General features: G+C 42.8%; 1 protein-coding gene and 1 long non-coding RNA gene across 2 annotated transcripts in view; one reads left to right on the top strand and one right to left on the bottom strand.

The window, feature by feature from the left end:
• LOC134508526 (uncharacterized) overlaps positions 1 to 1,408 on the top strand; it is a 3,507-nt gene extending 2,099 nt beyond the window's left edge. The window contains exon 2 of the long non-coding RNA XR_010069080.1: positions 664 to 1,408. This is a non-coding gene — a long non-coding RNA (uncharacterized LOC134508526). The remainder of the gene's footprint in view (positions 1 to 663) is intronic.
• Positions 1,409 to 23,449: 22,041 nt separating this feature from the next.
• Positions 23,450 to 38,328, bottom strand: ARRDC3 (arrestin domain containing 3). Its single transcript, XM_063319660.1, has 8 exons — positions 37,781 to 38,328; positions 34,611 to 34,692; positions 31,015 to 31,162; positions 29,658 to 29,760; positions 29,003 to 29,259; positions 28,405 to 28,567; positions 27,439 to 27,593; positions 23,450 to 26,139 (listed from the first exon to the last, which is right to left on the bottom strand). Exons 1-8 carry the CDS (start codon positions 38,058 to 38,060, stop codon positions 26,083 to 26,085), a joined length of 1,245 nt encoding a protein of 414 aa, XP_063175730.1. The 5' UTR covers positions 38,061 to 38,328; the 3' UTR covers positions 23,450 to 26,082.
• Between the last annotated feature and the right edge of the window lie 33,457 nt (positions 38,329 to 71,785).

Raw genomic sequence — 71,785 nt, 5'->3', positions numbered from 1 at the left:
GGGGATTAGAAATATTTCTTCTGCTAGAAATATATTATAATTTACCAAAATTTATACCAAATGGACACTAGCTAGTTTTTTTCAAAGCACGCTGTCTCATGTAGCGACAGGACGAGGGGCAATGGTTTAAACTCGAGCAGGGCAGGTTTAGATCAGACATGAGGAAGAAGTTCTTTACAAAGAGGGTGGTGAGGCACTGGCCCAGGTTGCCCGGAGAGGTGGTGGAGGCCCCATCCCTGGAGACATTCAAGGCCAGGCTGGATGAGGCTCTGAGCAACCTGATCTAGTTGAAGATGTCCCTGCTCACTGCAGGGGGGTTGGACTAAATGGCTTTTAAAGGTCCCTTCCAACCCAACACATTCTATGATTCCATGATTCTTTGATTTTATCAGAATCCTGTGTGATAAAGTCTAACTTCTATGCACTGCGGGGGCTACATGTTATTATTTCTGTGGGATCTCATGTTTCTTTCCAAAAGGTTAATCCACGTTCTTTGTTTGTTCAACGGCAAGGCCCTCTGTATGTATTTCCTTTCCACCGCCCTGTGATTTGTATATATTTCTCTACTTGTTTGTGCCTCTTTGCCTGTTTCCTTATGCCTTTATGCCTCTGCCCTTTACCACTCTCACTCCTTTCTTTCTCTTTCTCCTCCCTTTCTTTCAGGATGTGAGTCCTCTCAGAAGTGCATTAGAAAGTTGGCAGAGCTGAAATGGAACAACTTCCTTGGAAAAAAGTCAGAGATTGCTAGAGTTTGAAGTTTTGATGGTCACATTCCAGTAGACTCATGTCTCCACCCTGCTGCGTTTCTGCTTTTCCCAATGACAGCAGTAGAGTTCTGCCCTTGTATTTTCCCTGAAACTTCGGAACTGACTGAGTCCATGTGACGTTCCTAAGCTGTTGTGTAACATCCAAATGGAGCAATATCTTCAAGTTGAGTACAAGACCTTGCAAGCTCAGTCAACAATACCAAGAAGTTGACCTGGATAAGATAATTTTTTCAGCTTTGGGTAGATCCTGAAGACCTGGCAGTATCTTCATCCTTGGGGTTCAGGGGGCTGAGTGGGACAGGACAGAGAGTCTGTGGAGAGGACAGACTATCTGTGGACAAAAAGCTTTGAACAAGCAAACAATCAGAAATCCCCCAAACTCTGAAATTTTGGAAACCGGATGACGTCTGACCAGTTGTTTGTTTCTCAGTCATGCCTGTGTCAAAGTGAACGCAAGCTGTGGAAGTGAAATTTAACAAAAAATATGGATTGGCTGGCAAACTGCTATGAATATTCATACAGTACGTTGCTATATCGCAATTATTTCAGCTAGAAAATATAACGTCTGCAATTATTTTGGAAATATGTTTGGCAGAGAAACTTGGAATAGAAACACAATAAAGTTAATATTCCTTTTGATATACAGTTTTCTGAAGTTGTAGATGAAACCTTTTTGTAGCTGCCCTGTGTAACCCTGTCTTATCACTTAGGATAACTCTGAGAAAAACTTAGGTTCTTCTGTGGAAGCAGAGAGCTAAAACGATGTGCACCACTGCTGAAAACAGACACACGCCGAGATGAAGGTTTAACCTTACAGCCCAAGAGATTTCCTTGGCATCAGGTAGTAAACGCAAGGACTGGAGCAATAACTGGCAGGGCTGTGTGAGGGAGAAACATCAGAAACTGCTGCTGACAAGCAAGTGGCAAATAAATCTCAGAAACAACAAGAGAAACCCTGAAGACCTGAAGGAAAAACGTAAAAATTATTGTTAGGGAAGCCGTGGTTGAGCTTAACAGAATCAGGCAGAAATGAGTGATGTATTCTAGCTTGTATTAAAGCTAACATATAGTTGATTCCCATAAATTCCTTGAGCAGGAATTCATAATGGTGTTGGGAGTGTAACAGGAAAACTTTGTTGCTAAAGGATACCTCCTACAGTAGATATTGAATTCTATTTCAGGCAACCCAGTCTTCACATTTACGTTAGGCTTTCCACATCTGCTTCATATCCAATTTATGTCAACAGTAATTGAAAGCTGTTACCATCTGGCGTTTGGGTGGGCTACGTGGAATGAGTTATCATCACATAAGTAACTTCTAGTATGAATTAAATATCATCCTAAGTCCTCTGGTGACTTGCAGGAACTGAGGGGAGAAGCCAAAGAGCCCTGACTTGTACAGAGCTCGAAATTTTACTGGAAGTAAGAAAAAAGGTCACCTTCAGTCTGCAGAATGACAAGTGAAGGTACAGGACCTTCTATATGGTGATACTTGGTTATTTCACAGAAACTTTGAGTAAGCATCCACGAGTCCACATATCTTATACTTCAGATATGGAATCTGTAGTCAGTTTTCTTTTTTATTATTATTTTTTTATTTTCTGTGTCTTGTGCAAATTCTACTTCAACCCTGACAATTCTACATTTATAAGCAAGAAGCTGCTAAACGAATAACAGAGCTGGAACAGATGTTAACCTCTTCACTCTGGGGAAGCCAGGTGTAAATGCACTGTAGGGGACCAAATTCAGTAATTGGCCTGCCTAACAAATTAGATACCTGGTGTGTGCTGTAATATGTGCAAGTTCTTTAGTTCTTTCTCTTTACAAAACTGCTTGTTTATCATTGAGATCTCCCTGTTGCAAAACAAAGGTATTTCTTGTGATATTCATGGCTTCTAGTCAGAAAAAAAAAAAAAAAAGCCCCATGATGTGAATCTTGGTGTAAAAATTTAGTGCTACAGCCTTCGGCTTGGATGTTACGTCAGTATGTACATTAGATACAGACAGATCAAGATCTTGTTTGCATAACCCAGTCCTGCTTTTGGAGAAATCAACAGGGCTTTTGCTACTGGCAATACTAAGGACCGGTTATAGACTACAGGAGCCGCTGTCAAAGGAAAGAACTTCCCTCTATGTGGGAAAAAATTAGCCATGTAGCTCTACGATACTGACTTAAGAGAATGAGATTTGATTCAGGACCTCCAGAGGTCCCTTCCAACCTGTGTTATTCAATGTTCCAATGACTGTTTACAGTTCATTACTGGAGAGCTTCTGCTTTGAAGCACCTGTTGTGTTAGCCATTCCCTCTAAACAGTAAATCCAGTTTACCTTTGAGCCTTGGTATTGTTTTAATTCTCTGAAAAGATCGTAGTTTTAGGATTGGGGAATAACTGCCCAACGTATTTCTCTTTGGTTCCTTGGTAGAACTGGAAGTTACACAGATGGTTCAGTTTCCGTAGGTCCAAATCTGCCTGTGAAAAAATTCCATGTTTTTGAGAGTCTGTCCCTTCTATAGGCACCAACAAAATAGCAGGATATTTGATGAAATGGCTGGCAAAAAGGCCAAGCTTTTAGGAAGTAAAACAGAACATTCAACAGCCATGCAAGTGTTGATTAATCACCATCTTTGAAGACTCATGCTCTTCTGGAAGGCAGACCTGTAGTGATGGTTCATGTCACAACTTCATGACATCATTAGAAAATTTTGGCCTAAGAAGTGCCATCTGTGGCGGTAGCTTATTTTTATTTTGTGGGAGCTCAGAGTTTCTTGTTTGGGTGTCCCGAAATGTGGCTGTTCCCCCTAAGTAGCAACCGATGCATCTGTGGGTGTTTGTTTGTGTGTAGGGTAGGGATTGTGACCGTGATGTATGTCACGTGCGTCAAACACAGCCACCCTCTCTCCAGCCTCAGCGCTGAGACAGGAACTTTCCTTCACCTGTGAGGGCTGTACGATCGCTTACTACTTGGTCGCGGGTCCAGTGTGCTCTCCGGCTATTTCGGCTTCCAAATGAATTATGGAAGAATGACAAATAGGAGAAACCTGCTGAGAAAACAGGATGAAAGTATGATTAGTGTCACGCTGTTTGATGGCTAACATCCCATCTTCCTTTCTTTGTGTACATACACAGATTGAGAGCTGGAGAAAAATGGTAGCTGCTTCCCCGGCTGTCGGTGCCCCTTCCTTCATTCTTGCCCCAGTGCTCGTTGGGTTTATCCTCCTCACTAAGACAGGGGAGGAATGAGTTTAGACTCAGTGGATTTTTACTCTCCTGTGGGTTAGAAATGGCGGTATTAGTTGTTTGGATGTTGGAGTTAATATCTCTACCAGGGATAAACACAGGATGAAAGAAAATGGAGAGCAGCTGGCAGAGACTCAACAGACTCCTCCACCCTATCCCTTCAGAGAATATTTTCTTAGGCTTTGTAGCTCGGTTCTCAGTAACGTTAAGTTCCATCTAGGATGGATGTAGAAATACGTAGTATATATTTTTTGAAGTCAAAGCAAACATTGAAGAACAAATTGTGAAATTTCATTTGGCAGAGGGCGGTTGCATCATTGGCTTTCCTCTCAGCCTCAGGAGGTTTCATAACATCTGAAGACATCATCATGAGTGTGAGAAAGTTGACATTTAAGAAAGAGTCTAAGAATGGGAAAAATTATTAACCATTAAATGTCAAGGAAGTGAAGGGATTGCACCAGTCATCGCAGGCTGCTTAAGGAAGCAATGATCATGCACAAGTTGAAATATGTACTCTTACGCCCTGTAAAAAAACGTCCCCTACGTGTTCCCCACATGCTCCCCCATGTTGGGGAGCCCCCATACGCTACCACATTTCAAGACTTCAGGAGCTTATGCTGCCTGGGCCCTTACCTGGTGTCCTTGGAGGGCTACCCCCAAGCAGAAGAGGGAAGACAGAGATGGCTTAGTGTGTGAAACGGGGATCGTTGTCATCCTGAGTACAAAACGTGCATTTAATACATTGAATTTAGTCTGACATTTTGTTGCGTGGTGATGTCATACCAAGAGGTCCTCCTGCAGAACTTTATGGTTGGCTTCATTTTGGCTCTCCCAAATAGTTTTGTGTTGTCAGAGGCTGCTGACATATCATCATCGATCCTTTTATCTAAATTGCTTATAAATACGTTGAATAACACAGACCTCCCTGACATCTTTGTCATGTCGTGAAACATTAGTTCATTCCCTAGATGTAAATCCCATTTGACAATGTTCCTGGTATAAAATTGAATATGACATAGAACACACTTTTCTAGCTTTTTTTAATGTAGATATGTGTATGTATTTGTATATGTGTATATATGTATAGATATGTGTGTATAGGTATACCTATTTTAAAGATAAATATCTTAATTTTCTTGATTGACAGTTTTCTATTATGTCCCTGTTTGAAAGGAAGAGCAGCGATAACTCTATTATAAAGTCTATATGTCCAGAAAATGATCTGCTAATGCTGATAACATATAAAAATAAAGACAGTATAGCTTAATTTGGCCATGAAAATGTATACTTCTGGATTACCAGTACTGTAACGTGAATCTTGTTTACCTTAGTTTGTGTGATGTTTGGCAGGGGGATGGCATCTTTTTGCCAGCATTTTCTCTTTTATTTTCTGTAGAAAATTCATACACTTTGTGAATTAGCTTCAAGACAGACCTGACTGAACCCAGGAACCAGCAGATCTTCCTCTCGTGAGACTGTGATATGTTTTGAGAAGGCTGTCTAGTTGAGGTTACACACTGCGAAAACATTGCTTAATTCTACCTGTAGCAAGAATTCAAGGGGAAAAAAATTAAATAGGATATTAATGTGACTGACTTGAGCACCTACTACGCTTTTATGCAGACATGCAGCCTTTCATGTGGGTTTTTCCTCCCCCCCCCCCCTTTTTTTTTTTTTACCAACAGAAGTTTTATTTGGGATGAGGAAAGTAAAATCAGGAAAACTGGCCCCTTCTCCATGACTTCCAGTCATAAATCTCAAAGAAAAAATAAGGCATCCCTGCACACCTCAGACCCTCAGCAGTTGTGCTGCATTTTGACAGTCTCAGACTCATGTTTCTTCTTTGCCTGGCGTTTAGAAATAATTTTCCTTTAATGAGATGAAAGGATCCGTTCAAGATAGTTCTTGTAAAATGCTGTGCTTACATTGACAGTGCACTTGAAATGACTGTATTTAACTAAAGCTCCAGTATTTTTACATTTCATACAAACGTGTTCAGCTATGTTTTAAGGCTGTGCATTGTTAGTGAAAAGTGAACTGAGTAACTGAAAGAGAAGTCTTCTACGTAAGTCATTTAGCCAAGACATTTCTCTATTTCTAAAGGATACCCTTTACCAAGCATCCTGTTTTCTAAAGATTTAAACAAAAGTTGCTTTATCTACGTGAATAACTTAATTGACTACAGCGTGACTACGCACATGCGTTGCATGAAGGCGTATGTTTATGTGTAGTCAGGGCTGGGGAATGTAAACGGTGTCATGTATGGCCTTGTCCTTTTCATTCATTTACTCATTTGCTTCTGGCAGTGTCGCTCCCAGCTGGATCCCTCCGACTTGCAGAGGTTGGGACTCGTCATTTCTTCTGTGGAAGACCACTGGAGAAAACCGAATTGCTGCAGGATGTAGCGGGATGATTCATTCACTAGAGGCTCTCTCCCTTCTGAGTAACGACTGAATCATAGCAAACGCTGAGGGTGGAAAAGCCGGCTCGTCATAAAAAGCTGTGGCTATTTTTAGTGCCGTCCTTACCTCCTGGTCGTTATTCCCTCTTTACAAGACTTTCCAAGGTATGTCACGCCCTCAAACTGCATTAGTAGGGCTGCAGGTGGAGTTGGCGTGTTTTGCCACTCATGGCAGCTACTACAGAAAGGCAGCCACTGATTCACATTAAAGTTTGTTTTAACTGAAATGAACTGACCTCTCAAGATTCCCAGTTGTGCATATAAATCCCTAAAAACAAGACCGCGTTTTCTTGGAAAGGATAGGTGTCCCCCTGGGCCTGACCTAGAGATGATAAGGGAGTTGTTGTGGAGTTTTTCCTCAGTGTCTTTCCTTGCAGTATCAACCCTGACACACTGTTCGAGAGAGAACTGTATCCCTTCATGGTGTATCCGATGCCATACATAAGATACAGGATATTTGAAAGTTTTTCTGAAAGTTTTTGAAAGTTTTGGCATTTCAGATAATTCCCCTCATTTGTATTTTGTACGTTTCCTAACGCTGTGAGGGGCTGGGATAGTAATGGAAGTGAGGAATAATGAAGCACAAATTATTTCATGCTCATATAGGAATCGTTGTTCAGGCGAGATATTTGATGACTGAGGATTTGTAATGGTGTGAGTTGTTGGGTTTTCCCAGCATGAAGATGAGCTAGCTAAGATTTAATGAGGTGTGCTCTCAGCCTTTTTATTAGCTGTAGCGTATAGATCAGTAAATAATAAAAATCCGTCTTCCTGCTTATTTTAGGATTTCTCCATTTCTCTTCGTATGTGTCTTTTGGGGACGAATAATGCACATTGTTATTGTTTTTTCAGGTCCTCTCAATATTCCTCACCAGCTCAGAATCTTTGGGAACTAACAACAGTGCATTCCTCTGCACACACGAGTCCATGCAATGACGACCTGCTATTAGTGTGTGGATTTTACAAATCACACTTTCTGACGCCTTTTTCTCTTGCAGGAGAATTTGCTCTCAAAAGAGCTGTTTGTTAGCCATTGAATGGCTATTTTTAAACATAAACTGAGGACTTTTTTATTTTTCCTTCCCCCCCTGCCCCCAAGCTCCTCAAATTTGTATTTGTGGATTGTACACCCAAGCTTTTTTAAACGTGGGGTAGCGTATCCTATAAAATTTCTAACCAGTCTTGCTGGTACCACCTGGGGCAAATGGGTAGTCCCAGTAGGGGAGGGAGGGGGAAAAAGTTGTGATTATTTGGGTAAACTTACTATCTGAAGTTTTTTACACAGTAGTGAGCTTCAGATAACTATATTACCTGTTTTTTTCCAAGTTAAAGAAAACTTTCTCCTCCACTTTCCCTGTATTGTTCCTGCTGTTTTCTTCAATGACCGAATTTTTCCCATCTGCTGAGTAGGACAGAAGTGAACTGGCTTGTGGTTAATTTACTTCCTCGTTTGTGTATTGGGGTAATTAATGGTATAGTTTGTAATCCTGAGAAGGGTACTGACTAATTCGTTGGGCGCTAATGACGTGTTCATTTAAATTGCCAGTTTACGAGGTAGGGCCAAATCCTGATGCCGTGGCTGAGATTTTATTCTGCCCTGTAATTACTCAGTATCTTCATGAGGGCTTTTCATGAACAGAGGCGACATGAAAACTGAAAGCGGGTTGTCTGCTCACAAGGTAATACCAAGGAAGAGGGAGGAAAAAAGCCTGAGGCTTCCTTTGTGTCCCTGCCCCACCGGTTCCTTCTGCTCTGCGTCTTCTCACCTTCAGTGTTTCACACTTTCTCCCCGAACCCCTCTCCTTCCCTTACCGTGGGAGCGGATCCAAAATAAATTAATCCTCATGTTTGCTCCACACCTTTTCTTTGTTCAGCGGCTGCACATTGATCTCTTGTCTCAAATATATTCCCCTCCTCTCCCTATGGCTTAGAATAAGATGGAGGAGAGCGGAGGGGACCAGCAAAAGCCAACGCGCACAACATCAGGAGCCACGTTGGAGCTGTTGGCAGTGAACGTCCTGGCTTTTTTTTGGCTGGCTTCACAACAGGGGGGAGTTTATGAAATTGTGACTCCCACAGAAACTTTTACCAAAATTAATGGCTGCTTTTGCATCTAGGTTTCCCTTTAAAAGAAAAAAATCCTACTGTGGAGGTTATAAAATGAGCTAAGCTTTATTTACCTAAGAGATAAGGAATTTTATTGCTTGCAAGGTTATTTATGACATAAGCGAAGACAAACAGAAGGATGAAAGGAAAGATAACATTTGTTGAGAGTACCCAAGGGAATATGTTCATGAACAGGGAGTTTAGTAAGTGCCAAGCTGATTATTTTCCCCATTCCCCCCCACCCCCGGGAGTGGAGTCAGAGGGTCATTAGCATATGAAGCTATGGCCAGCATGTGCTACACTCTATTTTTGTCCATCATCTGAGAAAATTAATGGGGACTGACAGTATCTATTAAATATTTTGGGCAAGTTGCACAGCCTTAATGATGAACTCATGATGAGGTAAAAGTCTGGATGCTTTTCTCCTGGTTGTGTCCCCTGAATTCATACAAGAACATGGTCTTGCTGGGCTGGGATGGAGCAGAGGCTTCTTGGGAACATGGTGAAAAAAAAGACCGGAGTGTACTTGCTGACACTGCGTAGGATGCGAGTTCTTGGACAGCAATGAACCAAAAGCAATTTTAGATTTCTTTGGTAACATTTCAAATGTAATTGAGAGTGTAGCTCTTGATATTTTTGGTTTTGTCCTTTCTTTGTGGTTTGACTTTTTTAAGTTTGCTTAATCTTCCAGGTTTCAAGCTTTTCTCACAAAACAAGGTGCTTAGAAACTTGCTACAGACAAAATCCCAAGTCTCCCATGGGAGTCGTGTTGCCTCACTCCAGGGTCTGGAGCCTTTGTGGGAGCAGGATAAGGCACATGATGAAATCACGCCCGTGGGCACCTCTTGCTTGAGAAAGAGGAGTAACCTCCCAGCGGGAGTCCCTGGGGCTGGGTTAACTCCACAGCTGCCTCCACCGTCGCAGAGGTGAGGACTTGTCTGATGCAGCCTGTTGGTCCTCTTCGTCCCTTTAGTCTCCTTCCCACCTTTCTTCATCAAACCCTGCTTGAACGGGTAGGTGGGTCAGACCCAATCTCGCAACGGGGGATCGAGAACAGGTGCCAGTGGAAATATATTCCTTACCTAAGAGAGGTTTTGGAAATAATCCTGACCTTGAAAACAAAATGTCTGCTGCCCGCAAAACTAAGACGAGCTTAAAAGAGGACAGGTGGAGGACTGAGAAAACTGTGATGTGCCACGTTGGCTTTTTTCACCACGTGGTGGGACAACGTGAGGGTTTGGGCGGCATTTGAAGGAAAGGTGAACTTGCTGCACACCTCCAAATAATGAGTGGTAGGTGGGGCAAAAATCTTCTTACCAAAAGTTGAGCTTTTCATAGGCAGGAAGACTTTCCTCAGGAATAATTTGGGCCCCGTCTGACAGAGATGGTGGATGACGCAGCTCTGGGCAGCTACAGTGTCCTGGTCCCCAGGTGTTTGTAAATCATCTCGCTGAAGGATGCTGATGACCCATCAAGCCAGTTCGGAATGAAGATTGACAGAATTTTGTATACTAATTAAAACTCACGTCAGTACTTCTCAGGGCTCCGGCTGAAGCTGCCAGATGCATCACTTCCCAGCCCAGAGCACCTCTGCTATTTTATGCATTTCTCTTGCCCACAGCGAGCTTTAGGAGCAGTTGAAAGAGAAAGCTGCCTTAGGTAGCCATAGGTTAAGGAAGGCAAAAAAAAGTAAATCTGAATTATTTTCTACTTGCCACTACTTCCAGAGAAAAATCAACAATGGTGAGCAATATAGCTTATTTTGTATTTTATTGGGAAATGAAGTTAACAGCAAAAGGTGACAAAATGTAATCTGAGAAAATAAGACCGGTTCAGTTACTTTTATTTTCTCATTGCCTTCTCCAACTCTTTCTTTCTGTAATTCCACCTAGCTGTCTCCTGAGCAGCACAATCTCATTGCGACTTGTGCAGAAATTCACACTTTTCTTCTGTTAGTACTTAGTGGTTCTTGTGTGTGACGTAAAACAATCAGTATTGACAACTCCAGCCATTCAAAAGAAATAACAAGACGAGGATTTTCTTAAAAGGATTAAGTTTGAAGTTGATGTGTATGCATGTGGTTAGCATTGTGAATGTCTGATTTTTGACATCAGAGTTCACTCTGTGTCTGCAAACTTTCCTCAACAATGCATTAGCCTTTTTTTTTTTTTTTTTTTTTAATGGAGATTCTCCTGTCATCAGCTGACTGGAGGCACAAGGTCTTTAAAGCTCAGATGTGACTGAAACCAAAAAGCAAAACTTGGAGTGGTTTTCTATGCTTTGATAACAAGATAGCAATCGAAATTAAAACTTTTATATTTTGCTTTTTAGGTTTGGGGTTTTTTTTGCTGTTGTTTTGGTTCATTCATTTCCTTATTTATTTATAGTAAAGTATGGATAATATACTGTATATCTGTCTGCCTCACATCATTACACCTAAGACAAAAACCCCTGACTTCCAGCTTTGAAATAATTTCTTCTGCTGTATGTGTTAAGGCAGCCCTCTGCAGCAGAGCCCAGCCCATGCCGTTCCCAACCCATCAGCCCCCTGGCCATGTCTTGAGCATTGGCTTGTTTGCCTGGCAGAGCGCTAAGAGTTATAGCAATGAAATATTTCTGATTTTGCAGTGTGTCACTTGCTCCTCACCTGCAACGTGAGGGTAAGTCCACTGTTGATCTTTGAAGGCTTAGAGGATGGGTTGATGAATTCATAGAATCATGGAATGGTTTGGGTTGGAAGGGACCATAAAGACCATCCAGTTCCACCCCCCTGCCCTGGGCAGGGACACCTCCCACGAGACCAGGTTGCCCAAAGTGCCATCCAGCCTGGCCTTGAACCCCTCCAGGGATGGAAGTTCAATGTGCGCTTGCAGCCCAGAAGGCCGATTGCATCCTGGGCTGCATCAAAAGAAGCGTGGCCAGCAGATCCAGAGAGGTGATTCTGCCCCTCTACTCTACTCTACTCTGGCGAGACCCCACCTGGAGTACTGTGTCCAGCTCTGGAGTCCTCAGCACAGGAAGGCCACGGACCTGTTGGAGTGGGTCCAGTGGAGGGCCACGAAGATGATCAGAGGGCTGGAGCCCCTCTGCTGTGAGGACAGGCTGAAAGAGTTGGGGCTGTTCAGCCTGGAGAAGAGAAGGCTCTGGGGAGACCTTCTAGCGGCCTTCCAGTCCCTGAAGGGGGCCTACGGGAAAGCCGGGGAGGGGCTGTTGGCAAGGGCATGTAGCGACAGGACGAGGGGCAATGGTTTAAACTAGAGCTGGGCAGGTTTAGATCAGACACTAGGAAGAAGTTCTGTACACTGAGGGTGGTGAGACACTGGCCCAGGTTGCCCAGAGAGGGGGTGGAGGCCCCATCCCTGGAGACATTCAAGGCCAGGCTGGATGAGGCCCTGAGCAACCTGATCTAGTTGAAGATGTCCCTGCTGACTGCAGGGGCGTTGGACTAGATGGCATTTAGAGGTCCCTTCCCACCCAACACATTCTATCATTCTATGGGGCACCCACAATTCATCACCTTCTGCTTGGTACAGGTCTAACAGGAGCAGAGTGAATACAGTGCCCTGTTGCAATCACGGTCACTTTGTCCTGCTGCTTCTCCTTAAAAAAACCCTAAATAACACAACCTGCAAAAGAGGAGCTTTTGCTTAATGAAAATGACGCTGTCAAGGTCTTTTAGATGTTGTTGGTCTGTGCCCCCCCTTCCCTTTCCTGCTAGCGTGTTTCTGAGAAGTTGCGAGAAGTTCAGTATTGCGTGCGCCCCAGACGATTGCTATAAACAGCTGCTCTCGATCATCCAGGCAGCGGAGGGATCTGTCAGGGCTGACTGAGATGACTCAGAAACAACAAAAAAAAAAAAAAAAAAAAAAAAAAAAAGAAAAGAGAAAAAGGAGGGGGGGTGGCGGCGGGGTGGGGAGGGGAGAAACCGGGCATTGGTTTGCAAAACCATGACTCAGCTCCTGTTAAGTAAGCCCTCTGTTCAAGCACGTCTCTCCAACTCATTACACAGCGCCTTGAACGGGGTATTTTGCGTTTCTTTCCCGGCTCGTCCGCTCTGATTTCCTGTTCGGAGTGGGCTAGGGACACGACTTGTCGGAATAGCAGGAGAGCTGGCCGCGGGCTGCAGGGGCAGCTCTCCGTCGGAGCCAGTTTCGCAGGATTTGGCTTTCGAGCTGTCGCGGCGTTGCCCCTGTCTTTAACAACAAACACGGCAATTTCATTCAGGCAGCCGTCGTGTGTTCTGGTACGCGTACACCAGCCACCTTCCCGCTCCTACATTCAGGTCATTTTCCGAGCCTGAACTCTCCATAAATCAGAACGTGTCGTTTACAAGGCCTTTCTTTCATTTTTAACGCACTTTCTTCAATGCGTTTCCTTATTTCTAAATTTAACCTAACAAACTTATACATTTAGCAACTGCGGCTTTTAAAAGCTTTTCAAACATATGGATCGAATCTGCACGGAGAAAACAGAAGTGAGAAAATGGATGCATTTCTTGTGCAGGCTTGTTTTGAGATTTATGGCACAAAACTTACCAAATAGATGCCATACCTTTGGAGAGCAGATAATAAAATAAAGGGACATCTGAATCTCCTCTGTTTACCTCCAAAATCACCTTTCGTTTCTTTTATACATACCAAAGAACTTGAAATAGTTAATACCGATAAGGAACTCCGCAACAATAGACTAGTCTGTCGATTCCGTTTTCAGTGTCTATCCAAATGACAGGCACATTTATGAAAACAGGAAACTAGAAAATTTCATAGGCAGTCACATAACCTGAGCTCTAAATCCTATGTTCTACGCGATTAGCTTCAATGGGCGTTTGAAAAATGTAGTGCTATATAAAGTAAAGTGTAAAACAATTTTTTTGTAAGGAAATAAGTTTTGGTTTTAGGCCTCCAGGGGGTTGTTTGTTATATTCATCAATGGGGGAAGAAGCAAAAGCATTTTAAAAATGGAAAGTAAGTTGCTGGTATCTTTTTTGTTTGTTTACTTGAAAAGCATCTTATTTTTTGATCTTAAAATGAAATCTGTCTTAGATTCCGCCCCCCCCCCATCAAGTTATTTGATGTAGTCTTTTAGACTAGAATAGCTGGAATGTGTTGCTGATTATAGCAATTGCCTAGTCTTCCTTTACTTAAAAAGAAGCACATGGACTTGAAAAACCATAATGAAGGAAATCATTTGTGTAGCTCTCCCTGGCAGAGAATCCCTTCTCGTCTCTTTACAGAAAGTGCTGCTCGTGTGTTTTATGATTCACTCGCATGAAACCTCATTCAAATCCAAAATTATCCGAGGCTTCACTTAACACTTTACAGTCATACTGTAAGATGTGGGAGATGGAAAGTATGTGGAATATATTGCTCTTTAAAGTTTCTAAGCCTGCTCAGATTTGAAAGTCTGAAGTCTCTACTGAGATCATAGTGGAAAAAGTATGGGAAGGTGGGAAAGTGGTCTTCAAAATACTTAATATGTTATTATAAAGACTGTAAAATGAGATCACTAAGATGGTTTTCAAATACCGAGTCTCCTGCATACTAAGGCCTTTATGGCATAAGAATTACTCTGGATTCACAAAATAACGTATGCTTAAATGCTGCACTTTGTAAAAATGATCGAAGCTAACTTTTGGTGGGCAGTTGACCTGGCATATAGCTGCAGCAGTGGGACTAGATACTGCCATTTAAACTGTGTATCTGGCTGTAAGGGTTGCTTATAGACCCAGCCTTCAAAGACACAGGTCACAGGGAGCACATTCAGGGGGCAAATTAGAGATTTTGCTCTCTATTACATGCTTATTTGCCATCTTCATTAACTCCCGTGCACACTGGGTACTCTCAGTAATAAATAAAGGCTTTCTTAAGCAAATATTTTTGTTGAAAAGTAGGTTTCCAATGGGTAGCGTAAACGTTGACTAGTTCTTAATGCTTTGACCCTAAGGATGAACAAAAGGAGAAGACGGGCACCAATGTGGTTCTACCAAATGGAAGACCACAACCGTAGTTTATATTAGCTTAAAAAGGTGAGGTTATACTAGGTCATAAGGGTTAACCATAATTAACCTTTCCTTGTGCAGTTATTAGGGCAGTCACCTTGTGCTTCGAAATGTCCCTCGCAGTCATGGCCAGTATGCACCCTGTTTATGGCTCTGAAGAGAACGGCAGCAAAATGTTGTATTACAAACATAACAGTGTCCTTGGAAGCGGTAAGATTTAATTGTTGTCATTTGATGTATGGCCGCTGCTTTAGGTAGCTCATCAGATATTCCCGGCACTCTGAGAGACGAGGTTTTGTGAACACAGGGCACGCAGGACACTTGTGTTCCTTCCGTTGGCACCTTTGGGCAGCGTAGAGAGGGTATTTCTGTGCAGAGCACCGCCGTAAACGTAGTTGCAGATAATGGGCCTTCAAAGTGGCGATCCTCCCCGCAGCCTATGGCTTAGCTGCATTTAACAACATACTTTTCTTTATCCAAGTGCCCTGCTGAGCGTGGTGGACACCACCGCTGTCCTTTCCAGGGTGACAGGACAAATAACTCGTCGGTGAGAGCACCGTTTGCTTTAGAGAGCGATGGAAATTGGAGCAGCGTCTATTAGGAGACGACGTGGGTATCAGAAAACCCAGCACAGGCTGGCTGGCAGGACTTCCAGCTTTCTGAGGCACACAGTGGCTTACAGCAAAAATCCGCAATACAGTATATTTTCCAGTAGTTGTTTAGTTTGTTTTGCTATTAAAAAAAAAAAACAAAACAAAAAAACAAAAAAAACCCAAACCTTCTTAATGTTACCTAATGCGTTACCAGTGAATTATAGGAGTTCCTCTGGGCCCTGCAGAGCATGTGCAAAGTGGGTCCATGTGGCCGGTGAGATAACCAGGGTGCCGTCAGCCTGTTTAGTAAGTTACACGAGCTAGACTGTGTCTCTTAATTTTACACCATACCTACACTGTTCCTTTCAGTTCAGGAGTAATAGTTAAAATTTCATTACCTTCATTCACACGCATCTTTAAACCGTTTCCTCCTGGCGTAGGGCGATGTTTTGAGGGCTGATGCCACATTATGGATTGATGGTTCTTTGTCATTTGAGAGAGCGGTCCCCTCTTAGAACCTTTCCTAAAAAAAAAAAAAAAAAAAAAGAGTTTTTAGAAATACTGCTTTGGTGAACTGAAATAAATAAATGTCGTTTTTCCTTTAAATAAAACAGGCGGACGAAATATCATCTCTGATTAAAAAACACAGTATTTATGCTTCTTATGCTTCTCTGTGTCCTACTCACTAGCTTACGGGCTGAAAGTCACCAGCAGAATGTCATCGTTGCCAGATCCTGCATCTGGATCTTTGATTTATTTGACAGACATGCAACATCCAAAATATCTAGGCGTATCGCCAGTGACTGTTTAGATGTTGGTGCTGGGGAACACACGATGTTCTTCATAGATCAGTGTCCAGTCATTCCCCCAGAACTGCCTTTTTCTGGTTGTCTTGGTTTGTGTTGATCCTGTGTGGGTTGAGCGAAGCACTGCTCTATCGGTTTTCTTCCACAGAAATAAAGATGATTGGGGAAGCTGAAAATGTCTGTTTCTGCAGGTTTAGTAATACAGTTAGTCATGAATCAGAGCTGGGGGAAACCGAGTTAAAGAGCCAAAAGTAAATCAAGTCAGTGAACTACAAGGAAATCAATAGGATGGAAGAAATTTTAGCTTTTAAACGCAGTAAACAAAGTCAGTGAGCCACAAATCCTACTTTTGGTGATCATTTTTGCCTTTTCTGTGTACTGTGTTTACAGACTATAAGGCCCCCCAAAAAACCAAAAAAGACAGAATGGTAGCTATGTGCACCATCATGTAGAAGCAGGATGTGCATTCATAAAAGTAATTGTGCGTAACTGGGGTTGCCATACTCCTTATAAGCACACAAGATGTGAAAAGGCTGAGCCTATTATTTCTGTTTCTTTAATAAGACCAGTTGCTTACACGCTATTTATTTAAATAATTGCAACCATCTTCTTCCCCCACCCTTGCCTTTTCCTTTCGCAGAGAAAGAACTCCTAGAAATAACTGCTGTCAGCTGTGAATTCTGCAGAAGAAGCCAAGAATATGAAGCCCCTGCAAGTGCGGACACATCTGACCCTGCCGGGGAACGCGGTGACCGGGTCCCTGTCCGGGGCGCGCGGGCTGGTGTCAGCAGCACCTTTTACAGAAGTCGCAGGGGGAGCCAAGGGACTGATTTTTTTTTTTTTTTCCTTCTCTCCGCAGCTGCTGCTGAGATGCTGCCAGCCCACGCCGCGGAGGAGGGTGGGCTTTCGCTATCCCTGCCTCCCGGGGACAGTGTCAGGATCCTGCTGGACAAGACAGGGTGTTCCCGTAACACCCCCCCGCCCCGGTTAACGTGGGCGCCCGTGTTTACAGCGCTCGGGTTGGGGTTGTCCTGTGCTAGCCCACCACTTGCCCGCTGCAGTCAGCATCGCCCCCGGCAGCGTTGGATGTGGGACCCAGCGGGAAGCGGATCGGTGGCACCCATTGCCCGGCAGAAAATGAAGCAGACGGCAGCGTGACGAAGTGCCCTGCTACCTACGTCGCACCAGCTGCGTCCACGGCACACACGCTGCTGCCACTGACAAATGCCAGTAGTTTTTATTTTTCAACAAGCTACATTGCTCTTAGGTTTGTTTTTCTGTGTTTTGTTTGTTGGGTTGGGTTTTTTGGGGTGGTTTTTTTTTTTTTTCACTCTTCATCTTTTTGCAACAACACTAGCCCTAAGGCTTCTTGGGGGCCTGGGTTAAAATTTACGAATGTGCAACTTTTTAAAGGTCACCCGAGCGCTTCCTCCTCTTGTCAACAACTTGCCTCGCACAAGGGCTGGAGAAAAGCATTTGGTTCGGTTCCTGGGTACGATTCAGAGCACCCTGGAATAATCCCACAACAGCGTTTTGAAACCCCTTATTAAAACTGTCACCATATTTAGAAAGATCTATGGGCTGCAGAAACAGAACATCTTCTTATAAGGTTGGAAAATACAACAGTGCACCCGAGTCCAAAATGTCCTTGTCTGAACTCACAAGATCTCTGTTTTGTGTAACCAGTTGACAAGACTTCTGAACCACAGGAACCAAAGCTGTGCCTCTCGGGCAGCCTGCTCGGTCCGCGTGTGCCTCGCGTGGGTTGCGTGGACAACATTGTCCCTGTCAGGGAGGTGGAGGTGGTAGAATCATAGAATCATAGGATCGGCTAGGTTGGAAGGGACCTTTCAGATCATCGAGTCCAACCATCAACCTACCGCTGATAAAAACCACCACTAAACCGTATCACTGAGCTCTACGTCTACCTGTCTTTTAAATACCTCCAGGGATGGTGCCTCAACCACTTCCCTGGGCAGCCTGGTCCAATGCTTTATAACCCTTTCAGTGGAAAATTTTTTTCCTAATATCCAATCTAAACCTCCCCTGGAGCAACTTGAGGCCATTCCCTCTTGTCCTATTGCCTGTTCCTTGGGAGAAGAGACCGACCCCCCCGGCTACCCCCTCCTTTCAGGGAGCTGTAGAGAGCGAGAAGGTCTCCCCTCAGCCTCCTCTTCTCCAGGCTGAACACCCCCAGCTCCCTCAGCCGCTCCTCATGAGACTTGTGCTCCAGACCCCTCACCAGCTCCCTTGTCCTTTTCTGAACACGCTCCAGCACCTCAAGGTCTTTCTTGTGGTGAGGGGCCCAAAACTGGACACAGCACTCAAGGTGAGGCCTCACCAGTGCTGAGTACAAGGGGACCATCACTGCCTCCGTCCTGCTGGCCACGCTGTTCCTGACACAGGCCAGGATGCCGTTGGCCTTCTTGGCCACCTGGGCACACTGCTGGCTCATATTCAGCCAGCTGTCGACCAACGTCCCCACGTCCTTTTCTGCCGGGCAGCTCTCCAGCTGCTCCTCCCCCAGCCCGTAGTGTCCGTGGGGTTGGTGTGACCCAAGTACAGGACCCAGCACTTAGCGTTGGTGAACGTCACACCATTGGCCTCAGCCCATCCGTCCAGCCTGTCCAGATCCAGCTCAAGCTGGGGCAACCTGCTCCATCAGAGGTTCCCGGAGGGCTCTCGCTGCATTCAGCAAGGGCCTTCCCTGTTGCAATGCACTTATAAATGGCAGATTGCACTGCTGGGCTAAAGATACCCACGTGTTGTCCGGGGGTGAGATGCCTGACTTCTCTTTCGGCTGCTTGGATGCTCTGGGAAGAGGGACCAGCGCAAAATTTGTGTTCCTTCCCTCTCCCTGTAACATCCACAACTTTTCTCCTTCCCCTCCACATCTTCTCGCAGTGAGCCGAGGAGAAAGAAACGACTTCTGGGAGCATTTTGTATTTATCAGCTAGTTGTGCCAGGAGCGTGAGGTTTAGCACAGCGGAGCCGGCCTCGTGCAGCAGCAAAATAAATGGAAGCAACGTGCCGCGTGTTCGCTGTTTCAACCCAAAACGGGCTCTCGAGTGCGTTCATTCTTGTTTCTGCTGGTAGTGCCAAAAAACTCGTTAGTATTAAAGCACACAAAATCATGGAAGGCTACCAAATACGTGCCAAAGAAAGGAATGCATTTTGAAATTACTTTCTGATTGCTAATGGTAAGCAAAAAGGGTTAGCACGAGCGTAGGGTAAGGTAGCCTTCATTAAAACCGGGTTTCCGTATGTTAGCTGCATCAAAATGATGTTTATAAGCCATTTAAAGCTTTACTTGGATTTTTTTGGGGGTGGAGGGATAATTGTGAGACAGTGGTAGGACGTGTTATCTCACAGGTGAAAACGATACGAGTTCACCGCACTGTACTCTGTTATCAGTCGTTCCTGTGTATGCTTTTAACCTGCGATAAAATCACCTTTGAGTAAATTTGCATCCACTCTGAGATACTTCAGGGTAAACGGTGCTGAAATACGTTAAAACAGTTTCCATGCTGCAACTGCCTATTTACTAAGTCACAGGTAAAGGAAAAGTAAGTTTTACGCTAGGAATTCCCAAGTCTTCTATCTAACCACTGCTCCTGGTGGTTTTCCAATAAAAAGATGGTTCTGGGGAGAAAACGTATAATGGCTTTTCCAGCGCCCTCTGGGAAGGCATTTCAGGTCAGAGAAGGTAGATGAAAGGGATTTTCTGCGAGGAAATCCAGCTTTTTATGATTGGTGCCGTTGCATATAAGAGCAAATACAAGCACAAAAAAGCAGCAGGATGTTCTGAAGCGTTGAAAACTTTGAATAAAATACCGGAAAGGGAAGACAGCAAAGGGATTAAGAGGAGATTGTTACCTCCTTTGAATGACTTTGAATTATATGGGGAAAAAAAAAGTGGGGGGGGATCAGAAAGAAAAGTAATCAGCGCCTTGTGGTTTCAAAGTTAATTTAAACTACATTGTCCTACTTCTGCGCAGGCCAGGTATTGCTTTCTTCATTTGTTTTGTTTGGGATGATAGCTTTACGTGGTACGACTGATGGATCGCTTTATTGCTTCAGAGGTGTGCAACTCTGTCACAATAAATGGTGTCTGATGCACTAAAAAAATAATGGGCAGCAGTAAAAACGTCTTTTCTGTCTTAGCCTGTTAAAAGATAGGTAAGAAGCCCGCTTAGTTTAATTTATGGGAGACAATTAAATAGCTGTAAAACACTGATGCGGGTTTCTCTTTGTTTCCACCACGTATTTCATACTCAAATAATTTTTGAAGTCGGAGCTGGGGGTGTTTCGGTGATCTATTCCCTTAGCAATCGTAACCAGGAAAAACGGGCGGCTTACAGAAGAAACGGACCGGTGCTGACAGACTTCAGCTGACTTTGGGCAAGCCCCCGAACAAGGGTGTAAAATAATAAAAAAGTCATTTGTTAATCAGAAGTCATTGCCTGGTGAATACTCCACACCTTTGACAGAGCTACCGAACCTCAGAGGGATTTATTAGATTCTGTTTCTCAGCCGATGGGCAACCGTGACAGACTCTCCCCAGATGTCGCCGTGATGATCTCAGGTGGGAAGTTTCCCTTTGATTCCACGCAGCCCAGTGACAGCAAGGCCTTGCTTAGATCTGGGCAATTGCATTGATTTTCAGATGAAGAATATTAGGTTTTGCAATGATTTTTTTCCCCTCTTCCTACCTTCCCTCCGTGTATTCAGCTGAAAACAAAATTATCTTTTTTTTTTTTTTTTTTTTAAATTGTATACCCCTACCTCCCTAAAAATACATCTCCTAAACGACTTACTTTTATGTTAAAGCTCTCACCTTTTCTCTTCTCTCCGTCATTATCTTTCATCCCGGCATGACAAGCATGCATGATAGCAAGGTGCCTGAAGCAAACTCAAAAGGCAGCGTCCTCCTGAGCTCCGAACCTTCCCCGTTATGAGCGGGGTGAGGTGACACTCGGATTTCCTGGCAGCACCTGGCTACTCAGAAGCCACCACTCTGTCCTAATGTCCACTAGGTCAGGAGACAGGGAGATCCAGCTCTAAAAATAGCACGCTGTAGCCAGGTGGGGGAGTTCCAGGAGTGAATGATTGCTGGGAGAAGAAATAGGTTACTTTTCTCCTATTTCCAGGATACGGTCTGGAGGGCAGGTGGAACGTGCCTGGCAATGTGCCTTTTGCAAGTGGCTTTCACTAAAAAAACACAAAACCTGGGAGCTGAAGTCCACAGTAACGGTCATGCAGAGCAACTCCTGGTACCTCCTGAGGTCTCTGTGGACCTCTGAAGGGGGCGGCCTGCTCAGAATCCACGACTGGCGGGAAGCCTGGACTCCACGTCCCCAGGAGCAGCTGTCCTCCTGCAGCTACTGAAAATCTACGTCGGGCATTTGACTATCTTATAGAGTTGCCCATGGCCACGTACCTCGAGTCACAGGAGCCGGTTCAAATCGTCAGCATTCACCTGGGAAAAGAGGGTTTTCCTGCAGAAAGCCGCCCGCCGTTGGGTGGAAGCCCAGCTTCACGCGCTGCTTCTGGAGACCCTTCGTCCCTTCTGCAGCTGGGCTCCTGCTTGTGGCCGTGCTGCGGAACGCTACGGTGGATGGGGTTTGCGGTGTGACAGTGGTTCATTTCTGCAAAACACAAAAAGGCTTAAATCTAGAAAGGGGTTAAAAAGTGCTAGACATAAGTTTTAGCTAGGTAAGCGCCAGAAAAGGTGCTGATCGGTTTTGCAACATGGCCTTGTGTCTCTCAGAAGCTCCAGTGCATCGTAACTTGCTGCCCTTCTGTACGTTTTAAGGAAAGCTAATGTGGAGGAGCCGTTAGTTTTACATCCTGGTGCAGCACAGATTTCTATGTGCACACAGGTATCTTAAATATTCAGGAAGAAGAGACATTCGGATTTAAAAAAAACGTATCTCGAAGAATGAAACCCTGATAATTTCCAATTTTATAATAATGCTGACAACAAAGCTAAGCTTAAATCAAATGTTAAGTAGAGGTGCTGGTCTAAAAAGGTGAGATTTTGAGAAAATGTTGCACAAAACTGCTAGAAGCACGTGTCTCTTAAATGACGCTGACACTATTTTAAATTCTAACGCTGCCCCAGAGCATCAGACAATTGGTAACGAAGAAGGGTTGGGCTGGCATTAGATAAAAGATGCGATGATTGTCACCTAGCTATGAAGATGAACAAAATGAAAGATAATCCTTCAGTTTGTGTTTCTTGTGGGGTTGAACCAGAATTCAGGCAAAAACGATTGACTGTGTTATGAATAGGGGAAAAAAAACCTTAAAAAGTCCACCTGGATTCTCCGTCATTGGCAGGTACAAATTCAAAATTAAGCTGAAACACTGTTTCAGAGAGGAAGGTCCTGTGTTATGTACGGAGATGGATCAAATGTTTGGGCTGTCCACGTTTGCAGCCACACCACTGAACTGAGGGTACAGTACGATGGGAACGGGGTGGTCCCCAGTACCCCCACCACCAGGAGAAGAGGAGCAGGTCACGCCGGCCACCCGAGCCCCTGGCCGCTCGCCCACTGACCCTCCTCTGAGGTCAAGCGACACGTTGACACCGAAGGATGACGACAATCCCGTTTTGTCAGAGGTTCAGCTGTGCGTGGTATGCGGAAACGAGATGCCGCAGGCAGGGCCTCGCTGCTGGCACGCCGGGGAGCTGGAGGAACGCCTCGCACAGCTCCACCGAGCGGGGCAGAGGGCGGGTGGGCACGCTCAGCGTCTGCTCACACCGGACCTGCCAAGGGAACGGCAAGGGGCACCTTCTCCACCCCACCTCCCCAAGACCCATTTCCAAGTCCCAGCTGCGAACTTGACCTTTGAAGTCATCCCCCTTCCCCAAATTCCTCCCAGCCCCACCAAAACGCACGTTACCCCCCTCCCCGCCCCACAGCCAGCTTCATGGAAGACACCAGACGCCTGAACTAGGGCCACCACAGGTGCGGCCAGCGTGTCCTGGAAAGGCATGCATGTCCTGACAGCTACTGGCACTTTCTTTTTGTAGGAAAGCGTAGTTCCGCTGCCTGGGACCCGGCCCCAAGAGTTCACCAATGTAAATAAAAGGGGCCTAAGGTGCCGGAACTGGGCTTTTGTGGTACTCAGTGGTTCTGGAAATAGCTTCTCACGGTCTAGTTTGAGACAGGTAGTATAAGTCTTCCTATAGTAAGCTCCTGTATTACGTGATCCTTGTGGTTATTATTTTATACATAGACATGTTTCACATAAAAATACTTAGGTCACGTATAAAGACTTATGACCTACAATGAAAACATTTAAAGGCCTTTTTTTTTAAAAAAAAAAAAGAAGTTTATTTTCCACAAGGAAGAGCAATAGGAAAAATTAAATTGTTTTCCACATATTGTTTTCTTGAAACAAGAGTCTACAAGGACATATTCAGCACCAAAACTAAAAACAAAAAAAAGAAAAGTACAAACAGCCATAGAATATAATCTATAAAGCAAACATTTAATATTGCACTTTGTTTCTCTAATGTTTGGATTTTACTTACTTTTTCCTAATTCAGATCAAAATTCTATATCAAATACTGGGCTAAAACTGTGAACCTCATGTTTTATAACGCTGAGAATTGACCAATACTTGTGGAAGAGTAATGCCTCTGAACAACTTAACAACGTAATTTAAACTGAAAGTCTTTTATTTGACAAGGTTACAGAATTTTTCACTCTAATCACAAAGGCTGTGATGCCATGTCCATTACTACAATATTGGTCAATCCTGCTCCATATGCAATTTTCCATTATATTGTGATAAGCACTTTAATGCTATGTGTATCAGCAATTGTTCCCTAGTCTGTTAAAAGTAATAAAAAAGGAAAAAAAAGTAAAACCACCAAATGCCCTTTTATGCCAACGATCCCATCAGCTTTTAAAATTGTCTGGTTGGAGAGGGTAGAGGGAAGGGACATTCACAAAATTGGCCTAATAATGTAAGACATCACCCAATTTCCTTCTCGTCCACTACTCTAGCTCAAAGCCCAAGCCTTTTAACTGAATCACTTAAAACGCGACTCATTTTATCACCCTGTTGTCATTTTTGAAACATGAAATTATCATTCATGTTCTCATAAAGGCCACTTATGGAAAAGCCTATTTTGTCGCATTTATGAAGCCTTAAAAACAAGGCAGAGTTTTTAAGAACGCGCACCACACAGTAACACCAGCCTCCCCTCTCCTGCTCCCTTCTGAGCTGTTTTATTGCACAAGGATAGATACTTGATGGATTACATCTTGATTTGTTTAACTCGTCAACACCAGAAGCGTGTCCCTTTGTCCATAGTCTCTGTGTTACACGATTTCTGAAAAGGAAAGTTGACTTTTGTTGCAGATCTCCAGCATGTAAGTGTTGGTATTTGTGTTCGCACATCTAATGGCTCCACTGCACTCTTTTTCTTCCTTGGGGCACACGCAAGGGTGAGTGCGCTTTCCATGTAATTTCTCTCATTCTGAACAAATACACAGTGAACAAATACATGTTCTGTTTGTTTTAAAGCTCTTGAGTGCAACAGAAGATGCAATCATCAAAGCAACTCTAGCCGCTATCTGAGTATGGCTGGTAACACGGATCTTGCCCAGTTTAATTATACTTCTAGTCTTACTAATTTTACAGTATCATAAACCCTGAAGATAATAGAAAGTGCATAAACTGAGCTCTTAGCATAGTCCAAGCTTTTCCTGCAGTTTGAAATATACTTTCTACTAGAGACTCATTAGATATAGAATTTTTTGGGATTAGGTAACTCTATATAAAAATAAATTTACTTTCCCTTCCCATCCCTACTACTTGAGATATCGATCTGTCTATGACTCCTAGACAGCGTAGGACTATTTCCTTTTAAAACACTTTTGAGGCTGAGGTGGTGTCTGCTGGTGCTGCTTTCATTTGTGCCTTTTTTTTTTTTTTAAAGCTTCACAACTTGAACATAGAATCATAGAAATGTTAGAGTTGGAAGGGACCTTGAAGATCATCTAGTTCCAACCCCTCTGCCATGGGCAAACACCTTTTTTTAACAAGTAGAAAGTGAAATGAGAATGAGGGTGGGTTTTGTAACTTTTGTGTATGTCCCTATTCCAGCCCTCCCTCTCAAATAAAGAATAAAAACAAAACACAAACACAAAACAAAAAAAGAAGTAACTCAACAGTGCAACATAACAAAACAAATAGCATTCCAACAGTTTGGCAAGTGATGAGTTCACCTGAGATTAAGTGATTTTTAGGCAGTCTGTAACAAAATGCTGCTTTGCAATAATAGTAGAAAGGCAACAAATTCTTAAAAGAAATCAAGAAAGTATACAATCTTGATGAAGTCTATAAGTTTCTTTCTACTAACTCTCCACCCCCCACCCCACCCCCACATCTGTTGCTTATCTACTACAGTAGGCTGCAAAACATACAGCAAGAAGGATTGGCTTGAAGGCATTTGATGTTTGTAAATAAATCCACAATAGGATCCAAGCTGGAGAGGTGATACATGATCAGCCTACTAGGACAATTCTGAGCATGTGCATATGCAGGTAAAGTCCAGGCTACATTAAATTAAAAAAAAAAAGAAAAGTCAGTGCATTTGTCAAAGTCTGTTGCTGTTGGTTTTTTTTGTCAAAGCTTTCTTTTGCTCCTTATTGTGCGGACCACAAACAAGTAAGAGGGGGTAACAACAGTCTGGCAAAAATGAGAAAAAGCTGTAGTGACACTGAACCGCACAACGTAAGCAATGCGCATGTGCAAATTTCCAAATCATAAGAGGAAGCCATCCCTCTCTTACAATGTGGTTTGAGTGTTTTGACACACATGACTGTAGGGTTGGTAAGGCTGCTCCTAGTATGTGCCAGTATTTAAGGGAGGGGGGGGAAGAAAAAAGCTCAGGTCTTCAAGCATGTGGAGCAGTCCTACAATGTTACCATAGGCTTCGAAGCACAATCACAGGTTGTTTTCATTTATTCACCATACAGGCAAGCGCAAAACCACTTCCCTTGAAAGCATATCTCCACTATTACTCCTTGACCTTCAAGACGGCAGGTATGATTCAGAATCCAAGCCAAGTCAGCTTTCTATGGATTCCTTCAACGAGAGGGGCAAGATGGTCTGTCATCTGTGGGCTGATCCGGGTTTGGATCAATCTAACCAAAGGAGGGAAAAAAAAAGAAAACAACCCAAGGTATTTTTAGAGTCAGTCACTAGAAATAAACCAGTCCAAACAAAACCCCACCAAAACTGACAACTTTAAGACAACTGTAGTGATAAACAGCGCTCCCAATCCAAAGGTTTTTCAAGTAACAGAAAAACCTCTAGGCAATTAGACAAAACTTTGAATGAAGAATTAGTAACTAAGTGTAACTAGACATTTTAAACTACAGGTTGACGGCAATTTAAGGATAAGCACAAAAAACTAATAAAAAACTTGAAAAAATCTGCTTTAATAGCACAGAAATCTTTTGAACTATTTACTGTACACTAAAAAACCAACTTGACTCATCACTAAAAATGCAACTTAAAAATTATTTAATTGGTATCAGAAAACGTTTTGTGTCAAAGTTATCAGTAAAAAGTCATTCTATGTTGAATTTACAAGTAATTAAGCCTCAAACACTCCACAAAATGTCTCAGAAGGTCATGTGTTCCACACCTTACCTCTTCTGCCTTTCTACAAAAGGAAGAAGGGGAACAACATTCTAACTTTGGTCTCCAAAACCAAACAGAACAGTATAAGCGTACAGTATGTAGTTTAGTCAACATTCTTATCAAGTAATTTTATACAACCACTTTTAAAGGACAAAAAAGGCTTCTAAATCTTTTAAGCACCTAAAATGAAAAGGGCTTAGGAGTTGTATTGTAGGGTTAAGCTACAGACCCATCCTCAAAGAAGCCTCCAGCACGAAAAACCCATGACCCTCTTTGCCCACTCAATAGCAGATTAGTGTTTCAAGACAAGAAAACGACGACCAAAAAAAAAAAAAAAAAAAATCAACTGTGGGTGAATTCAGGTAAGACTTAGCCAAAGACAACTTCGGGAGATCTTCCCAAAGGAAATTTTGAAAGTTCTACAAAAACAGAACCAAAAATGGACTAACAGTAGTTTTAGAAAGTAGAGCTGAAAAACATTTGCATATTGTGCATCTACAGATCAAAAATGCTGGTGTTAATCAGTGTAAAGCATTATATACATAATGTATAAGTCATTAAGAGGGCACACAACAGTCTGGAAACTCCTACGAAGTATTAGAATTGTAAGGAATTCTGAAAACTCTTGATGAAATTCACCCACACTTTGCCAAAACGAAGTCACCTTGTCCTCTGTTCATCATTTTAATGATTTCTCCTGATGTTAGGAAGGAGCAACAACTTCCTACGTTTATTCCGTAAGACAGAATTTAGAGAAACAGTGAAATTAATCATCGTACTGTGTCTGAGGTACCTACTTCTGAATAGAGGGGTGGAGGCAGAAATCGGAACTCCTGGATGTATGCGAACAATGGTCCGGGAAGCGCTCTCTCGAAGTCATCACAAGCACCTATGGGTGCAAGGCTGGACTGTCGTTGCTCCTCTGTGACCACTTCTGCATAGCTCGGAGGTGCTGCAGGGAAAATGCACACGCAGTTCGAACAACAAGTTCTTATGCATGTCAAAATGTATAACATGATAAATATTAAACTTTTATCATTGTAAAATGCACCAGCAGGTAGGTAAATTAGTTCTGTAACTTTTTAACAGTTATTGAACAGGAAAGGGAGGGTAGGCTGTTTTGTTTCGAGATCATGCTCAAACCCAAAAGCAGACTCACTACTGCTTACCGAGGCTTAATTACCCCCTTAAAATTTAAAGCATATTCAGAATACTGAATTTCTGTACAGGCAGGAATGACAGAACATTGCATTCCTCTGGACTCCACAAATTCGAGTCTGGGATTTGTACATAAAGAAGGAATGTTTATTAGATATATGAAAACAAACGGAAGGAGATGTTTTCTCCTTTGACTGAGATTTCCCCTTGAAATGAACTACATTCACAAAGCCTTGGCTGCTTAGTCCAGCGAAGGACACCGTGAACGGCTATTACGCAGGTTACACTGCCTTATAACCAAGGATGCAATTGGGATACTGGAGGCAGAAGTAATTCTGCACAGATACAATGGCATCCTGCGCTTTTCACTTATGCCGGCTTCCAGGCAGCTGGATTTCACTGCTTGTCCTTGAGAGAGGAAAGCAGGGAGGGAACTCTGTTCTTCTGCAGGGGCCAAGCAGGTGGCAAGGAAACATCCACAAGGGATTTCCTGTGGGCTTTATTATCAAGGCCGTAAGTTGGGTGGGCTTGCACGACAGCAGTGAATAAAGCAGACAAATCAAAACAGACTAGCAAATTGACTGGAATTTGTATTGTCAAGTTACCTTCTGGTCTTTCAGGCAGTGTCAGACCAAGCCAATTCATGTTCATGCTACACTGGCTGCTCACACTCGATGTTCTGCTACCAAATGGGTGTAGAGGAATGGTACCAATGACCAGTGGTAAATTGAGGAATAAATCCATGGCGCCTGGAATATCAACATATACCTAAAGAACAACAACAACAGAAGAGGTGTACGATTAAAACACAGGTATATGAGCACTTCATAATAATTACAGTAAGGCCTCTGTCCACAGAATTTTCCACGAGGAACTTAAGTTTCTCATTGTCTGTTTTAGGCCAATGCCCCTATGCAGACAAAAAGCTCCCCCAGTCAAAAGCAGCTCAGGATTCTCAATTCTTAATGTGAGCCCTCACATGGAAGCGTAACCTACTCGTAACACATTTACTTAGCTGGCACACCACAACTGTTTTAAGAAGATGCATGATTTGAACTGAATTTATGTACAGAACTCCTGCCAGGACACTGATACCAGGATATGTATTTCTTCTGTCCCTAGTTAGCACAAATGCTTTGTTAGCAGTTTGCAAGAAATGATGGAAACTACTCATGCTCAAGTGAAACAGACCATCCAACATACCATCAGTGAATACTCCACACGGATTATACTACAGTCGAGGATTGAAGGGGAAACAGGTGGTATTTTCAACTGTTTGCCATTCCAGGTTTCTGTTTTGCCAGATGACAAGGAATCCCCACGCAGGTTGGCAACAAGCTGTTTGACTTCCTTCATTTTCCCTTTGGCATAAAATGCCTGCGTTTGGTAAATGGCTGCCTTTGGCACCACCACACGGGAAGAGCAGTTCTCGATCTCAGCAAAGATCTGAATTGATTCACCTGAAACAAAACAGAATTTCATGTTCTTTTTGTATTTATAAGGCAGCCTAAGCAAATTGACACATTCTGCTTATTGTTCTAATGCACTGGACGCTGCTGGCATTGCTCTGCCTTGAAAAACATCCACTGATGCTAATAGGAATAGGATCATTACGAGGTAATCTAAAGGAGAAATGCACAGGTCTAACAGAAGCAGGTGTCCTTTGACAAGCTGGAGACACTGCTAGCATTAGGTAACAAAATTAGTCGTAGTTAAGAAAATATCGAGAATATTGCTGAGTGCAGATTGAGGTGGCAAGAACAGTTTAAATATTTCGTTTATACAAAAGCAGTTAAGTACAAACTGTCATTTTACAAGGGAAGGAAAACCATTTCCTATAATTACTTCTATTACGTACCTGGGGTGTAGCCCTTCCTTTCAATTTTGGCACTTAAGGATATTGGGCCTGAGGTACAAAACCAACAACAGAGAGTCTTTTCTTTTGTGCCTGCTTGGGGTGACTGCAAGAAAAGAAGAACATTGCCTGTTTAATTAAGAGTTCCACAAATATCTTTACGTATTTTAATCAACATGAAAAATTATTTGCGTAATGTACTGCTTATTACGTGCCTTGATAAACACAGCAAGTTTTATTTAGAGGAGAAAACTCAAGCAATTTAAATAGCACTGTGCAGATACAAGGTTTGTTCTAATTCCATTACTCATTAGCAATACTTTTTCTGTTAGACTTTGTACCACAATCACACTTAGAACAGTTTTAATATATAAATACTGTGTAACTTAGAGAAAAGGCTTTACAGCCTACATATCCCAACATGTTGTTGGCAGGGCTTTTCATTTACCAGTAAACTAGAACATCTTTCCAATACACCGTATTTCAGAAACAATAACTAAGCTGAGGTACTGTAACATTGACTCCTGCTACTTCCTCTGTTTCAGAATGATCCTGCTACATCTATATTAAACAGACTGTTATTTTACATGGTATCAGCGTTTAGGACTTGATCCAAAGCCCATTAAAGTCAAATGGCAGTCCTTTGATTTTAATGGAATTTGCACAAGGCCAATGTCCCTTTGCGAGTGTGATTTTTCACCCATACACACAAGAAACCTATTTCAATGGACTTTGAGGTTTTTTTTTTCCACCTCCATAGATTGCAATTTGAGAAGGAGGAGGAAAAAAAGAGAAAATGAATTTTAGGCCAGATTGAAATCAAATCCTCATTGAAATCAGTTATCATACTGAAATTATTTTAATGAAATGACATCTTGCAAAAAGATTATACAGAATTGTGATAATTTCTCCCCATTGGTAGAAAACTATCCATATGGAAATTATCAGTTATGCACACCAGTACATTTTTCACTTTGCATTTTTAAGTTAGCAGTCTCTCAATATAACGTTCTTTTAAACTTCACTGTTCCTTCCACAGATTAGTCTTTATTAAAAATCAGAGGAACAGTTATAAAAATTTTTCTTCTTAGTGACATTTTACAATTTAGTATTATCAATTTAAATTGACAAAGACATTTTATGTATCTTAAAAGTGAAGCAACTCCAAGTACAGGAAAAGACAGCTCTCAAAATACCAGTAGTTACAGAGTTGCTGAACTGATGTAATACTTAAAAGATCAGCTGTAACTAAACTAGCGAATAAATATTAGGTAAAATTAGATGTGGATATTGTTTCAGTTATTATACTTCATTATTTTTATGCCAGAAATAAAGAATGAGTAATTCTGTCAATTCTTACCAGTAATGAAGGAGTGTTGATATCTATATGTTCAAAGACTGTAAATTCCTTCTTTAATTTTACTGGTAGAAACCAAGGCCTATGCAATTCGGCTTTCACCCAATAGCGCACACTGCCATGTCTGCCTTCGAATGAGGTAGCAAGTGGTCTGTGCAGGACACAAAGGTCAAAATTGAGTAACATCTTTCTGTCTAATAATGATACAATTGATCAGATCAGGGATTAGTATATAGAGTTGCATCTTTAATGCATTTTAGTATTTAATGCAGCGTAACTTATTTGCAAAGTTTCCATATCTCAGAAAAATTCAAGATTAAAGATGGGAGAAAAAATCATCTCCAATTCATCCTGTTATAGTTTTGCATGGATTTTAAGAATCAATTAAAGAATTGTACTAGAAAATGCCAGCAGAGTACACATTTCCTTAAAACTTAAGAGGCCACTTTTGCATTTAGAGTAAAGCACGCCCTTTTAAAGACAAATTAAGACTACCAACTTAAAATTAGCATTAGTATCAACCAATTACTGGTTCGGATGCTGTATTTTGTGAATCACTGTCTATTGTTTACTTGGCTGGTACCTCAGTGTCAGGTTTAACTTTAACTCAACACTTTTTGTTTTGCTTTAAGCAGAGTAAATATTTCACTTTAGAGTTCTGAAGAGAAAGGCTGTTTCGAGCACCTTCTAATTTTCCTCTACCCTGATGAGACCAGCTTAGAACATTTATATTGTATGTGGATGTACATGCATAAGCATATATGTACATAAAATCATCAAGCCTATTTTGCTCTGAACTTCGACAGATGAAGGAAGTGCCTTTTGGGAGCTGGAAGAAGAACGATGTGGAAAGGATCTCCCAACCTTTCACCATCACCTTTTTTTTTCCTGTAACATCATAAAACAAAAGACAAGTAGATCTTTATATTCCAGTTATCTCCAATTAACAGCGGGTTTCCATAACTTATTTTTATACAAGGATTTTTTTTTCCTATTATATGATATTTTGAATGGCTGAATGGCAGAGCTCAGAGGGCTGTGACCAGTTGCACAGGGTTTAGTTGGAGGTCTAGAACTAGCAGCATCCCTCATGGGTCAGTACTGGGTCCAGTCTTCTTCAACATATTCCTCCATGATCAAGTTTGCTGATGACACAGCTGGCAGGAGTGGGTGACACACCAGAAGGCTGTGCTGCCATTCAGCAAGACCTGGACAGGTTAGAGTGCTGGGTGGAGAGGAACCTAATGAAGTTTGACAAGGGCAAGTGTAGGGTGCTGCACCTAAGGGGGAATAACCCCACACACCAGTACAAGTTAGTGGCTGTCCTGCTGAGAAGATGCTCTGCAGAGAAGGACCTGGGAGTCCTGGTGGACAACAAGTTGCCCATGAGGCAGCAATGGGTCCTTGTGGCCAAGAAGGCCAATGGTCTCCTGGGGTGCATCAAGAAGAGTGTGGCCAGCAAGTTGAGGGAGGTCATCCTCCCCCTCTACTCTGCCCTGCTGATGCCACATCTGTAGCACTGTGTCCAGTTCTGGGCTCCCCAGTTCAAGGACAGGGAACTGCTAGAGAGGGTACAGCAGAGGGCTACAAAGACTATCAAGGGATGGGCACACCTCTCTGATGAGGAAAGGCAGAGAGCCCTGGGGCTGTTCAGCCTGGAGAAAAGAAGACTGAGACCGGATCTCATCAATACTCATCAGTATCTACAGGGTGGGTGTCAAGAGGATGGGGCCAGGCTCTTTTCAGTGGTGCCTGATGACTGGACAAGTGGCAACAGGCACAAACTGGAACACAGGAAATTCCATCTCAACATGAGGGAAAACTTCTTTGAGGGTGGCAGAGCACCAGCACAGGCTGCACAGAGAGGTTGTGGAGTCTCCTTCTCTGGAGACATTCTAACTCTGCCTGGATGCATTCCTGTCCAGCCTTCTCCAGGTGAAGCTGCTTTAGGAGGGGTTGGACTAGATGATCTCTGAAGGTCCCTTCCAACCCCTACGATTCTGTGAATACACTGCAATATATAAAAGTTAAACATAAATTATTTGCAGAGCTTCCGTGTCTTCCACAGGGGATAATACCAGCCCTGCAGTATTTTACTGGGATGATTCCTTCAGTTACAGGTTTGACTTCTATATTTGTGCATCTGCAATGTTTACTTTTTTTCCCCTCCAACACTCCAAATGAAATGATTTTCTCATCAGTTTTCAGTGTTTCATCCTGCCCCGTATTCTTCAAGGCAAAAATCAGTAAGACCAATGTGTATCTTCTTTCTTTACACTGTTGCTCTGTAAGTTTAAGTAAATTTTGGACGTATCCTATGGACACAAAATACCAAGTAAATAGGCAGTGTGAAACTTCAGGCTTTTAATGTCAGCTTTTGTTTTTTTGCAGTATTACCAATTGCTAATTTCACAGTTATTCCTTCAGGTCACTTAAAAATAACCTGTGTTTTGACCAATGCTTGTGATATTTTGCTGGCCATCTGCTTCACCTGAAGCTAAGCATTTCATGTTCATGTGTAATTTTTTTCTTTAACAATCTCCATGTATACCGGTCTTCTCCACTGTTGCAGTTAAGTCTTGTGCTCTCCACTCTGAAACTGACCCATCAAAGTTTATCACATGCAGGTTCTGCTAAAACCAGTACCTCTAATAAACAGATGGTTTACTAGCTTCAGTATTAGGTACTGAGCTATTTCACAAAAGACACTGCCAACTTTTTTTCAAGTGTAATGACTTCGCTGCTTGTTTGGTTTTTTTAAAAAGAGAAAAAGGTTCCTTTTTCCATCCATGTCCAGACCTCCCCTGTTCCCGCATCTTTGATTTTATTGCAACTTATACTTTTAGCTAACTTCTATATTGGTAACTCCTCTATGTATAAATCTTCCATTGACAACATCGACAGTACACATTTCAGACTTGGGGGCGGGGCAACAATCTTCACCTTAATATTTCTGCTGTGACTCTTGCTTCACCTTTACTTTCTGAGACAGATGGAATTAGGTACAGGAATTTTACTTGCTTCATCCACCCAAACTTCTATGTATTTCTATCCAGGCTTTCTACGTCCAGGCCAGCCTGGGTACGTACATTCAATTTAAAGAAGAACAACCTTCTCTTTTATTCAAGTGTAGTTAAACTTGCCACATCTGTTCCAGACCTCGCCCAAACAATTCAGCTGTGATCTCATCTCTAGTTCTGCTGGTCTGCATAGCTCCAGTGAACTGTTTGTTGGGCTAGAAGGTATCTCAGCCACCCTGCAGGACTCCAGTGATAGCTCAAATTCCCTTCCCTCCTCTTGGGAGGGCATAAAGTTTTGGAAGACCTAAAGAGTCAGGAGGACTTGGTCAAAAGAAAGTGAGCAACTAACTGGGCAACAATGAGCTCCCGTTTTGTGGAAATTAAGAAAAAGAAGAAATAAAGGAAGTGCGTATCAGTTTAAAAGCAACCTCTTCAGTTTAATGGGATTATGTCCTCCGCTGCATGTCACGAGCACAATTCCTACTACCATTGAAAAGGTTTCCCCCTCCACCCACAGCAGGAGTTTTCCTCAGGCGGGCGGGCAGCAGGGCCCGAGGAGGATTGCGTGCCAGTACTTACGTCTGTGGAAGCTCGAAGCTGAATGCATATTCGTGCCTTCCCGAATGGATGGTGTGAAGGCCTTCTTCTGAATTGTCATCATCTAGGAGAGGGGGGGGGGGAAAAAAAACAACACAATGTTTTATACCACTTGAACACATTTTATACATTACACAGGCTTCTCTTCCAAAATAAAATGGATTTACAGATGCGTTTACAGCACTTAAGAACGCTGTGTCCCAGAAACAATGGTCTCTGGTCCATTCGTATTAGCAGCTGGAAGCAGGGCCAAATCTTACCTACAGAAGGGTAGGCAAGACTGCCCAATTCATTTTACAGAGCAGCACAGGTTAATTTACTTTAATTTATAGTCCCGCCTCTGAACACTGACACAGTTCAACTGCTGCCATTTCAAGGCCTGCCTGCAAGATCTGTAATGGAAATCATGCTTTCCACTGCGATTCCTAGTTAAAATTGAAGAGATGGCTCTTTAACAGCATTAAGCGTTCTGCACAAAGTCTGCTGCGTAAGATTAAATTTAGTAATTCAGCTTCCTTTTATCTCCTGCCTGGCAACAGCGTCCAGAAATTAGTCACCAAAAAAAGAAGGGGGAGGGAAAGGAAAAAAAAAAAGGGTGTACACACACCACCTGGAAAGTACCAGACAAATTCAGGGGCACAAAAAACGGCGAGCTGCCCAAATAACACTGTCTAGAGCTAAACTTTTTATTTTTTGGCAGGTTAAGTTGATCTGGCTTGGACAGCAGAGACCCAGATACTTGCTGGTTCCCCCAAGAAAACTGACCTTTGCTTATGGTCATGGTTTCTTGTGCGCCTTTACAGGCTGCAATGAATTTGCGTTTTACTCCAACGCAATTGCCATAAAACCAGAAAAACGCTGACTCCATCAAAATAGAAAAGTTGAGAGAGGGAAGAAAAAAACCTGTGCATCTCACACATAAAAAGGGCTGGAATAATAAAAGGGGAGATACAGTGAGACAATACAAAAAGGCTTATGTTTAATGGTGTGAAGCATTAATGGAGGCACGCAGGAGGATTTTAAGTTCCCACTGTCCCCCAGGGAGGCCGAAAATCTTTAAAAAATAAAAGATAAACCAAAACAAACGAATAAAAAAAAAAAAAGAAGAGCCCCCACCAGCACGTTATCGGCAAACGCACCTTCAGCCCTCAGCGCCGCGGAAGAAATGTCAGGAAAACGCGCCGAAAGGGCGAGAGAACGCGTTATCCGCGTGAGGGCTGGGGTTTCTTTTTCAAAAAAAAAAAAAAAATTAAAAAAAAAAAAAAGGCAGGGGGAGCGTGGCTTTTCGGTGGCAGCTGCCTGTCCCCGCGGGCCGGTCTCCTCCTCACAGAGGAGCTGCCGTTCCCCCCCCGCCCCGTTCCTGCCAGCTCAGCAGTCCCGGCCGCGCTGTGGTAAACAAGTGCTGAGCTGTCAATCAGGGGCCGGGCTGCAGCAGGAGCCGACCGGCCTAAACCGGCGCGAGCGGATCCCCCAGCCAGCCGCCTCATATACATTACGGTATACGTTACACCCGCCCGCACTCGCTCCGCAGCGCCGCCCAGGCCGCCCCTCCCCTCAGGGGAACGGCACCGGGGGAGCGCGGCGGAGAGAGGAGAAAAAAAAAAAAACAAAGGGGGTGATGGGGACGTGACCGGCGGCAGGGCGTCCCGCCGCCCGCCCGAGCGGGGGCTTCCCTCAGGGGGAAGCGCGGCCTCCCCGCCCCGCTGCCGGCCGGCGCACGCCGGCTGCGGGCAGGGCAACCTGCTTCCCTTCACCCCCCGCCTCCCCCCGTCCCCATCACCCAATCAGCGGCTGGCATCGCCTTAGCAACAGGCCAACAAACGCCGGACAGCCAATCAGCGAGCGGGAGGGGGCGGGGCCTGCGCCGCCAGCTCGGGGCTGAGGCGCCCGCGGCGGTGGTTGAAACGCGGCCGCGAGGGCCGGAGCGGCAGCAGGCAGCGCCCCGGTTCCCCCTCCCGCCTCCCCCGGTTCTCCACCCTACACGTACAGACCACCGGATACCCGACACCTACCCCCCCGCCCCCCCATGCCTGCCAAGGTTCTGTCAGCCCGCCACCCGGAGGTGCGCGGAGTTTCGCCGTTCCGAAGGCGGTAAGGAGGGTCGGAGGCACCTCGTTAGCGAGCTGTCCGTAAGGTATTAATTAAAAAAAACCCCACCAATCAAAGCGGCCACCCCCCCACCTGATTGCCACAACGTTGATTCCAAAATCGCTTGGTAATGGGCTCGGTGCCGCCTGTGTTTTATCCCCTCCCCCCCCCCAAGGATGGGGAAATATCCCATTCCTGCAGTAAATATGCTGCATATTTAAAAAAAAAAAGAAAAGAGAAAGAAAGGGCAAGCAGCACCAAAATTACATAACCGGTTTTTAACATTTATTTTCTGGTGCTGGGGAATTAAGTCATCGCCACCACCTGACGCGCGCGCGGCCAATCTGCGCGAGGCGGGCGGCGCACCCCCCCCCTCCTTCCACCACCCCCCCCGGACCGGTCCCAAACAGGATTGAACCGCTTCGAACAAAGGCTGCAAACTTGGGGGAAAAAAAAAAAAACACATTAAAAAAATCCCCCCACACCACAACACTCCCGGCTCCTCACCCGGCCGGGGATGGGGGGGTGCGTGTTCTGTCAGTCCGGGGGGGATGGTGGTCCCGGCCTCCCAAATTTTGGGGAGAGATAGCGTATGTCCAAATATTCCCCGCGGGCTCTTTTTATCTGGCAATAAAGAGCCATTCTTACAAAAAAAAAAAATCAATAATCATGCTTTCTGTTTTTTTTTTCTTTTTTACGCTTTCGCTGTATTTCAGGGTTTCATGGGATGCTGGCAGCGAGGTCGGTCACTGCCGGGCTGGTTTGGGGTTTTTTGTGCAGTTTTCGCCCACGGGAGGGACAAAAACTGCTAATGTTACTAGGGGAGGAAAAAAAAAAAGAAGGAAAGTAATAATGCATTTTTAAAAATGAGGTGTTAAGGAATGGCCGTGCTGAAGGGCAGAGCCCCTGCAGGGACGGTGCAGCTGCATCTCTAGCACCGAGGTCCATCAGATGTTGAAGGTCCCCGTCCTGCTGCCCCACCGACGGCGAACTGCAGACGTTCACATGAAGAAAAGGTGCAAAAATGCCCCCTTTTCCCCAGAACAAGAAAGGTAAGCCCTTACCTCTCTCGTGACCGATCAGGATGTCCTTATGGTTGAAATACTCCACTTCTTCGGTGTAGTTCTGTGTGTAGGCAGTGTTGGATCCAGCATTCCTCGATTCGGTCCAGCGCACTTTCGCGTGTCCCCTGGCGTGGATTTTCAGAGATTTCACCCTAATTTCCCCCGTGACTTCTAAATTGACCCTTCCTGAGACGGTGTCCCCGCTGGAGTAGACGGGGACATTGCTGTCATTCAGACAGTCAAAGCTTATTGTCAAACTCTTCACCTTCCCCAGCACCATGGTGGTTTTTTTTTTCTTGTTTTTTTTTTTTTTTTTTTAGCAAAGCGTAGAAAAATAGACTGTAAGAAAGGAAAAAAAAAAAAGGAGGGTAAATAAACCCCCAAACAAAAATCCCCCAAAAACCCCTCAGGCCGAGGGCGGTGGTGGCGGTCCTGCCCTACAGCCGGCTCATGGGGGCGGCGGGAGCCCCGTCCCGGCGCGGGGGGAGCGGCGGTGCCGCCTGGGCTCTGTCCCCACAAAGGCGCTGCCGCCAGCGGCCACCGGCCCCGGCCCTTATAAGCCGGGTGACAAACAAGCCCCGGCGCGCAGGCGCCGCCACGCCCCCCTCCCCCGCTGGCCACGCCCCCTCCCGGCCACGCCCCGGCCGTGTCCCACCCCCACCGGCACCTTTTCTGGGGAGAAAATACAGAAAACGGGGTGTGACCTTCCAGCGCCGAGCTAAGCAGCGGGTCCCTTCTCAAACGCGTTTTGGGGGTTTCTTTCCCCCATGTCCCTTCTCCCCTTTTTTTTCTTTTTGCCCACCCCCGTGGTGCCCGTTCTTAGGTTAAACGTTGTCGGTTCGCTCATTTAAGGCTGCACTGCTAATCCTTGCTGTCATCCCCCGCGACGCAAGTTTTCCGAGGAGGTGTGTGTCATGGTGGTCGGTGACCTTCCATAAGCGAGTGCGGCCCACCACCAAAAGTTCAGACTTAATTTTTAAAGCGTACCCCTATATTTACTGTTGTGTTTTTTTTTCCTCAAGTAATAAAAAGTCATTCATTTTTCCCCTGGCCCGACACCTGGTGGAGGTTCTCATGCTTTTTTTTTCTATGACTGAAGATGTTCGGCTGTGTTCTGCTAGTGGGTTAGGACTTTTTATGTTTTTGCACCATCTTGTGGTAACCCTTCATACTTGCTTAGACCATAGAATCATAGAATCATTTAGGTTGGAAAAGACCTTTAAGACAGTCGAGTCCAACTGTAAAAAGAGAACTTGCAAGAGAAGCAGAGGTGTTTTAATTCCTCTCTGCTAATGCTTTTCCTTTTGCTCTCACATTTTCAGATGCAGTTGGTCTCATGCGTATGCTTATTTGCACGTTTTTCCTCTTTTCAACAATCTGAAAGATAATCCCATCCTCCACGAGTGATAGCAACCACAGCTGCACGGTCTGCAGTTGCTGCAGGACGTGTGAAAGCCAGCAGCCAGGTGGGATGCAGCTTCCATTCATGGAGGTCAGGCGACAGCTCCTGTCCTTCCAGTTTTTGGGGTCATTCCTGCCGTCCACCTCTCTGAGGCCAACTCCACAAAGACACAGAGCACAGCAGTTGCCTTTTCCGGGAAACTGAAGACCCAAATCTTGCTAGTTTAGTGGATATTCACGTGGATCTTTTTTGTATCTATGTAGATAAGGAAAGGGACCTTCCTACATGATTGGGATACGGTGCGTGTTCAGTTATTTTCTGATAAGTGTGGTGTGTTTTGTATACCAGTTGCATTCACCCATTTCAGACTTGTTGGAGAAGGATAAAATACTTTGCTAAGTTGCTGTAAATCCTCATCTGCAGACCTTGTAGCCTGGACGCACCTCTCGTCTCACTAGATTCCTGTCTTTTGCCGATCCATTTCTGGACACGCAACTTGAGAATACCCACAGCCGCTGTCAGGATGTGGGATGAGCTCTGAGCATTTCCTGCGAGTAGGCTGCTAGGAGGATCACACCATTTGTGAGCTTGTGGGTCATCTTCTGAGACTTTGGGATTTGCCAATTTGTAGACAGTTACATGAGTCCTTACTGTGTGTCACACTGATCAGCAGACAGCTCTTTCCTGTTCCTGGTTTGCTGTCTGGAGGAAAAGGCATTGGATGGCAGTAGCCCTACTTAAGGCATTCTGGACATATTGAGAACAGCACCGATAAATCTAATTTTTATTGCAACAGAGAGACAGCTGCAATTTGGAGCAACTTCTGAGGGGTGTAGGTATGGTCAAGCCTTTTTGGATGTTTTTCTGAACATGCAGAATTGAGTCCACTGAAATTAGTAGGACATTTGGATACCCACGCAATGCAAAACCTCACAATCTTTGAAGCTCTCTAATTTCCATATATTGCTATGCTGTTGTTCTGAGTTAATTACAAAATATCCTGAGTAATCAGATGTGCTGATTTACATGAAAGTTGACCCAGTTTCCAAGACTAATTCCAAATTCCTGTTAAAGCTTGGCAAAAAGAAAGAAAAGGTCAATTTCATATTTGCTCTGTGCTATGTACATACACACACCCAAAGCATCTGAGCTGGGATCTGCTCTTCTTTGAAATAATGACCCTCCTTTTCCTAGTGCCCCTATCAGCAAACTTTCCTGGTTGTCTGGGGTTTTTTTTAGTATTTCATCCCTATTATCTCTTCTCTAAAACATGAGTCTCCTTCCTGCAGCCCTTCACCTCCGTGTTCTTTGGGTGAGGAGAATGAATCGGAAACAGCATTTCCTGTGTTACCTCCTGTTGGTTGTGGGCACAGCTATAAACTCCCAAATCACGAGATTTTGTTACGAATCTGGCAGTATTTGGTATGTCAGCTTAAAGTCTCAGATTCAGGAGAGGGAAGGAGCTCATCTCTAGCAGACACTTTTAGACCTGATGACTTCAGACAGGACCTTTGGGTTCACCAGAACAACTCAGAAATCAGCACACAAATGAAATGATCCATATCTTGGTCTCTTGTATTATATATATATATATGTATATTTATACAGAAATCTGTTAAGTCCACCTTTTGCCCACTTGTGCTTGCTCTCCTGCCCGTCTCTCACCCACATGCCCATCAACCTGCCTGTGTCTCTAACTGGGAGCAATTCAGCTCGGGTGGGTGCCACTGCTCAGCCTCTGTCCCCGCTGGCCACCCACTTCCTTCTACCAGGGTTGTCCTCACTTTTCTGAGCCTGTTTCCCACCAGAACTGCCACCCACTGTCTCTTTGCTGCTCTTCTTTCTGGTCCCACGCTGGCTTGTTTCCAGCCGCCCTTCTAGATCACCACACCATTATATATGGTTATATGTGATTTAAATCTGCAGCACTGAACAGGCTGACACGATTTGCTTAAACATGTGTTATGAATAATAAACTGTAGATCGACCGTGCTGCAGAAGGATGTTGCCTATGCGTGTATTCGCGCATTTCCCACATCCTGCCAAAAGTCACACATACATTCAGTGGCTGCAGCTTTTTCTTTTTTTTTTTCAGTATTTCTGATAGTCCTCATCATTTGTATGTTTCGTGCCACCTTGTGGCGAACGGGATGAACTGCCTGAGCTGCCTTTTACCAGCCTTTTGCCCATGCATCCATGTAAACGTGACGTTCGTCGGTAAAGCCTCTGTGTCAAAATCAAAGATATTAAAAAAAAAAATTAATTCTGCTTTTATTCAAATGGCGAACATCCTATAAAGTGTAACTAAAAGAGGTATTTAGCAGTTATTTTCTGACGTTTAGTTAACTGTAAATATCAGTTAATTTTCATGAGTTTTTATTTTTTTCAAACGTACTGTCGTTTAGTTAAATATTAAAAGTTTTATAGATCCTGTAACAGGATTTTAAAAATTGAATGCAAAGATGATCAAGTTTCACATCTTAGATCAACAATAGGCAGTGAAGACTTAGTTTGTACGCACTTAGAGTGGTTATTATTTGTCAGGAGTCTCCAATAACCTTTCCTAGGCTTTGTACTTGTTAGCCTCCACATAGAAGTCCTCATAAATTTAAAAAAAATAATAATATAAGTACAAATCTATTTTTTTTTTTTTTTGGCTGACAAAAACCATGAAGGTGATGCTCTGCATATTATTGGAGTCAGTAGCTCCAAGGAAGATGGCAACATTCCAGCCTCTATAAAGAGATAAAGATTAGACCTCACTTAACAAACCATTTCCTGAAACTGGCAAGCTCTCCCTTGTATGTCTTGGTTTTTTCTTTTTTTTCTTTTTTTTTTTTTTTGGCTTTTTGGTGGAAGGAGAAGAAAGAGGAGAGAAAAGTCTGTTAGCAAATTATGGAAAGAAAGAAAAAAATATCTTGGCCTGCTGGATAATACAGCTTGCATTGCTTGAGAATCTTCCCTGGTAACTGTTGAAAATTAGTAGTGATTCATCTGAACTTTACTCTTCCAGTGTTGCTGACTGCATGGTGTCAGGATGCTCTGCAGAGCAGAACTTAGGTCACTAAGCCCCAAATCAATATTTTAAAAATTCTTGATAAGGTTTCGCCCAGCCTTGGAGTTTTTTTCTTTTCTTTTTTTCCTTATTTTTATTTTGAGGTTTATTGGGTGCCTAGATTTGTGCTTTTGTACATGCCCAGAGCTGTCCCAGTCTTGATGTGACTGAACAGTATGTTCATGCTGAAGACCACTCAAAATCCAGAGGTTATCAGTTATTCTGCTTCTTGGTGTCTTTATCTAATCTGGCTTCTAATGTGTACTTGATAAATCTGCAAGGCTGGGTGTGATGCACAATGGTCTTAAGAACAGTCATTACGTTTTCTAAACACAAAGCCAGAAAAGCATGCAATGCTCTCCTGACTCATAAACTGATAAACTAGCGTTAATAGGAAGATGAAGATTCTTCTCCTATCTCCTTAGAGACCATCCTGACATTATCTGTGTTGGGATGGAGACAGTGTTTGCCCCTCCTTTTGAAGCCGTTTCATTGTGTGGCAGAGAATGGTCTAGACAAAGCGTCAAAGCAGATGTTATATGTTGTCTGGTGGTTAAGGTGTTCATATCGAAAGGAGAATCCTGGAAAAGAAAAGCATACTGCAGGATTGTTTCTGTATTTCATGCAGAGAATGAATTGAAAAATGTGAAATGTACTTTTAAAGCTTCTCTTAATGGACTCATTTCTGGTCATCCTTTGTTATACCTGATTCTCAATCCACCCACAAAAATAAGAGGAATAAAATTTCCCCTCCTCATACCTCTTAGTGAGGCTTCATTTGTGAAATATTGTCACACTGCGGTGTGGAACAGTGACATAGGCCATCATGTTATGATAACATGGGTCTAGGCACAGCAGCCCCGAGGAGCTGCTTCCAAGACTCCTGGATGCACAGGGGTATCTACCGACCTTCCTTTTGGTACCATCTGTGCTGGAATGGCTGTCCAGCTGTCAGTGCCGTGGTAGAGAGAAGAGAAAATTTTACTAAGTGGGCTTATCTGGGGTTTGGTTTTGTAATGGAGAATGCAGTCCTCAGTGATGTAAAGAAACTTGGAATTTGTGGAACTGATTCCTGAATTTGAAGGAATTAGGAGCTAGGAGCAGCTTCCCCAGTCATATCCATGTCTTTGCATAATAGTGTTTATTAGTGAGAAAGAATGTGCACAACAAAGAGCTGTATTTCTGATTATTCTGTTTTCATAAGGTACATATGATAAGTAAGAAAAGTATTCAAATCAAACTTTGTGTTTGCAATTTCTAGTTAGGTGAGGTTTTTTTTTTTACTTTACTTCTAAAGATTTGCTAAGTAATGATTTAAAGTAACTTGAGTTCTGAGGTGTATTTACTATTAGAAACAGAACTTGAGTTATGTATTAATCATGTTAAACTGAATGTTTGGAAGTTTTGGTTTGAGAAAACAATTGCTAGTGCTGCTAAACTGAGAAGACAGGCAGTTAAACAGACGCCCTAATCTCTCTTGGAAACACGATCAAAGGACAAGCTTCCAGTTGCAGTTAGAAGTATATAAACATATGCTTGAAATGCCTACCGGAGAGATGATGATGGACAGTCAAACAGGCCAGAGCTAGAACAGGAAGTATAGTTTAGAAGGGACATGGTCATGTTCTGCACTGGATTGGGTTGTCCCTCTTGTCTCTCCCTGCTCCCCCTGAGGTATTTCCCCCTTCTTACCTTGCAGCCACTCCACCTGTAGGCTCCAGCCAATTCCTTCATCTTCTGCCAAAAGGGCTTGCACCGTGACGAAGCTGGGGAGCGTGCCTGAGCCAATCTGGGGCTGTTCAGGGCCATTCAGTATTTCATCAGGGCGCTCCCTCGTCTGAAAGCGTGCTGCATAGATACTTGAGCTGCCGCTGCAGAGAGCAGGTGCTGGTTCAGCAGAGCTTGGACTCTAGGCTTTGCCTCACACCCCACCACAAAGAAGACCTTGAGGTGCTGGAGCGTGTTCAGAAAAGGACAAGGGAGCTGGTGAGGGGTCTGGAGCACAAGTCTCATGAGGAGCGGCTGAGGGAGCTGGGGGTGTTCAGCCTGGAGAAAAGGAGGCTGAGGGGAGACCTTCTCGCTCTCTACAGCTCCCTGAAAGGAGGGGGTAGCCAGGGGGGGTCGGTCTCTTCTCCCAAGGAACAGGCAATAGGACAAGAGGGAATGGCCTCAAGTTGCTCCAGGGGAGGTTTAGATTGGGTATTAGGAAAAAAATTTCCACTGAAAGGGTTATAAAGCATTGGACCAGGCTGCCCAGGGAAGTGGTTGAGGCACCATCCCTGGAGGTATTTAAAAGACAGGTAGACGTAGAGCTTATTGATGTGGTTTAGTGATGGTTTTTGTCAGAGTTACATTGATGGTTAGACTCGATGATCTGAAAGGTCCCTTCCAACCTAGGCGATTCTATGATTCTATTTTATCCTTATATAGGCTCCCTGCTCCATTGAAACCATCTCTTTGTGGTCCACAACATAGCTGCAGAACCACCATCAGGCTCGTGGTTACGTATAAAAAACATACAAGGACATATTCCTTGAAATGTGTGGGATAGCCGTTGTTCCTCAGTGTTGTTTTTTTTTAAATGAAAACTTCCTAGAAGGTCTTTGGCAAGGTGTGGCAGTGTGCTCTCCCACTTCCCCCCTCCCTGGCTCCTGCTCAAGCCATAGCTGTCAGTAGGAGTTGTAATGGGTTGCACCTGGACTTTGGGGGATAGATGGCAACATAGCCAAATGGTGTCCGGAATAGGGACCTAGACGTCTTGTTGCTACGCAAATAGAACTATAGGTCAATTATCTTACCCTATAAATAGTGGACAGCACAAGAGCCCATTGAGGTCTCCTTCACGGCAGCGTGCTACATGACAGCATCTCCCCATGAGCAGGGATGCCTGCTCAAGGTTACTCCTCGAGGTTCAGAGATTCCTTGTCGCAACAGATTCTTGGTAATGCTTTAGCATGCTAAACTGTGAAACCTTAGCTAAGTGATATAAAGGATTGATTGTGCATTAATAATCCTTTAGACATAAACTGTTGACCAAGTCTGGGACCAGGCATACAGCTGCACCCAGACTCCTCTCTGAGAAGTTTAGAAGGCCAGGGGGTCCTTTCTGAAACCTTGACTCAACAGGAGCATCTCCCTGTCAGCTGTCTGACCCTGTCCTCTATGCAGTAAATAAACAAGTGGTCCTTGCCATTGAATCTTGTAAAACACTGTCGCATTCACTATCAGATGTTGTTAAATAACTGTTCTATATCAATAAATATTTCACTGCTTCTCTCCTACGAGTGAAGATAATCACTCCATCAGTGACGCAAGGATAGGAGAAAAGGCAGGATTATGAAATCCAAATGACCTAGAAGTGATTAAGCTACGAAATAAAGAAGGCCACATAGTGGGAGCCCACGAGGCAAAACATGTTATGCAGCTTTTCTGATCAGGTTTGTCCATATGCTGCCAGAGAAAGCAGGACTTGGCTTCACGTTTGGGTTGTGGTGGTACTAAGGACCGTGCTCCACTGTTCTCTCATTAATACTGCTTTTGCATCTTCTCTTTCCATGTTCATCTCTTCTTGTTAGCAGTTTGCAGAGAAATCTTGTGATAGATGTGGCTATACAAAGTCCCTGGGTGTGTTTTGTTTGCGCTTTTGTCACAGGATCTTTCCCAACATTCAGCAAAAGCAGAAGGCAATTTTTTAGAATATTTGGACTGGAGCTTTGTAAGAAAACTAGGAACTTTTTTATTCCCCTTTTTGTTTTGGTCCATCAAAGGACACTCGTCAGCTTTGTGCTTTAAAATGCAAAGTTATATACTGTGATTTCATCTCCAGAAATAAGCTGTTACGCTTTTTGGTAAGCAAGGATTGTAAGAGAGGTAATATCTTTTATTAGACTAATTTACAGTCTGGAAAAAGAACAGACCAGCTTTCAGCACACCAGCTCTTCCTTAGCTGAGTTTCAGACCTTTAGCAAAGCAGTATTTTTAGAAAGAAAGTGACCCTGGGGCAAGCTGAGTTCTGTTTTAGGCCATCTATTTTACTTCAACTTTCTCAGCTAAACTAATAAGCACATCCAACCTGCCTTTATTAGAGAGATAAGCATTTCAGCAGCAAGAGTGATGGTTATCACTCTTGGGTAAGCAATGCTACTCTATTTCTGGCCCCTTAAGCGACATGGTAGCAATGCCTCTCTCCATTTTGCTGGTGAGTGCTGTCAAAAAGCAAAGACACCGACTCTGTGCATCCCTTTTTGTCTCAGCAGCTCTGTGGGGAGGGTTTCCAAGGCATGCAGAAATATACAGGGTGCTCAGCGCTGCAATTCCACTTCACACCCATGCCAAAACCGAAATGGAAGCGGGGTGATGGCTGTGAGTATGACAGCAGAACTGGGGTTTACTCTGGAACCTCAGGGTGTGAGGATGCTCAGGTAGAAAAGGACAGTGGAAGAGCATAGCGGTCTAGTAAGCATGGTTGTTTTAAGGATTTTTGGTAACTTCTAGTGTGAGTGGGTAAAGTGGTCACAGTGAAGTGCTTGTAAGCTGGGGAAGAGTACAGAGGAAATTACGGGAGAGGGAGCTGTTGGCAGAAACGCTTCTCAGATGAGCAGGACGTATGTCTCACCATCAGCTCCTTGGTGCATCTTGTGTTCCACAGTGTGGGCCAAGTTTGAATGAAAGAAAGGAATTAGGCATTCAAAGTGCAGCTTAGGCAGAACTGTGATCTTGGGAAAATCCCTGCATGATTCCTGCCTGTCCTTTGAGAAGCTCTGTTTCAGAGGCACCTCGAAGTTTTATTAGAAAGGTTTGCATGGCTCGTTTTTTCCGGAGTTGAGCAACTTGGTCTTCCTCTTATTCCAGCTGATCAGGATCCAGAACCTGGACGTGTGTCGGCTACCAACCACAACCTGAAATAACCTATCATAATTACACCATGACGGCATTCTGGTCCTATGACAGGTGTGTCTGTGGGCACACGTGTGTCAAATTTCTTAGGCACAGTTTGGAAGGCAAGGCAACTCCTCTCCTCTGCTCCACTCGTGGCAGATGACAGCACTGATTGTGTCGTGTTTTCCTGCGGGAGGCAGCCCCCGGCACTGTGCTTTATGCTCGTTGGGGTTCAGGCATCACCCCTGAGCGATGTACAGTAGAGTCCCCAAAAGTGACTCTTGCAAACCCTATCTGAAAGTTTTGTATGTCTGCAGGCTGCTGTAGTTGACACTATTACTGCTGAGTTCCTCTCAGGTACTCTGGTTTTAAAACACGGGGCTGGCCTTTATAGTTTTTTTTTATAGATCTTTTTTTGTTTGTTTGGGTTTTTTTGTTTGTTTGTCTGTGGTTGGTGTGTTGTTTTTTTCCATATAAAGGCCATATGAAAGCAGGAAGGGGTCTAGGTAGATAAATAAAATGGTACCAAATGTAATTTGTGCAGGGAAATCCATATTCTCCCATTTGTGTGGCACAGTGGGTGTGCAACTCGTCTTTTCCTGCAACCTGACGTACTGGAAAATGCACTTTTTTTTTTTTTGTTTGTTTGTTTTTTTAACCTGTCTGGAAGTTTTCCTCTCTCCAGCCTGGGGATCCCAAGCAAGCAGATTCATTGCCCTGCCACTGCAACTCAATAGCTATGCAGCAACGACTCATCCGTGTCCGTGGCACAGTTTGTGGGCTAGCACAGATCCCGTCGATTCAGTGCAACATGGCTTATGAGCCTCATTCTCAGGTGGTTAATTCTCCATACATACTGTATTTGGACCTAGCAGAAATGCCTGGATTCAATTCTGGAGCTAGGCATTTAAGTGAAACATGTAGTTAGAGTTTCTCTCTGGTTTTCCAGGAACCACTAGCTTTGGCGATGGCATTCTTCATTTTACTGGGCTGTGAGTTTCTTGCTGGCTTGTAGTGACTCATACTTTTTCACTACCATGCTGGGTGAAGTATGCAAGTGAGTGATAATCTGGGGATTTTTTTTTTTAACCTGAAGAATGCTTTTGTTAAATGAACAGCGTTTTTATGAAACCCCGAGATGATCTACGCAACACTGTTCTGGATGAACTTGTACACTGAAGCTAGTAGCACTAGTATTGTCTCCTTCATTCCTGTTTTTATCTGTGATGATGACATGGTTAGTAAGTAATGGAAGAAGTGCTTCAGCCTTTCCTCTTACTCCAACAGATTACGACTTTCTTCCAAAGTAGTCATGTACATTTCACTGAAATCACCAAAAAAGTAGAATTCGGCTGAGCAGGTTTGAAGATGATGCTCTGCTGAGGCTGTTAATTGTTATTTCACTGGCCCTCTCAGATGCTTAAAACCACCTTCACACTGAAGACAGAAATTAATATACCTCCCGTTTGAAACTCCTTAAGAGGACCATCATGTGTAGCATAGTGTTGTGCTAAATTTCTGATATTTGTGTGGCTAAATTTGAATCACAGGTCTGCTACCTACTGCCTTTTCACCCACCATGGGTAAGAGTTAAAAATAGCCACTGCAGAAGGAAAATAGATGTTAAGCTTTAATGACCCATGGTCCTTGCTGAGAACTTGACCAAGAAAAATTCCCTGCGCTCTGGCGAAGGGACACACAGACATATTTCTTGGATTGATTGTGAGTGGTGCACAGAAGGAATCCCAAAAGATGTAAAGCTTCACTGATAGAGGTGTTGATTTATCCTTCAACAACAGCTTAGAAATTTTTGCAACTTTTCTACTTAAATAAATCATTCAAGGAAGGAGCTTGCTACTGTATAACATATGGAGTTGTCAGTATTTTTTATCTTTGAAACTGCTATTAATATCTTTTGGGAAAAGAGTCACACAAAGAAGGCAGCAGAGCAGTAACAGTAAGTAGGGACTAATTAAGGGGACATTAAGGGCCTTATTAAGTGCTGCAGTGCAGGAAAGGGTGATGTTGAGCAGCTGAATTATGGAAAACATGATGAATGTTGCTGTCGCATATTTTCATTCATCAGGGCCAAACAACTCTCAGACCTTCAAGCCCAAGATCCCCTCCAGGGTTTGTCAGTGAGCCTCGCGTAAGTAAAGTGGTTTAACAAATTAATTGTTGCAGCAACCTCAGCAGTGATTCTCAGAAAGGGTTGCAAAGGGGGGAAGCCCCATTTTCCTGCTGAGGAGACAGAGGAGCACAAAGAATCCCAAGTCACTCAACAGTTTCACATCTCCTACTGTTAGAGATGACAAGATACTTTAGCATTTATCATTTTCCCACCTTTTTCTTCTTTATTTTATTTTTTTTTAATTGGATAAGGAGCAAAACCCCCTCAGCATTCTGCTGCTACACGAGGAGGTGAAGAATTAGCTGAGCAGAACATCCAAGTGGCCCAAATTAATGAAGCATTTGAAAAGTGAACAATCTTGATTAATGTAATATGCAGTTTGGTAGTTCAGAGTAATGCCCTTCCCAGCAGACAATGTAATTGTTATGAAACTAACCCTGAGTAATAAAGCACTTAAGAAATATTCTTTGGAAAAGCTGCTGAAGAACAAGAAGTCCCAGTACAAGGTCTTTGGCTGGTATACACTGGCAAGGTTTGTATATGTCATCTGTCATTGCTATTCATTGACATTCACCATGACTGTTTTGGTTTTATGCATGACTGTTTGTAGTTCTGTATGAAAATAAAGCCTAGATAGAAATTTTTGCTTAACTTAGTCATTCTGAGAAAGTTCTGGAGTTTTTCAAATCTACCAGTGTAGTTTTTTTTTTTATGTAGATGGATTTTTTTTTATTTTTAATCTGAAGTAAATTTCTTACATACATGACAATATACTCACCAGTAATAGGTTCTTGCATATTTACCTGAGTAAAACCATTAAATAACCAAAATGAGATATGTTTGATGGTATCACAAGTAACAGGGAAAAAAAGCAATGTTCTTTAAAGAGAAAAAAAAAAAGCTCATACATCATTTGGCAATACTTAATGGAATAGTGAGGTTCATGTTAATAAAGGAGAGCAGCTAAAACAGGTGATAGTGTGTATCGTAGATCCCAATGTTAGCACTTTCGCTGAAAGCATCTGAAATTACAGAATAGTGGAAAAAGAAGGATGTAAAGTGCTCTCAGTCATGGTGATTGGTATTATTAGTTTAGCTAAGTTTGAGCAAATACTAAGAGGATAAATGAAGAAGAAGAAGAAAAAAATGAGAGTATGGCAGAAAATAGAGACATTGTGAAGAGTTTTTATGGCAATTCGGGGGAGCTATGCTGAATAATTAGTATTTCTGGGATATATTTGTCTATGGGCAATTAAGCTACTGTTTCACTGAACTCACTGATATTGGTGTAATATGTAAATACTGCCAGTTTTCATTTCAGGTTCATGGATAGCAATAGCACAATATAATAGCACAATATAATTCAATAGCACTTGAATTATGGGAGCAGATTTTTTTCTGCATGTCCACTAGCCGTTAAGAAAGGAAGGCAACAATTAAAAGTGATTTTGAACGTTGCGTAAAGCTAGAACTTTGCTCATTACCTGGGTTTTATTGCCATCTGGTGTCTGCTTCTGTACATCGCAGAAAGAGCCGATTGCGAATTGTTCACCATTTGTGTGCTGGTATTCATCTCATTTCAAAAAGAAAGCATAAAATTAGCAGCTGTATAAACAATGATGAGTGTATTTAGGAAATTCTCTGCTATTATATATAACGATCTGTATAATATTATGTATAATACTCTATACTAATACGTGAGATGTAAATACTCTGAGATAAGGATACACGTGACTGAATGAAGCCTAAAAGTCCCGTTGACTTCAGTAGTAATAAAAGTACAGTGTCCCACGCAGCACTGAGTATTTGCAGTCCTCTCGAATTGTAACATAAAGGCCAAAAGAAAACCTCAGATATCAAAAAATGAAAGAAGATACTTGAGATCCCAAAGTACTCTTTGAATTCACTCTTTTTACTGGTTATATACGGTACAGTATTCCTCAAACCCATGTTTGATTGCTATCCGGCAAGTGCTAATAATAGGTGCTATTGGTTAATCTCATTGATTGAGTTACTTTGCCATTTAGTTTTGTACATGGTTGTACTTTTCTCAGAAATGTAAGTTTCAGTGTAAATGAAGGGTTCACCTTGAGATTTCAGTTTTGTCCTGCATAGGCAGATATAAGCGCCACTCTTGTTTAGTGTTTTTGATTTTTTTTCAATGAATTGTTAAAAGGAGTCATTAACAGCTGCTCTGTAGTCCACTTTATTTATTCCATGTGTTGGTAAGAGAACATCCTTCAGGAAAATGTTTATGTTGGCATCCTGATCAGGTTTTTTGTAAGTATATTTTAGACAGTGAAAGGAAAAGATGCTCATTTTAATGCAAGGCCAGAAAAAAAGTTGTTTGAGTCCCTGTATCTGAGTCCATTTCTATGGACACAAACTTTTGGATGGAGATTTAATGCAATCCTCAGTCTAACAGCAGTGTTAGTAAGCATCCTGGCAATAGGAAGATCAAGAAAGGGAAAGACCCTTTTCAAGGTGACAAATCTAAACGTAGGTTTAAAGTATAATTTGTATGGGCTTTAGTTCCCTATGCCTGCCCCATGACATGTGTCTGTGTTTGGAGCGTGTGAACTAAATAGAGACTTCAACATAAAGTTTGCCTGGTGTTTAGAGCTGGTGAACAGAGAGGCTTTCCCTGCCCCCGCTGGCAGCCGCTGCAGCTGTCTGCGGTGGACCACAGCATCCTGAGAGGCTTTGGCCAGAGATGAAGCACGGGTGGTGCCATCGGTGGGGCATGTGCTACCTGAAGGGAATCAAAGCCTTGACCATCCCCAAAAGGCACGTCGTCTTCGGTTATATTGCTGATGCCATGTCCACCCTGCCCGCTGTGCTCTTGCTTTGGCTTGCGATACTGTTTTCATTGGGCTAGTCTGTCCCAGGTTATTGTCTGCCAAGTTTTCCTTCTTGCAAACTCTTGTACTTTAATCCTCATTTGCCACAGTCTTTTTTTGTCCTCTAGATTGTCGTCCGTGTTTCTTCAGTCTATACTGGAAAATCCACTACATCTGGCACTGTTATTAAATCAAATCCTTTTCAAATACATATTGTGGTGTTCTCTAATCATTCCTTACCAGAACAATGGAACATTTTGAAACAGGCCTCTTCCTGCTATTTAAAAAAAATAATAAATGTATTCCTTCCTATCACACAGCACTACCAGAAAATGTGCTCTCCCCTTCTCTACCATGAATTTAGTCTTTTGCCACATCATTCTAGTAATAAAGAGGGTGTCAAAGTGGGTGTCGGCATTTCTCTGAGTGCGTGAGCATCGCTGTTTTAAAGCCCAGCCTTCTGCCCCTGTACTTTTTACAGAAAGCTCAGTATCTTTTAACTTCCACGAGCAACGTCTTCAAGGCGGCCAGCTCAGCCGAGCAGGAGGGACTGGTGGCAGTGAGGTGTGGGAGCTCTGCCAGGATTGCCCCTGCCGGGCACATTCCATACGATCCTGACGTCCACACCATGGTGGCTGGGGAGGTTCATTTGCACCTCAGGACTTTCTGTCCAGGACATTGTGGACCTTGTTCACCCTTGTACAAAACCTCCTTATCTTTGCCTGATGGAACGCTTTTGGGCTCCTATTATTTTTACTTTTGGAGAAAGATGCGGGGCTGTGGATGGATGTGGTCTTTTCACATTTGTACTAAAGACAGTCCCTCTTTCTACTAAAAATACACAAATGTGCAAAATACCTTTCACTTCAGCTCTTACTCGGAATGTGTCCTGGCCAAAACCGGGACCGGTACCACGTACCTGCTATGTCGGATTTGAAAGTTAGGCTCTACATTTCTGTTTCCAGGTCTTGCCCTAAGATAGGAGCGAGTAATTGTAATGAGTCATTAGGGAAGGGAATAAAAGGGAGTGGTGTGAGATAAAAAATTGTCAGAGTAGATAGGACAAAGTAAACTTTATACAGCACATTATATAAATCTTGGAGGTGATGCCTGAAGTGACACATTAGGTTAATTAGTCCATCACTGGGTATTGCAGTAGATGTAATGCATAAAGAGTTAATGTGTCAGTTTACATGTTGGTCCTAAATAAGAGGGTGGACTTGTACCTCATGGCTTGGTATTGTAGATCTATGGCACTGCCTTTTTCCAGCACATCAGGGGCTAAGCCAGTACCCTTTTTCATCCTGCTTAGCATTGGGCTGGAGAGCGAGAATTTCATGCTGGTGTAATCTTTGATAGCTAGAGGTCATGCTGCTGCTCAGCAGAAGAATGGTCTCTGCCACCGCCAGCCAGCTGGTAGAGCATTTGTAGGGGCATTGATGCCAGCAGACGCACTTTGTACAAAATGTGTAAGACCTTAGTTGCCATTTGTAAGCTAGGTTCTTGTAAATTTCAGTCGCGGGAAGAAATACGTTGATTCACTCATGTTGTTCTGTGTCCGTTAACATTCCTGGCGACTATGGGAGTGTTGCCTGAGCAAGGATGGCAGAAGCTTTGAACTTTAAAGAGGTTGCAAAACAGCAGCGTGGTAAGATGCAGTGGCCCTGCTTGACCCTGGTGACTAGAGGAAACTTCCTGATTCCATCGTTTGTTCAAGGATTAGAAAACATGGGTGTGGACCAAAAACTCAAACAGGAATTTTCTTAATACCAGCTGCCTGAGGAAGCACTGCTGTCCTCCCAGGGATGGGTGGTAGCCTGAAGCTAGGCAACAAGGAGGAGTTTGAGTACTGGTTTATATAAACCCCTTAATTTATGGTACTTACACCCTAAGACTGAAGGGAAAAAATTCCTTGGATAATCAGAGGTGCTATGAAATATTTTTCCAGTGCCACTCCTCTTCAGGTGACAGTGTTATTGAGAAACTGTTCTTACTGTAGGTGACAAAATTATCTACTGCGGGATATCAGCAAAGAGATAGTAGCAGGATTAAAACCATTTATATACTAATTTAATAGCAAATAATCCCTGTTTTTAAGATAAGAAATGGTTAAAATACCGGCAGACTAAAATTCCACTGAAATCAAAGAAGCTTCTAATGCGTGGCTTTCCAAAATAGCCAAGTATCCAGTATGCTGTGGGGTTATGGAAATTTTCTGACTTACCACGAAGCATGAAGTAGAAACCTTAATCATAGAATCATAGAATGGTTTAGGCTTGAAGGGACCTTAAAGATCATCTCGTTCCAGCCTCCCTGCCCTGGGCAGGGACACCTCCCACCAGCCCAGGTTGCTCCAAGCCCCGTCCAACCTGGCCTTGAACCCCTCCAGGGATGGGGCAGCCACAGCTTCTCTGGGCAACCTGGGTCAGGGGCTCACCACCCTGAGAATGAAAAATTTCTTCCTGATCTCTAATCTAAATCTACCCTCTTCCAGTTTGAAGCCATTATTCCTCATCCTATCACTACATGCCCTTGTAAAAAGTCCATCTCCAGCTTTCTTGTAGGCCCCCTTCAGGTACTGGCAGGCCATGACAAGGTCTCCCTGGAGCCTTCTCTTCTCCAGGCTGGACAACCCCAACTCTCTCAGCCTCGGATCGTCTCTGGGGCCTTCTCTGGCCCCAGTCCAACAGCTCCGTGTCCTTCTGCTGTTGGTGCCCCAGAGCTGGAGGCAGCGCTGCAGGGGGGTCTAACAGAGCGGAGCAGAGGGGCAGAATCCCCCCCTCGCCCTGCTGCCCACGCTGCTGGGGATGCAGCCCAGGCTGCGGGGGGTTTCTGTGCTGCCAGGGCACATTGCGGGTGAATGTTGAGCTTCTCGTCCAACAACACCCCCAAGTCCTTCTCCTCAGGGCTGCTCTCAAGCCATTCTCTGCCCAGCCTGGATTTCTGCCTGGGGTTGCCATGACCCAGGTGCGGGACCTTGCGCTTGGCCTGAACTTCATGAGGTTCACACAGGCCCACCTCTCAAGCCTGTCCAGGTCCCTCTGGATGACATCCCTTCCCTCCAGGGCGTCAACCGTGCCACACAGTCATTGGCAGGTCATCGGCAGGTCATTGGCAAGTTGCTGAGGGTGCACTCATCACAGGTCTTCTGCTTATGATCTTGTAAACTAAATAGAAATAAATTTCCTTGTAGTCTTCATATTCCATGAATTCCCCCAACTTTTCTCCCCAAGCACATTTTGTCCAGCTTGCCTGGAAAAGTACATACAGAGGAAAAGGCAGTCTTGTTCTTCCTGTGCTACCTGGATTTATTCTGTTTGTTACATTAGATGCTTCAGTAGCTTTGTCACATTGATATTCATGTAGTTCTCTAGAGGAATTTGACATAGGTACAATCTAGAGAATGAAGATAAACTTCAAAATTCTTTTGTTAATAAAAATGTGTGGTCGCCTTTGAGGACACCTCAAAGCACCTAAGGTAGATTGCTCAATAAGACACTGTAGTGAAAAATATATGCATACAGAACAGGAGCCTACAATGTATACTATTAAAAACCAAAATTGCATCATTTTTTCTAGCCTTCTAGATATATGAGATGGGCAAGGAATTAGCTCGCCATGAAACTTGGCAGATTTTTCCAGGTCATCACACTGCTGGTCAACAATACCCTTGTCAAGGTAGGAATAGCAAAAGCCTTGAATAAAATGTAAAGCTTCCTTTTCTGTGCTTCTTTTGCCTTTTCTTTGATGAACTCTAAATTCTGACTGCCAGTGGTGGGACCTACGGCTGTAATGGAACATGAGTTTCTAAAGCACACCGTGTTTCCTTGCACGGAAGCCACAGTAGAAACGCAAAAGCAAATACCTGTGGTGGGACCTATAATTCAAGCGAAACACGTGTTTCTAAAGCGCGTTGTGTCCTTTGAATGGAAGTCACAATATAAAAGTGAAAGCAAACACCTGTTTTTTGAGCAAATAGTTCTAGATTGCATCAAAGCCTGAAGCAATGCAACAATTTTTAGTTGCCTTTCCAGGCTGATGCTGGCAGGGTTCTGTCTAAGCAGTTTGTGCTTGTACACTGTACTGTTAAAAATCAGTAACTGCAAAGGCCACAAATATTTTTTGTCCCTTTCCAGGGACTTAGTTTTCTGCATGGTCTTTCTGTAACTATTTCAGGAAGTGATTTCTCTCCCATTGTGCAAATGGCATCTCCTTGGCCATTCCTTATCGACTTGTCTGGCCAGTTCTCTTTCCTTCTGCTGAACCTTCGGCCAAATGTTTCAATGTACGTTACTCGCATCCACTTGGTTGTGCACTCATTCCTGTTGTGATGGTCTGGGGTAATTCTCCAGTTTTTCCAAAATTGGCTTATAAGTATCATAACAGGAAAAATACAATATAAAAGCAAACCAGATTCTGCCTTGATTGGTCAGGGTTGTCCCTCACTTGATTTTAATGATGATGATGTAAAGCAAATGGAACTAAATAAGTTTTAATTTTTGCCAGCTTTCTGTATTGGAGCAGGTCTTTACTAAAAATTGCATCCGTGTTTTACTACGATTGAGGAAGCTTACTTAGATGTAATTGCCTATTTATTTATAATAATAAATAAATATTAATTTACAATAACATATTATCATATTTATAATAATATATTATATTTTTATTTATAATAACATTAATTGTATCCTTAATTACAATTAATTATAATAAAAATATAAATATCAATAATAAACCAAAAATAGGTTAAATAAATTGATTATTTAAAATGGGTACCACAGCCTGCTTTCGAGTTGATGGTGTAATAATGTGTGCAAAGGCTCCGTGCCCCTGTACTTTGCGTTTAGGGTCAGCAGCAGTCGGGTAGCCAGTACCACAAAGGCGTATGTATATCGCTCTGGAAATGCGTCCCCTTGTGTATTAATAGTCCCGCTATTTACGTACCAACAATGGTAAGCTCGGAGCACGAATCATTTAGTCAGGACTCAAATACTTCATATTCCTTCCTACACACGCTGTTCTCATTTGTTTCATTAGCTGCTCCATTATTGTATAGTTAGTTACCTTTGCTGTTTCGTGATTTCTATGCTTTTATTTGATTATGTTTCCCCACACCATGCCTGCTGCAGTTACTTGGTCTTACATGTGCTTTCAAGCTGTGCTGTTATTGAACCTCATCTGAAGGCAATCCCTAAGGCCCTACTCCTGCAAGGTAGAGGTTGTTGATTGCTTTTCCAAGCAAACGCTTTCCAAACAAGTTCCCCTGTCAGTTGTGATTTGCCACAACTGTTCATGGCACACTTGTGTTGCAAAGATAACTCCTCTTTTGAAGTTCAAATACTGGTACTGAAGTCTCTCCATAATTTATTAACTAGATATTGACTTAAATATCAAGATAAATTGAGTGCAGGCAATTTTTTAACCACTATTTAGGTTCAATAAAATACAATGTTTATAACAGAAGCTGCCACCTTTGAGCCAGACGAAATGTAAAGATAAGGACCTTATTTCAAGAAGGTCCTTGGTTAGGGTTTCAACTGCTATCTTCCATTTTGCATGGAAACCCAACAAACCAAGCTTTTTAAAAGCAGATAAGAGGTCCCACAGAGATAGTGCTAAGTTAGGCACTGTCGTAGAAGAGGACGCATGAAAGGAATTATACAGCATCAGGTTGCTGCTTGGCCTAATTAAGGTTTTGGATGTTACTTGCATCGGCAGGACATTTTTGCATCTCAGAAAATTTAAGAGTGCTGCCTTTGAATTATTGAAATGTGTGAGCTGGAAATGTGGTGGTGTGGTTCTTAGGTGGAAAGAAGTATAATTTTCTTCTCCAGCCTCGCTCAGCAGGTCCTTGCAGAAGAACTGCAGCAGGCTGCTGAGTTTATAGGCGCAAGAAATACCTCACCCAGGGGCTGAAGCCTCAGCGCAGCCTGCAGCAATAGCATTAAATATGCAGATCGGCCGTGATGGAAGTGTGCGTAGGCTACAGAAGAAGGCATTTTCCTGCCTTCTTCTTATCTTCTAGCGATAAAACAGACCCCATTTTATCGCTAACCACAGTTCTCTTTTTTTCCAAGTTATGCTTCTTTCATGTTAATTAGGCCAAAAGCTCATCAGGGGAAGAGGCTGCGATTCCTCTTGTATGTATACGGCTCGGGGCTGTGAGTCTCGGTGTAGATGTGGGAATGGAAGAAGGATACATGTCTTGGTGTGTGTGTTAATTTTATTCTACAGCTAACAAAGTTCAATAATTCATTCACCTGTCAGCCGGATTTTCCCTTCAATGAACACTGACATTATTTTCCTTCCCTGTTTTCCTTTTTTCTAATGTAGTGTTTTCTCTCTAGGTTGTCCCCTGGGACACATTTCTGTCTCTGTGTATCTTTCCCGTTATAGTATTGCTTTCGTCTTTGCCCATTCACTTTTCTCCTCTGTTTATTCCTGAGGTGGGATCTCCTGTGTGGCTTTTCTGCTCTGCCATCACTGTATTTCTGTATTTTATTTACCTTTATTTTTTGTCTTTATCTTTTCCCTTTCCTCCTGTCTCAACAGTATAGTCTGTCTCTCTGCCCGTTATACATCTGCTGCCGCTCTTCATCTTCCCATATGCTGTTTCTGGACTAAATCCAAAAAAGTTCCTGTGGTGCCCCAGCAGCGAGAGCTGCAATACTGAACTTCTGCGTACCTGCTACGGGACAGCGAGGCCGACCCTTTGTTAAGCCCAGGAGGGTGTATCAACTTCCCGAGAAGGACCCAGAGCCTCTAAAATTTTGAGCTGCCTGAGGCAGTTAGTGTGGGAGGTAGGATGTCAGACACAGCGTACGTACTAAAATGTATGTTTCAGAAGCACAGCAGAGCTCAGTCCTTGCTTTTACCCAGCATGAGTAGTTTTTCTACCTATATCATGACCTTTTTGCAGCACACGCCACTTGGCTTGGCAGTCCCCTCCTCATCCTAAGGTGCTAAAACTTGCAGCTCTACCCTTGGCAGGAATGGAGACTTCTCCATTTACTAGTTACTATGAGATGCGGGTGCTTTTAACTCCTTTTTTTTTTTTTTTTCTTTTACCTGTGTATGAAATAATTCAAGATTCATTAGGCCAGAGGAGTTAGTACAAACCGATAACGTGGGGAAGGAGGTCTGATTGCCCCTCCAGGAGCTGCCGAGGTTGTATATGGGTAGAAGGATCATTAGTCTAGATCGGGAAGGAGGGTGGTTTCTGACGTGAGCGGGCAGGAGACACCATGTGGCACACTGCATTTACATACATGACTTTTTCCCTTCCCCCAGCCACCACTCCTTGTGTCAGAACAGCAGAAGTTTCAAAATATAACCCTCAATTTACACATTATGCTTGCGCACAGGCTGTGATACTTACGGAGTCGGTCCCTTACTGAAATCTGGATCCAAGTGTGATGCATCAAGCTTACATGAAATGGCTCTGGGCTGGATTTTTTCCCCATTTTTTTCCTTGGCAAGAAACAAGCGCAGTCAGCTGTTCACAGTACCTTCATCCATTTGATTACAGAGTCAGGTATGTCATTTTCACCAACAACAAAGTGTGCGATGGGCATTGGTATTCAGAAACCATCTGTGCCACCAGCAAAGGTTCAGCAGAGGGCATCCAAATTACCACGAGTTGGAGTCTTGGTTCCTTTTATGTAGAACAGGGCAGGTCATATTGATACCAGACACACACACGTACAGTTCCCCACAGGACCAGACAAAGAGCCAAACATTTAAATTATTTACAAAACCAGCAATTCTCTATTCTCGCCTTAAAGATTTGAGGGGATGTGGGAATGCGCTCGCCAACTGTGCGACAGTCGTGCCTCCTGTGTCTCCGGGATGGGTCCTGTTCAAACCCTCAAAGCAAACTCCCGTCCCTTATGCTGAAGGTCAGGGTTGACAAACATGCCAACGCAGTCGCGCTTGAAGACGTCTGCTACGAGGCGGTTAATTTCTATTAAACTTTATAAAAATTTATTATTCTTTGTGATTAAGTGTATCATCAGTCTACTTTTTTTTTTATGAGTTAAATTTAAAGACTTGGGTATGGTGTAAGCAGAGTTTTGGTATAGCAGTACATCCTCCCAAGAATTATTCTCATTAAAAATATTTTTAATCTTACAGTACTGTGCTATAAATGATTTTGAAATGTTTATGATTTTAAAATGAGCAATTCCCTGTCTGTTGACTGCAGAGTTACACTGCTGTGTTTCTGGTTGGAGTTTAAAAACAAAACAGTTACTGATTATCCAACTTCTCCCACTAATTCTTTGAAGTGTCAGAGTGTGTAGGGTTTTCTCTTAACATTGTAAGTGAAAATGCAGCCTTTTTGACAGGAATTGAAAATACCCCTAGTGTATTACAAAATAGATGTTGGATGCATTATTACTCCATGGCCAAAATTTCTAAGGGAAACGTAGTATATATGTAAGATTAGTCATCCCCTTAAAGTGGCCTGGGTTGCAATGTGGTATCCCCTGGAGAGTCTGGATCAATCAACTTTAATTATCAGTTGTCAGTTCGTCAGTTAGCCTTGAAGAGAAACTTAAACCTCCGCTCTCATCAACATTTTCCTCTGACGTTAGCATTAGCATCTAACAGTTCTCATGATCCTCATGAAATGGGATTTCAATTGTAACCTCATTATCTGCCAGTACATGATACTAGAAATGAAAATAGAACCAGAAGATGATATCTAAAAATTGCAGAGAAAGTAAAAACTCCAAAGAAACCCAAATTCTGCAAGTATGTTGCAGATCATTTAATTAACTCTGAATAAGAAAACTGTTTCTTTTTGAAGCCAAGTGGTGTTAACGAGTAATATCAGGAGCAAAAGGTATTCATTTTTTGAAAAGTCCCAGGTAGACAATCTGTGTTTTCTTAGCAGTATACACATAAGTAAGGGAAAGTAGGCCAGTTAATAGACCTAACTTATGAAGACAGAGCAATTTTGAAATGGTAGAACTGCCCTCAACGCGCTTCTTTTGAGTTCTGCTATTGATCTCTCTAAAGAGGGAAAGACTTTTGAGGCATTTATAGCATATATAAAGCTGCTAAGCCAGTTTGTAAGGCTTGTGGATCCTTATTTTAAACAAGGTTATAATTACAATCAGGGATGGAAGAAAAAGAAAAGAAAGAATATTAAGAAAAAGAATACTGAAACTTCCTAACTAAAATTTGTGGGAGGAGGGGAAAGGCTAGAGAAAAGTGTGAACAAATAGCTAGAGTTTCATACGAATAAAATATTCATAAGAATAAAAATAGACTAGATTTGGAAAGGAAATAAGAAAGTGCCATACTGGACTGCAAATGTCAAACGTGTAGGAGTATGCCAGACAAAGCAAAAGCTGAGACTTCAGAGGAGTCTGGAGGCTGTAGATGAAATGTGTTTTCAAGAAGCAGCATGAAGAACTGCACCCAGAGCAGAGAGACCTGTGTTCGTGCAGAGCCACGAGATCCACACAAAACAGGAGCGTTTTGCAAAAGCTTTTCAGATATGTATTTTACATGCCTGAAAAGAAACTATCCGTACCTGAAGGAATACATAGCCAGTAAAAAAGCCAGTAACTTCAATGCAGATGAAGGAGAATTCTTTGTGGGAATTGTCCAAAGATCAGTTAGGAGTGCTAACCTGAATTTGAATATCACCCTTATTATTTATAGGTTGGGTATTGATATAGAACTTAATTTTGTAACTGAAGATTAAATAAAAGGTTGTTAAAGAAAGGACGTGTTGAATGCAAATAAATGAATTTAAAGTCACACAATAGGAAAATTTGGACGCATAGATGCATCAAAACCGTATATAAAAATTTACAAGTCTTGAAAAGATAATTTTGCACTGTTTCATGAAACAGAGTACTTGAATACAGGGAAGCTGGACACTAGATTTTCCTGGGAGTCAGTAACTCTTACTGCAGAGTTTGGGGAGCTGGCTGTATCTCAAAGAGAAAGAAGGTGTAGGCATGGGAAAGGATAAGCTAATTTTGCAGCAGGAAGAGAAATCTATTTTAATATTACCAAGAGTCTTTACCTTAATTTCTTGATTGCATGACAAAGAAAAGGTAAAACAATGACTAGCGCATGATTTATATGCAATGTATGTAGATATTTTAGCACTAAGCCTGAAAATTCTTGTAGCATTATATATGTTGGGATCATTGAATGTTGGTTCTGGAATATAATTGATGAAATTAAAAAATACCTCATTAGAGAATTAAGGTGTCAAATACGTTTTCATAGATGTCAAACTGATATTAGATAGTCTTGCATACCACCTACAGTATTAAGACCTGATAAGCTACAGCTTTTGGTTTACTGTGATTTTAAGTATTTTGTAAGAAGGTATTTATTTCAAGCTTGTTAGTTAGAGTTCAGATTATCCACTGCCTAATGGTGCTGTGGAAAATGGTGACAGTTACTTGTGAAGGTCCAACAGAGCCAGATTTGTATTTCGTCTTAAGGAATAGTGGGGAAGCACTATTTATAGGACCATCAACTCCATTTTGGATAAGTGAAAAGCTTTGAATGTAGCTCCTTGGCCAATTTTTAAAAATACAAGTATTTTAGAGTATTTCACTATGAAAAATGTAAGGCTTTGTCCTCACAGGACAAGACTTAGAGCCTTTGCAACTGTGAATTGTAGAAGAGCGTACAAAGGAGGAGGAAGAAGTTAGTGTGTCTCATAAAGTTGCTGCTTCTTCCTCAAAAGGGATAGTAAAACAAAAAAAGTCACCTGTAAGTGAAGTAGCTGATATTTACAGCTTCTTCTACAGAAAAAAGGGAGAAAAGAGTTTGATACTGGACCTGTTGAGTTCTGGAGATACAACCAGTCAGGGAAAAGTTGCTAATTGATACAACAATCTTGCATTTGAGTCAAATCTACTTAGCAATGGAAAAATACGTGAAATAGAACTGACCAGTGGTATGACACGTAAGTGCTAACTTGATGAAATAAAGGCAACATAAATCAATAACGATGAAAAATTTGGCTTGGAAGGGACTGCTGGCAGCTATTCAGTCCAACCTCCTTTTCTGCTTCAACAGTAGATCAGGTTGCTCAGGGCTTTGTCCACTTTTGAATATGTCCAGGGATAAGGATGCTGCAGCCACCCTGGGCAACCTGTTCCAGTGCTGGACCACTCACGTGGGGAAGAATTTTTGTCCCGATGTACAATTTGAATTCCTTCTGCTGTAACTTGTGTTTGTTGCCTCCTGTTCTTTTTTCTGTGCACTTCGGAGAAGCATCTGTCTCCATCTTCTCTGTAACTCCACTTTTGGTTGTGGAAGACTGCAGTCAGATGCCCCTCATGCCTTCTCTTCTCCAGGCTAAGCAATTCCAGTTCCTTTAGCCTCTACTCATGGTCGTTGTGCTCCAGACCTCTGTTTTAGTGGCCCTTCCCCCTCTAGACTTTCTCCAATATGTGGGTCTCTATCTTGCAGTTGGAGGTGTGAAAGATGATGCAACATTTCAGATGCAGCCTGATCAGCTCATCCCTCCGTCTTGGTAATACAGCCCAACGCGTGGTCTCGTCTGCCACTACAGCAGATTGATGGCTTGATGCAGCTTGCTCAGGTTCTTTTCAAATCACTTTGCTTTGTGTCTGGCAGTTTGAATTTTCCATTGCTTTAAAAAAGTGGAATGAAGTTCTTTGACCTTGTTGAAGTGAAGTTCTTCAATCGAAATCACTGTGGTTTCCAGCGCTGGCCATTTAAAATCAGTTCACAGGACATTTATTTTTACATGACTTGTCATAAAAGTGGTGTTGTAAAATCAAAGAAGACTCAGACACATAATGAGGTATAGAAGCAAGGTTTTGTGAGACACTCAGGGTTTTCTGTATGAATATTGCAGGTGTTATAGATGGCTTTGCTAGTGTTTTGTACTTCTGACAATATGGGTCAGGTAAAAGATATTTTTTTCATTACACAAAGTCTGCGTTAGGTAACTTCTGCAAGTATCTACTTTTTCAATGCAGACAAACAACATCTGAGAAAATACTGGTTAGTTCACTGGTTACAAAGAGAATAAAATTGTACAGAGTTGTACAAGAGATAACCTTTACTGGACTTCAGAAAGGGTGTGGGGCCACAACCAGAAGGAGGGCCGGTACAATGGGAATTAGTAGTGTTACAGCCTTTGACCTGCACCTGCAAAGAACTTTTACTTGGACCATCCTGCAAATGACCTGGTGTGAGATTCACAAAATCACAGCATACCTCAAGTTGGAAGGAACGCATCAGGATCATCAAGCCCAACTCCCTGCTCCTCATGGGACTACCTAAAACTAAACCGTATGACTAAGAGCATCATCATCCAGATGCTCCTTGAAGCTGAAAGGATGGGTGGCAGCTGTTGAAATCGTGTTCCTTTAGCTTTCGGTAGCAGAGCTCTGAAAATTTCTCACTAGTTGTGTCCACAATACTCTTCAATCCTGTGCCTGATCAAGGGCTTGTTTTCATGTAAGATGGGGACAGAACAAATTTGGACTTGTCATGGGTAGAGTACAGAGTGGATTTAGCGTTAAACTACTTGCACCTTCAAGCAGAAATTTGGCAAACATAGGCTGTTCTATAATGGGTACTTCTATTCTAAATAAATAATATTCTGCTTTCTGAAAGCTGGATTGTCTTGCCTCCACTGAGAAAGCATGTGTTTGTGCTTTGGATTCATCTCACCTAACTTCAAATCAGTCAACCAGCTACAGATCAGGTGATTAACAGCCAAGCTATTGACTTGCCTTTACAAGTAACGGAGTAAGATATATTTTAACCCAATCTTAAAATGAAGAGCTGCAGTGCCTCTCTTCCTGCTGATATCTGCCCCTCACCACTGATGGTGTTGGGTGCCTATGGCAGCTAACTGGGGCTGCATACTTAATGTTCAGGTGACTGAAGCTGGGTGCACTGAGTCCCACTCTGAGATAATGTCTGCTCTCCCAAATACCGGGCAAAACAGCTATGCTGATGTTCCTTGGTCAAGAAGTTGGTTGGGGGAGGGTGGAGAGGTTGGTTCCTGGCATGAGAAACCTGTTGAAAGGCCAAGATGCAATGACCACAAGAGGTCCAAGCAGAAGCATGTTCCCCAGAGCAGAAACTGTTTTCCCACCAGCTCCATTTAGCAGCTCATTAAAAAGGACAAAATTCAGCTTCTTGCCCGTTTGTAACAACCATGTAGTAAGTACGACTGGGCGGGCTCCCAGCCTTCCCTCCACCTGTATTTCAGCTCTTTGCAAGAGTAAACTTGCTCAAAAATAGGTTATGTCATTGTACGGGTCCGCAGTACCACAGCTTCCCAGATGCAGATAGTCTACGTACATGTCACTCTCAGCGCCTCACTCCTCACATTTTCCCTGTAATTTTTTTTTCATGTGGTAGTTGGAAGTAACTAGAACATTGTCTGAGGGTGTTTCTCTTTCTGTTGCTGTTCCTGGATATTTCACATCTCAAGTCCTTGATGCATCATTTAAAACATACACCAACCGCTTTTGGGTAAGCTCCTGGGTTTAAAAGTAAATTACAGTAAATCACAAATAATTGGTATTCAGCACTCAAATAGCAATTTCACACTATGGCTTATCCCTGTGACACTTCTCCCTAAGGGTCTTGAGTACCTCAGAATATTTATCCCATCAAGTTAATGCAAACTATTTAAAATTACTCCATTTGTAGCTATTATTAAGTGTTGTGACATGCTATGATTTTTCTCTGCAATTTTTTTCTTTTAATATTTCCCATGGGAACTAAACAGTCAGAAGTCCCTTCGAGCTTAAGAAAGGGTGGATTTTAATGAACTGCCCAGAGAATGGCTGTTTGTGCTCAAGTGGAGTTAATAGGTTTCAACAGCAACCCCACAATGGCCTGAAACAATGAGGTGTTTGAGTCTAAATGGATTTTACAGTATCGTACATGAATGTGATTTTAAAATTCATATAAAAACTTTCCCATACCATGGTTGTGCATATTTCATGCGTATTTTAGTATTGCATCTTTCGCTTCAGTACGCTGTTTCTGGCAGAGATGAAGCACTTGCTGGAGCCATAGGTACTGGCGATTACTACTGGCACAGTAATTAAAAAAATGGAGTAACGAACATACATACAGTTCCTGATTTTAGTGCATGGCCATCATAAATACTATGATGGTAAAGGAAAGGATGTGTTGGTAGGCATTGTAATTACCTTTTCTCTTTTTTTGTTTGTTTTGTTTTCTTTGGTTATTTATTTATTTATTTATTTATTTATTTATTTATTTAAAGATTGTTTTTTTCATCCCGATATGAAACAGGCATCAACACAAATTTGGTTTCTGGGAAGATAAATGTAAAGAGCATACCCTCATATCCACCTGCACGCGTGTCTACTGCCAACCCCACCCCATCCCCAAACCTGAGCCTTGCTTTATCTTGAAAGTACTTTTTTTGGCTAAAATCGCCATTCTTTCAGATTCATCTGGAACACAAAGCCTGAATACTATCTATCTGCTGAGATTTCCAGAGGGTGTTGCTTCTTTCATGCTTTTTATTTTTCTGGGACCTTGCCTAGCACGAGGTTACACGTGCAGAACATCTAAACATCGAGCAAACAAACCGTTACGAGGACAATTTCTTTGTCACTTGCTTCCATTTTCTGATCAATTTATACAACCTATGAATTTGCCTACCTGCAACCTTATTTTACATACTCTTATTTTTTTTTTCTTTTACCTGGGTTAGACAATGATGAACGACTCCTTCACTCAGCATAGCTCCCTAACTGTGTTACGTCTTACATCTTTTCTTTTTTCTATGAATTATGGTAAATGGCTCTTAACAAAGTTAACAGTGACACAGTGTGTCAGCTTTGGCTGCGGGATTATTTTGCACAGGCTAAGCGTCACTATTAAAGCGGATGGCTTACAAAAAAAGAAGTCATTGTCCCATTATTTCTGTATTTCGTCCCTGTCTGAGTCGTCATCGCTCTTGGTAAACAAAGGAGGGTTCACCGCGGCGTGGGCTCTCTGCGAACGGCCGTGCTTTCTGACAGCTCTGGAGATGAAAGGTCCCCACTGGCACTTACTGTAGCTGCGCTTGACGGAATCCCGCGACCGTTTTCCTTTGCCGCTCGGCGGGACGGTGGCTGGGTACCTCGTGTCTCCAGCCCGCATCACCAGGGAGCTCTGGCCTCCTTCCAGCATCTCCAGCATCTGCATAATGTTCCGCGGCAGGAGTTTGCCTTTTATCTACAGCTCAGGCACTTTCTTCTTGCTACCCTACAAGATTATCTCCTACCACTGGCGACAGACCTCGAATCTCTTTTCCTCAGATTAAAGTCTGTAAAGGGATTTGTTTCAGAACGTTGCTGCCTGTTTGATTGCAGTAACTCTCATGCTCTTCGCCAGCAGGAGAAATGGATTGAGAACCGGGTTTGCAAAATGTCTGGTGGTAAAGATGGTGGCTGGTTGGGATCTCTGCTGGTTGCGAATACGCATTTTCATATTTAATTCGTGTTTTGATTCCTGAAACCTTCGCTAATGCTGTAGGCAAAATGCGTTTGCAAAAAATGTAAGCTGCCTCCGGTGGCCCGGGAATATCTTGTGGTTTTCACGTTTTTCAGGTGCTTTTTCACAGACATGCGTGGACAGGGTGTCAGTGGACAGGATGGAACACTGGTACCTCGACCTCGCCTTTAAGAGGTTCATTGCAGATATCATCATGCCACATACTTAAGCCTGACCAGCATGCATATAGCGCATGTGTTTATTTCCGTAGGAAACGAGAAACTTAAAATGCAACAACTAGATTAATTTCTTAAGCCCTATAGTAGTTGTTTGGAAGAGACGTGATGTTTTCCATACTGTGACCCACAGGAGAAGGTTTTCTTCTCTGAGTTGACACTAAATAGGGGTAGAATTTTGCTGGTTATTTTGTGTTTGCTTTTAAATTTTATTTTTCAAGTGAACATGATTTGGTTTTTTTTTTTTTTTAGTTATTTAAATCTGTGTTCTGAATTTTAATTCTTCAAACACTGAAAAGGAAAGGTATTTTATATTTCAAGGAGATTTTTCCTTCTAGAGAACTGGTTCTACTTTGATTTATGCCACTAAAATTGGGAATAGTAGAGAAGAATGCAAGCGTAGCTGTGTGCAGAAAATTAAAACAAAAAAAAACCATGACAAAAAACTGTCAGCCTCATGTAAGGAGATGGACTGGGTAGCCAGAACATAAAAAAAAAAATAAAACCTGTTTCTAAAATCTATTATCCATTTGGACTGCTCTTCCCCCAAAGAGTGTTACTCTTTCAAGTTTTGAAAAGAAGCCAGTGACAGTATTTCCAGTAAGGGTACTTTGCCGTGCTGCTAAGTAAGCAAGTACAAAGGAAAAACACTATCTTTATATTTGTCTCTATGTGTTGGGTTTTTTTTCCAGTCTTGATTACAGTGGGACCATTCATACATTTAGGGACAGAACTGAATCAGGACTCCAGTTTATTTGTTAATGTTTGCAAATCAAACAAAAGTATTTCATATATAACTTCTACTATGGAAAATAGCACTTCAACCCTTCCGTTTATGTCTAGGTCATTTATTGAAGTAAACGTGAGCTTCCGTTAGCTCAGACAAGCCAGCTGATGTTCGTGTTCTTTGAAACCCAGGCTGCACCGTGACAAGTTGCTTCGTATTCCCCCGGCGCTTCCTTTCAGTCAGGGAAGGCTGAAAGCCTGGAGAACAGGCTTCGCTTTGCCGCAGGCAGCTGGGAGCGTGGCTCCGTGTCTGTTTTATCCGGCCATAAAGTGGGTCTTATTTTTGCTGTCACAAAAAACGATTTCCAGCTGAGGGAGGCTTTGCACAGCCCCTGACCCTGTCTCCTGGTTCGAATCCCTGGTGTGACACAGGGTATAACCGGGCACAGACACCGAGTCAGCTCTGAGCATCCTCCAAGGTCAGCTGCCAGCAGAGCGCTCCGTTCCCACGTTCAACTAGTGGACGAGAGAGGTTGCCACATCGAGCTCACGGATCACGCAGGTTTATTTTGCAATAATATCACCTTTTTTTTTTTTTTTTTTTTTTTAATCCCTCAGGGACCTATAAGCGTTCATTATCTCTTCTTGACTCATAATTCATAACAGGCTTTCAGAAGATCAGACCTACAAGGAAGCTTTTAGTTCCTTCTTGAGTTTGATTGTATTATAGTTTGAGATCAATGATGTGATCTTGCTTTGAGCTCTTGCAGTAAATAAACCTGAAAAAAAAAATAATCTCACTATAATTAGGTTTTCCCTTACCCATAACATCGGCTGCAGGATTAGGGCTCAATCTAGCAATTTATTGAGTACTTATGCAAGTTGGTGAGCACTCTGAGCTCCCACAGATGTCAGCTGGATTTGAATACTGATGGCTGAATTGAGTGCCACAGGAATATTAAAAGTAAGGTTTATAAATCACTCTTTCCCCTTATAGTGGTTATTGCCACTTATGGCACTGAGTATTTCTTTAACCTGAAATTGCCACTGAACACACAAATAGATTTAGATCTGGCATTATGTTAATAAAGAGCACCTATTTTATGAAAAGCCTTGTAAAGCATCTATACAGCTCTGTTTAGATGGACAAACAAAAGAATTAGATAACCTGTTCCTTAATTTTGGAATAAACCTCCCCTCTCTCAAAATTAACGGAGAAAACACTTTTATAACTTGTCATGGGCATCATGAGGAAAGTTTATTTTTTGTCTTTTGTTTTTAGGGTCCGTTATGAAGGAAATAAGTGTTACTGGTAAAAAATGTTAAGTATACTAGAACATAGATTATACCTATATTTATATGCACATATTATTTTATGTTAAGGATTAAAAGCAGCGACTCCACAATATTTTAGTGACATTAATACACTCTTTTTTTGAAAAGGTGTTTTGATTTTAAATTTTCAATTGGTTGAGCTAAGACGTGCTAATTATATTCCACAGCACGACAATAAGAAAAATATAAATTTTGAACCTGAATCCTAAAGAGACTATGTGTAAACACCTAATGCGGTGTTTGACATATTTACTTTTAAGCGGTGACTGCAGCTAGAATATTTTGGGGATTGTTTGGTTCTTCATCCCAGAAAGGAGAGACAGGAAAGGAGCAAAAGGAGGGAATATTTGACAGTCTGCTCATCGTAGTTTATTTTAGTGAAGCTTGAAAGGTGAGACTCCTGGAGTATTTTATTAGCTGCAGAGATAAACAACCTCTGGCAGAGGTGAACTGGCAGAAACCGGAGGGGCTAAGCAACAAGAGAGAAGAGAAATTGTCTCAAACTTTGGTATTGCAGAATTCCAAGCGCGACACTCCCAAGAGCGGGGGAGAGCATCCCCTCCCATCGCCCCCTCCCCACCCACCGCCGGTCGACAGCGCTCCCGTACATCTGATTCATGAATTATGAGCTGAAATGTTTTGGGCCGTAACTCTTTAGCAGATGCAAATTAGCCGAGTGTCATCATGGAGGATCATTCTTAGGATCCGGCCTTTTGTCTGCTTGCTTGCTCTGTAGCTAGACTTCAGTGAACAACGCAAAAAACGAATAAACAACCAACCCACAAACAAGCCCCGAAATCAACCAGCACCCCACAAAAACCTGCCCGCCCCCCCACAGGTCCCAAACAAATATTTATGTGCATGTTAAAACACATTGTACTCTCCTTTTATATTTTTTTTCTGTAGATGCTGTGAGGCTTGCTGGCAAGAGACTGAGAAAAGCCAGAACCAGTCGCGTGCATGAATAGTTACAGGAACTCCATCCTCGCACGTACTCATCTGGAAAGTGCTTGCTTATGCAGGGGAAAGCAGAAGGCAGTTGAACAACCTCATCAGCAAAGCCTGATCAATATAAGTATGTGATAAATTCACAGAACAAGTAATTAAAAAGAGCAAATATGAATAATGAGCATAGCTGTGGACAGTTCATTGAACCCGCAACCATTTTGTTGGTTTTTTTTTTGTTGTTATGAAAAGTTGCATGAATTGATTAAATTCTTTCCTCCAATTTTTACAATAATTGGTAAAACGTACTACTCACCCGAACTGATGGAATGTCCCTAAAAGTTACAGCTTGAGGGAAGGCATGCAAAGATTTGATTGATTTCAGTGAGCGCAGGGTTTTGTCTCTAATCAGTTTTCAAGAGACAAGATGACTTGTTACGTGAAATGAAATGAAAAATGAAAGTGTTGAAGTACGTGGAAAACCACTACTGTTTTATAAATATTAGCCTTGCTAACACATGGATGGGAATGATCTATTTTATACAGTCAGCTTTCAAACAAAATGTTGCAAAACAGCGTTCAGGCCTCAGCGGCAGAAGGCGACAACACACTTGCGCTCACAAATCCTCTGATTTACACAGAAGACGTAAAAATTATCTGTACAGGTTGCAAATTTCTCAGTTGACTACGCAGTTTTGCAAATAATAGCCTGTTCTGACCATTCTGACTTGCAGCTCGAAACGCAACCTTTAACTTTTCCGTAAGTCAAGACGCCAGGCCGCTAATTAACGTAACAGGGCTTGTTCCATGAGTTTAAAGAAAACTTCATCAGACCCATCTAACTCAATTTATCAGGTGACTTTTGAGCACGCAGCGATTTCTGACAGCAAATTGGGAAACATCTGTGGGCACAGACTTGGCAAAAAGACTGTTGCTGCCTTCTGTGCGATGATTTTAAGGCTGACAGAGTA

This window comes from Chroicocephalus ridibundus, chromosome Z (genome assembly GCF_963924245.1).
Source record: "Chroicocephalus ridibundus chromosome Z, bChrRid1.1, whole genome shotgun sequence".
NCBI classification, from domain to species: domain Eukaryota; kingdom Metazoa; phylum Chordata; class Aves; order Charadriiformes; family Laridae; genus Chroicocephalus; species Chroicocephalus ridibundus.
This window is presented reverse-complemented; position numbering and strand designations above follow the sequence as displayed.

What these genes read in the sequence shown, in the direction of transcription:
- ARRDC3 (XM_063319660.1), bottom strand. Translation starts at nt 38,060, where the DNA reads ATGGTGCTGGGGAAGGTGAAGAGTTTGACAATAAGCTTTGACTGTCTG. An exon ending in TCAACACTCCTTCATTACTG is followed by an intron (nt 29,761 to 31,014) that starts GTAAGAATTGAC and finishes CTTTTCTTGCAG; the next exon opens with TCACCCCAAGCAGGCACAAA. An exon ending in AAGGAAGGGCTACACCCCAG is followed by an intron (nt 29,260 to 29,657) that starts GTACGTAATAGA and finishes GTTTTGTTTCAG; the next exon opens with GTGAATCAATTCAGATCTTT.